The sequence below is a fragment of the Hemitrygon akajei genome, chromosome 8 (assembly GCF_048418815.1).
Source record: "Hemitrygon akajei chromosome 8, sHemAka1.3, whole genome shotgun sequence".
In the NCBI taxonomy this organism is placed as follows: domain Eukaryota; kingdom Metazoa; phylum Chordata; class Chondrichthyes; order Myliobatiformes; family Dasyatidae; genus Hemitrygon; species Hemitrygon akajei.
In genome coordinates this window covers 61,887,373-61,948,320 of record NC_133131.1, presented here as the reverse complement: position 1 = coordinate 61,948,320, position 60,948 = coordinate 61,887,373, and the positions used below count along the sequence as shown (strand labels likewise).

At 42.0% G+C, this 60,948-nt stretch overlaps 1 protein-coding gene across 9 annotated transcripts; it reads left to right on the top strand.

The window, feature by feature from the left end:
* The first annotated feature begins 3,524 nt into the window (after positions 1-3,524).
* Positions 3,525-47,874, top strand: LOC140731419 (uncharacterized). Of its 9 annotated transcripts, none has more exons than XM_073052916.1 (12): positions 3,525-3,698; positions 10,348-10,459; positions 16,266-16,359; positions 17,189-17,243; positions 21,763-21,903; positions 29,317-29,477; positions 31,036-31,134; positions 32,151-32,296; positions 37,210-37,381; positions 44,585-44,697; positions 47,157-47,241; positions 47,428-47,874. In XM_073052916.1, the coding sequence occupies exons 1-12, from the start codon at positions 3,584-3,586 to the stop codon at positions 47,482-47,484; spliced, it is 1,350 nt and encodes a 449-aa protein (XP_072909017.1). In that variant the 5' UTR covers positions 3,525-3,583; the 3' UTR covers positions 47,485-47,874. The 9 variants fall into 9 exon arrangements, with proteins under 9 accessions (XP_072909017.1, XP_072909016.1, XP_072909020.1 ...); XM_073052915.1 differs by having other exon boundaries at positions 31,006-31,134; XM_073052920.1 differs by having other exon boundaries at positions 3,686-3,761; positions 31,006-31,134.
* Positions 47,875-60,948: the final 13,074 nt, after the last annotated feature.

Genomic DNA, 60,948 nt, shown 5'->3' with positions numbered 1-60,948 from the left:
AGTCGTTGGTTACAAGAAAGTTGTGATGAGAGAGAGAAAAAACAATGCTATTTTGGCTAAGATTGTTTTGGGAGCCATACCCTTCCATTAATAAACCATTTGAAATCGAACATTAGCAGACACAAATGTAGACCTAACGAAACAAATTGTAAATGCAGGCTACACAACTGCACCTAATTTTTATTTGTCTGCTTCCAGCAATCATACTCAGACAATGAACACAGTTAGTCTCTAATTTTTATTGAAGTGATCCCATTTACAATAATAGAATGAATAATAGAAAATGAATGAATCGCAATATTACGACACTCAATATTTCATAATGCATTTTGCTTACATGTCGCAGTGCATCGAAAGGTGTCACTCATTTTTCACTTGCTGCCTCCAGACTCCTGACACCTTTTGGCTTTAACCAACCTGTCAACATCAGGGACCAGTTTCTGGGCAGTTGTGATTTTCATAATGTCATTTAGATGTCTGTGTGTCAGCTGCGAGCGCAGTTTGGATTTGTTAATGTTCATTATGGAGAACGCCTGCTCACAGAGATATGTTGTCCGAACATGCAAAAGATATTTGAGGCAAAGTCTGTCATCTTGGGGTACATCGGTCCCAGGTATTGATAGAATGACTCCAGACACACAGTCTCAAATTTATATTTCAAAGCCGAATTACAATGAATTTCAATTAGTTCCATTTGGAGTTTCTCCGGCACATCTGATGCTGCGTTGACGGCAAACGGCGAGCAAAATAGTGAGAATTCCTTCTTGAGCTGAGTGAAGGCTTGGAAACGATTCTGAAACTCAGTTTTCAGCCGTGATATTTTGTCCTGGTACCTGTCCATGTTGTCATTGTTCCCATGAGGGACACGCACAGACTGCAAAGAGGGGAAATGAGCTGGGTTGCTCCGGGATAGGTGCATCTCCCATGGGCCTAATTTAATTAGAAAGGCACGAACGCTGTCGTAGTATTCCATAACAAGTTTGTTGCGGCCTTGCAAGTTAACATTAAGCATATTTAAGTGCTCTGTTATATCCACCAAAAGTGCAAGATCATGAAGCCAGTCTGGGTCATCCAACTCTGACACTGGCTTCCCTTTCTCGATCATGAATAATCCAATTTCCACACGTAATTGAAAAAAAATGTTTGAGCACAACCCCTCTGCTCAACCAGCGGATTTCAGTGAGGTAGGGTAGGCCGTGTCCAATATTACTTTCAGACAAAAGAGTGTCAAATTACCGATGGTTGAGTCCTTTGACTCTAATAAAATTAATCGTTTTGATTACTACATCCATGACATTGTCCATTTTCAGGCTCCTGCTACATAACGCCTCTTGGTGTATAGTACAATGAAAATTCCAGAATTCCTGCTCTGGATTCTCTGTCTGAACTTTCTCTCTGAGTTTCACAACACCACCTGCCTTTTTCCCCGACCATGGACGGTGTGCCATCTGTTGCCACGATGACAGCGTGACTCCAGTCCACTCCCAGTCTGTCCAAGGCCTCAGCGAGGCTGGAGAAAACGTCGTTCGGCGTTGTGGTGTTTGTCATGGGCACCATTTCCACAAACTCCTCGGTGACGGTCGAAGATTCATCAACACCACGAATAAATATTCCCAACTGAGCTACATCAATCACGTCGGTGCTTTCATCAATTGCAATAGAGAAGGCAATAAATTACTTCACTTTGTCTTTTAGTTGACTGTTCAAATCTCCTGTAAGGTCCCCGATTCTCTCTGCCACGGTATTTCTTGACAAGCTGATATTACCAAAAGCCTGTCTCTTCTTAGGGTACACCAGCCAGCTCAGCCGCCGTCAGCATGCATGCTTTGATGAATTCCCCCTCTGAGTATGGCTTCAACGCAGCAGCTATTTTGTTGGCAATAATATAGATGGCCTTGACAGCTCCATCATGAGTCTCTCGACTTTGGGTGAACACTGATTGGTTTTTTTTTTCAGAAACGCTTCAAGCTCTTTTACCTTTTGCGTTCTGAGTCGTCCTGCGTACTTGTCATATTTTTCTCCGTGTGTCGTTTGATATTGTACTCTTTTGCCGCAGTCACTTGTTGCGAGCATATCAGACACACAGGTTTGCTTTTAACCTCACAGAAGAAAAAACGATCTTTCCAATTATCGTTGAATATCTGACCTTCGATGTCAACTTTTCTTTACTTGGAAAGCATTTTGAACCACAGCAGCAAACAGGCTCAACCTTGCTACAGGTGTTACTTACCTGAATACTCTGTGTGTTTATACTGTGTCTGACGACGGAAGTGGGGCCCTAGTGGTCTTCAGTGCAGGGTGGTAGGTGCTTATGCACAGCGGGTGATTAACTGCTGCCTATTGTACAACTGCAGTACTGATGCATAAGGGTTCATGACTCGGACGACATCTCTTACTCACGCAGATATCCGAGACCAATATACGTGCCGATTTAATCACATAGTTTATGGATCTCATAAGCGGTGTACAATCAAATACCCGGTCCATCACCCAGACTCTGTGCATCATAGACATGTTTCTTCATACACAATATTTGCTGCTCACCAGATCTGACAAATGTACGCATGGATAGGTAGTCTTGCCTGCTTGGGAGGCGCATGATCTCCCAGACACGAAGTCGGACGTTCACAGACATGATCTGCCACACCAGCACTTGTAAAGAAACAGCCCTCAACTGAGACAAATTGACAATGACTCGTACATATGTCCTACAACCCAGAAGTTCGGTTCATCAAGTACACCCATTGTTTTTCACTTACCGCTATCCTCTGTCTTACCCACTACCGTCAACAAAGAAGTACAGGGGCATCAGGGCTAGCAATGCCACACGGGGTAACAGCTTTTTCCCTCAGGCTATGAGACGAATGAATGCCCTGCCACCACCACCGAGGTCTCGTCACCAGGATAGCGAGCAGTTTACTGTTTACCGTTTACCTGTGCTGTGCATTAAATGCACATTAAAATATATTACATTTGTTAACTTATTTGCGGTAACATTTAGTTTTTTTGTGCTGTGTACGATATATGTTTTGTGGATGCACAGTGGTCAGGAGGAACGGTGTTTCGTTTGGTTGTATTTATGTACATTCAGATGGCAATAAGCGTGAACTTGAACTTTGACAAGTTATGTCATGCACATACTGTCTGTGGTCGTAAATTTTGTCGTTTACGTACATATGTGCCACTCATAGTCTGAAGTCTATGACGGAGACAGAAATGATGCATAGCTTACAAACACTGTCCATGGAGCTCTTATAGTAATGGTGCGCCGCTCACGACAATGACAATTTCTGTCATACAACCCCACCATCACTCCCTCCCGTTGACATACCAGGTTTACCAGTCACTCACATTGCCCAATAATCACACAATGTCCATCGCTTACTATATTCTATTAGTCAGGCATAAGGTCTGTCAATCATACAGGGGATCATTAGCATCTGTCAGACACATGGCCCATCAATCACACGAGAATATAAAATCCCGCCTCTCCTATTTACGTATTTTCCTGTCTACTGGCCAGGGCGGCTATCCACTTTCCCGTTCTGGGCTGACTCAGGCTACGGTACTCCAAACCACTGCAATGTCAGGAAGGCTGAGTCGGCGATCGTGTTCAAACACTTTGGAAACCATGAGTCTTTCCATTAACGAGAAGATCCTGCGGGAATGTCACTTGCTGTACATGGATTCTGAGTGCGGTAAATGTGTTATTGACAATGTGAAGTCAACATATTTATAGCCCATCGTGCAATCCTTCCAGAGTGCGTGTGTGTCAATATCCCTAGCTAACGGTTTCATTTTAGTATTAACTGTCTGGTGGCTCTCGGCTATCAAGACGTCAGAGATGGCACCAATTGAACTTTGCATAAAAGTAACGTTTCACACACGCACATCTTTACCAATCTTAATTTGACATTTGTGGAAATTCCAGTACTTTGTTTTCTTCACTATGATTTTGGAACAGGGAAGGACCATGGAAAGATTACTTGTGAGAATGGGGTTCAAATTTACTGAGTTGGGAAGCAGATAACTTTACAGAATAGGCGAAAGAAAGTGATAAACCTTAAGTGGGGACTGGGGGTAAGTTTTCATTAAGGGAACGGGGATAAATCTTACCTTTTGAGATTAGGGTAGGGGGAGCTCTTCAGACAGGGCACCAGGAATAAAGGCAGCGCAGTGGTGAGCAGGACGCTATTGCAGCTCGGGGCATCGGGGTCCGGAACTGAATTCCGGCGCCGTCTATAGACAGTTCATACGTGCTCTTCGTGACGGCGTGCTCTGGTGCTCTGGTTTCCTCCCACAGTCCAAAGTCGTAACAGTTAGTAGGTTAATTAACTGTATATAGTCCTGTTTGCTGGGCAGCACTACCCATTTGACCAGAAGGGCCTGAACCGTGTTGTATCTGCAAGTAAATAAAATAATTAAAAATAGGAATCGTGTAGTTGGAGGGTGGGAACGTAAGTGAAATTGTGTTATATAGATGAAATTCTCTGTACGATAGACTGGAAATTTAATTTACACAGTGAAGGAAGCACGTGAAATTTCCAAAAATGTAAGGAATCAAACGCTCAAAATGAGGGAATGAGAGTGTGATTTACACGAGGGAGCGATTCTGGGAGTTATAGAAGACAGAGCGGGACTGAAATTCAACAATTAGAAAATGAGACAGCATCCCCCAGCGTGCGAAGGTAACACTATGCTAAGACTGTTGGGATTCATTAGAAATTCCCAGAAGTGAGTGTGTGTGTGTGGGTGTGCGTGCGTGCGTGTGCGTGTGTGTGTGTGTGTCTGTGTGTGTGTGTGTGTGTGTGAGAGAGAGAGAGAGAGAGAGAGAGAGAGAGAGATAAAGAGAGAGAGAAGGTAAGAGAGAGATAATAATGAGTTGGAGAGTGAGGGAATGGGATAATTCTGTGATTATAATTTACAGAATGCAGATGTTATAAACTAAGTCTCTGTGGATTCTTGGGGTGATAGAATAAGAGGGTGATTCTCTGAATGAGAAAGCAGCACTGAAAATCTCAGTGATGGAAGGTGGGGAGGGGGCCGCTTCGGAATAGGAAATAGCGTGAGATTCTCAATAAAGGGGTTTAAAAATGGAGTGCTCTGTGTAAAGGAGTGAAATCATGAATCTCCGAGAATGGAATTGGATTGTCGTGTGACGCCAGTTTATTTATTTAGAGATGCAGTGGGGAACAGTACTTCTGGCCCAACGAGTTGCACTGCCCAACAACCCGCCAATTTAATCCTAGCTGAATCACAGGAAAATTTACAATGACAAGTTGACCTACTAACCGGTACTCTTCGGAATGAGGGAGGAAATGGGAGCACTGGAGAAAACCCACACGGTCTCAGGGAGAACGTACAAAATCCTTACAGACAGCATCGGAACTGGGCTCTGAACTCCTCCGCCCCACATGAACTGCTGCATTATTCTCAGAATGATATTTACTTAGTTCTGTATGTGCGTGAGATTCAAAGTTTGAAGGAACATGAGTGATCTCCTCTGAACGCTGAAATTGAAGTGAGATTTAGAGAGTAAGGGGGTAGCAATGAAGTTCTTAGAGTGAAGGAGTGGTTTGCACGGCGGGTAAATGTAGGTATGTTTCTCAGAAGGACGAAATGGGAGCATAATTCAATGGACAATTAGAATCAGAATCAGAGTAAGGGTTATTATCACTGGCAGGTGTGAAATTTGTTGATTTCCGGCAGCAGTGCAGTGCAATACATAAAACAATTACAAATTGCAATATGAAATACATACGAAATAAATTAAAATAGTCGTGCAAAAAAAGCAAAAATAGTGAGGTAGTGTTCATGGCTTGATTCATTGCACATTCAGAAGTCTGATGATCGAGGGAAAGAAGCTGTTACTAAAGTATTGACTGTGGGTTTCCAGGCTCCTGTATTCCCTCTTTGATGGCAGTAATGAGAGGACGGCATGTTCTGGATGATGGGGGTCCTTAATATGGAAGCCATCTTTTTGAGGCATTGCCTTTTCAAGATGTGCTTAATGTTGGGGAGGCCAGTGCTCATGATGCAGCGGGCGACGTTTGCAGTTATCTGTAGCCTTTTTCCTATCCTGTGCAGTGACTCCGCAAAGGACTGATATCTTCCCAGCCAAAGAACGGTTGAAGAGGAGACAGCAACTGAGATATTGCTAAGAGTGGTAGAATTATATATAGTGGATGGGGAGTGGTGTAGGTATGCGTGTTATATTCTGAGTGAGAGAAAATGGAATCAACATTCATAGAACAGGGTAAGAGTGACACTAAAGTTAGTGAACATGAGTAGGACATTAAAATATGGAAATGGGACACTCGGTGAAGGAGTGTAAGTGATTTTCTTGACTGAGAGAATGCACCTGACACTTCGAAAGCGAGAGACTGCAATGAGATCCTAAGAGTGAAAATGATGAAGAATAACAGACAGACAGACAGACATACTTAATTGATCCCGGGGAAATTGGGTTTCGTTACAGTTGCACCAACCAAGAATAGAGTAGAAATATAGCAAAATAAAACCAGAAATAATTAAATAATAATAAGTAAATTATGCCAAGTGGAAATAAGTCCAGGACCAGCCTATTGGTTCAGAGTGTCTGACACTCCAAGGGAGAAGTTGTAAAGTTTGATGACCACAGGCAGGAATGACTTCATATGACGCTCAGTGTTGCATCTCGGTGGAATGAGTCTCTGGCTGAATGTACTCCTGTGCCTAACCAGTACATTATGGAGTGGATGGGAGACATTGTCCAAGATGGCATGCAACTTGGACAGCATCCTCTTTTCAGACACCACCATCAGAGAGTCCAGTTCCACCTCCACAACATCACTGGTCTTGTGAATGAGTTTGTTAATTCTGTTGGTGTCTGCTGGCCCAGCACACAACAGCAAACATGATAGCACTGGCCACCACAGACTTGTAAAACATCCTCAGCATCGTCCAGCAGATGTTAAGGGACCTCAGTCTCCTCAGGAAATAGAGACAGCTCTGTCCCTTCTTGTAGACAGCCTCAGTGTTATTTGACCAGTCCAGTTTATTGTCAATTCATATCCCCAGGTACTTGTAATCTTCCACCCTGTCCACACTGACCCTATGGATGGAAACAGGGGTCACCGGTGCCTTGGCCCTCCTCAGGTCCACTACCAGCTCCTTAGTCTTTTTCACATTAAGCTGCAGATGATTCTGCTCACACCATGTGACAAAGTTTCCCACCGTAGTCCAGTACTCAGCCTCATCTCCCTTGCTGATGCATCCAACTATGGCAGAGTCATCAGAAAACTTCTGAAGATGGCATGACTCTGTGCAGTAGTTGAAGATTTCCAGCGTGTGTTTACGAGGTTCACAGAGAATGTTTCCTCAGGATGTGAGGACATTGAGGTGACATCTGTGGACTGATTGAATAAATCACGCCCAGTGTATGGGAATTGGATTAGCATTATCAGAATGGATGGGCTTAATATGTGATTCCTCCAGTGAGAGATTGGAGAAAATATCTGTAAAATGCCAGAATGGAAATGGAATGCTTATAGTGGATGGGTTAGACAAGGAATATGCAACATAAGGGAGCGAAAATTAAATTTGCAATTTCTAGTGGAATTTTGGATAGAGGCAGGGCCTCAGGACTCGCACCACCAGGTTCGAGAACAGTTGCTACCCCTCACCCATCAGGCTCTTGAGCAAGAGGGAATAGCTACACTCATTTAAAGACTCTGTTATATTATCATTTCATGCTTGTTATATATTGGTGTTTATTTATATCTGCATTGCACAGTTTGTTTTCAATTAAAGGTTCCTTCCCGATGTTTACAGTTACCATTATATAAATTTGCTAAGTATGCCACAGAAAAAGAATCTCAAGGTTGTATATGGTGACATGTATGTACTCTGATAATAAATTTTACTTTGGACTTTGAACTTAGTAGAATCAGCCCCACAGTGTGAGTCATTAAGGGGTGAGATGGACAATTTTGAAGTCATTACTGCTGAAAATTAGGGAATAAGAGTGAATTGGAGTGAAAGGAGTGAATTGGACCAAGGTATTGAAGTAGAGGAAGAAAATAATGTGTACACTATTATGCCATAAGACATACGAGCAGATTTAGGCCATTTGGCCCATCGAAGTTTGCGTTCCCATTCAATCATGGTTGATCCTTTTCCCGCATCTCAATCCCAGTAACCCACCTTCACCCCCGTAACCTTTGATGCCGTGGCCAATCAGGAACCTATATAACCATATTACCATATAACAATTACAGCATAGAAACAGGCCATCTCGGCCCTTCTAGTTTGTGCCGAACGCTTAGTCCCACCGACCTACACTCAGCCCATAACCCTCCATTCCTTTCCTGTCCATATACCTATCCAATTTTTTTAAAAATGACAATATCAGACCTGCCTCTACCAGTTCTACTGGAAGCTCGTTCCACACAGCTACCACTCTCTGAGTAAAGAAGTTCCCCCTTGTGTTACCCCTAACTTTTGCCCCTTAACTGTCAACTCATATCCTCTTGTTTGAATCTCCCCTACTCTCAATGGAAAAATCCTACCCACGTCAACTCTATATATTCCCCTCATAATTTTAAATACCTCTATCAAGTCCCCCTCAACCTTCTACGCTCCAAAGAATAAAGACCTAACTTGTTCAACCTTTCTCTGTAACTTAGGTGCTGAAACCCAGGCAACATTCTAGTAAATCACCTCTGTACTCTCTCTATTTTGTTGACATCTTTCCTATAATTCGGTGACCAGAACTGTACACAATACTCCAAATTTGGCCTCACCAATGCCTTGTACAATTTTAACATTACATCCCAACTCCTATACTCAATGCTCTGATTTATAAAGGCCAGCATACCAAAAGCTTTCTTCACCACCCTATCCACGTGAGATTCCACCTTCAGGGAGCTATGCACCATTATTCCTAGATCACTCTGTTCTACTGCATTCTTCAATGCCCTACCATTTACCATGTATATCTTATTTTGATTAGTCCTACCAAAATGTAGCACCTCACACTTATCAGCATTAAACTCCATCTGCCATCTTTCAGCCCACTCTTCTAACTGGCCTAAATTTCTCTGCAAGCTTTGAAAACCTACTTCATTATCCACAACACCACCTAACATAGTATCATCTGCATACTTACTAATCCAATTTACCACCCCATCATCCAGATCATTAATGTATATGACAAACAACATTGGACCCAGTACAGATCTCTGAGGCACACCACTAGTCACTGGCCTCCAACCTGACAAACAGTTATCCACCACTACTCTCTGGCATCTCCCATCCAGCCACTGTTGAATCTATTTTACTACTTCAACATTAATACCTAACAATTGAACATTCCGAACTAACCTTCCATGTGGAACCTTGTCAAAGGCCTTACTGAAGTCCATATAGACAACATTCACTCCTTTACCATCGTCAACTTTCCTAGTAACCTTTTCAAAAAATTCAATAAGATTTTTCAAACATGACCTTCCACATACAAATCCATGTTGACTGTTCTTAATCAGACCCTGTCTATCCACATAATTATATATACCATCTCTAAGAATAATTTCCATTAATTTATTCACCGCTGACATCAAACTTACTAGATAATTGCTAGGTTTACTCTTAGAATCCTTTTTAAACAATGGAACCACATGAGCAATCTGCCAATCCTCTGACGCAATCCCCGTTTCTAATGACATTTGAAATATTTCTGTCAGAGCCCCTGCTATTTGTACACTAACTTCCCTCAAGGTCCTAGGAAACATCCTATCAGGACTCAGAGACTTATCCATTTTTATATTCTTTAAAAGCGCCAGTATTTCCTCTTCTTTAATCATCATAGTTTCCATAACTACCCTACTTATTTCCCTTACCTTACACAATTCAATATCCTTAGTGAATACCGAAGAAAAGAAATTGTTCAAAATCTGCCCCATCTCATTTATCAATCTCCACCTCAAATATACCCAATGACCAGGCCTCCACAGCTGCCAGTGATTGATACAGAAATGAGAGGTAGATTACAGGATATGGGGAACACTCAGCAGTATTCTTGGAGAGGAAGAAGGATAACAAGTCAGGTTAAAGAGTACATCACTAAAAATGTCAATATATAGGCCCTCCATAGTTACTACGGGAACAGCTAATTATTTCCAAAGGTTTTTTTTATATTTCATATTTCTTTTATGTTAGCTTTGCTGTTTTAAAATTCCATGTTGATATTCAACTACTTCTATTAAAGGAAGGGCTGAGAAATATACAAAATATCTGTACACTGATTACTGGCTTCTCGTTAAGATTGACTTTGAATACAGTGTCCATATATCCTTTTATAATTGACAGGTATAGTGCGCATCGCCAGCCAACTGGATCTAGGTCTCTTAGCCCCAAGGAAGAAAATCATAGTAATGCTGATGGGAAACCATTCGGCCGGCAAGAGTTCATTCATCAATTGGTAAGGACAAGCTTTCATGTAAAACAACGTCTATTTCATCTTTTGATTGGCTGACAACCATTAGAGGGAATCATGTGATGCTGACAAGTGTTCTGTGTAAATGAGAGCATGTAAACTTGACAGAAGAAATCCCCGGGATAAATCTCCTGTAAGTAACACGTTCTCAAGAGGCTGTCAGTCCAGTTGGAAGTGTAACTAACTGAATGAAAATTTTTTTATCCAGATGTAGGTAATATGATTTTCTGAGAAGACATTTCGAGGGAGATTTGTTAAAGAGTGTTAATCTAAACGTTTCTAGCTGTTTGGCTGGAAGGTAGCAAGAGGTGGAGTTCCATCATTCTCGTTATGGAGATTGCTAGAGCAAAGAGGTTAAGTCGCAATATTGCTAATCTCTCAGTGCAACACTTTGCTCTCCAGCCCTTTGCTATGTTTAACGTGCTGTTTGGTAGTTTAAATTCATATTTAGTACCCTGTGTCCAAAACGGGGAAATGCACGCCAATCTCGGTCCCCTTGATGTGTACAAATTTGGTGCATGGACAGATAGTTCGAAGAATCCTAAGTTTACTGAACAATGAAATCAGACCTTCAGAAAGCAAACTTGGAAGCATGGAAGGGAGCAGAGTCTGACACATTGCGCTTTTCTGTGGTGCGTCAGCTTATTGTATTTACCGACCTTTCCCTGTGAACACTTTACCTAAACAAGATGCATGACAGAAGAAACCTTTCTGAAATTTTGGACATTTTCAATTTTTCAATTTGTTTTGCTGACAAACCTGTACAATCTTCTGAAACAGCACTTGAAAATACCCTCGCTGAGACGTCAGTTGCCCTTTAAAAAGTCTAGTCTTATGGCTTTGTAATTGTAAGGAAGGGTGGCAGCCGTAAAACGAAGGAGGATATAGGTAGTCTGGTCAGTGGCACAGAAATAGCTATTGTAATTTAATCATTAAAGTCTCTAGTTAATGCCGTGGGATTCTGCTCAGGGTATGTGATGGCGTTGCGTGATGAGGTAGTTCATACATGACCTTTCTGCGTGGAAGTTCCTTTTAACTTAAACACGAAAATACTATATTTATAATTCATCAAATGCTACGGCGAGATTCTGTTTTTTCCCCAGATGACTATTCCAAGATTCTGCCTACAAATACAATACATCTTGCTGCATCTTATCATTTATTTTAATTCTAAGGAAAGGCAAAAGCTGGAAATCATTGGCAGGTCAGACAGGATCTCATCCGCGTAACACGTTTCCCTATCATAGAGTAAAGAAACATCCCCAGGCCGACTGTATCGGTGTGGAGTATCACGTGATTATCATCCCGTTTTCTAATATTCTATTTGTTGTTTAGCCCATCAAGCGTTCAATGTTAATATTCGGAGATTAGTTATATCCACCAACGCTGAGACAATACGTTAAAAATTTCAGCTTACCTTTGTGTGACATTCTTTCCCCTCAAAATCCTTCTGAATCTCCAACTGTAAACCTAAGCCCTCTTTGTAGACACCTACAGGAAAAAGGTTATCAATGTTTCTGACTCTGTTTCATCGATATCGCACACGATTTTTTTTGCACGATTACTTGGTCCTCCTTTAGTTTTCCATGTCATTCGGAATACAAATCCAGCTTGTCTATTCCCTCTTCATCACTGAACTGCTTCACCACAGGCACCGCAGGAACAGGAAGGGGTCAATAACTTTACTGGGTATTTTTATAGGCCGCACAATATTAACAGGGATATCGAGGAGCAGATAGGGAAGCAGATCCTGGTAAAGTTGTAATAATAACAGAGTTGTCGTGATGGGGGATTTTAATTTCCCAAATATCAATTGGCATCCCGCTAGAACAAGGGGTTCAGACGGGGTGGAGTTTGTTAGGTGTGTTCAGGAAGGTTTCTTGACAAAATATGTAGATAAACCTACAAGAGGAGAGATTGTACTTGATTTGGTATTGGGAAATGAACCTGGTCAGATGTCAGATCTCTCAGTGGGAGAGCATTTTGGAGATAGTGATCATAATTCTATCTCTTTCACAATAGCATTGGAGAGAGATAGGAACAGACAAGTCAGAAAAAACGTTTAATTGAAGTAAAGGGAATTATGAGGCTCTCAGGCAGAACATTGGAAGCTTAAATTGGGAACAGATGTTCTCAGGGAAAAGTATGGAAGAAATGTGGCAAATGTTCAGGGGGTATTTGTGTGGAGTTCTGCATAGGTACATTCCAATGAGACAGGGAAGTTATGGTAGGGTACTTCCCTGTACACCGTGGTGTACAAAGGCTGTAATAAATCTAGTCAAGAAGAAAAGAAAAGCTTACAAAAGGTTTAGAGATCAAGGTAATGTTGGACATCTAGAAGATTATAAGGCTAACAGGAAGGAGATTAAAAAGGAAATTAGGAGAACCAGAAGAGGCCATGAGAAGGCCTTGGTGGGCAAGATTAAGGAAAACCCCAAGGCATAATACAAGTATGTGAAGAGCAAGAGGATAAGACGTGAAAGAATAGGACCTATCAAGTGTGACAGTGGGAAGTGTGTATGGAATCGCAGGAAATAGCAGAGGTACTTGATGAATACTTTATTTCAGTATTCACTATGGAAAATGATCTTGGTGATCGTAGTGATGACTTGCAGTGGACTGAAAAGCTTGAGCATGTAGATATTAAGAAAGAAGATGTGCTGGAGCTTTTGGAAATCATCACGTTGAATAAGTCACTGGGACCGGATGAGATGTACCCCAGGCTACTGTGGGAGGTGAGGGAGGAGGTTTCTGAGCCTCTGACGATGATCTTTGAATCATCAATGGGAACGGGAGAGTTTCCGGAGGATTGGAAGGTTGCTGATGTTGTTCCTTTATTCAAGAAAGGGAGTAGAAATAGCCCAGGAAATTATAGACCACTGACTCTTACTTGAGTGGTTGGTAAGTTGATGGAGAAGATCCTGAGAGGCAGGATTCATGAACATTTGGAGAGGTATAATATGATTAGGAGTAGTCAGAATGGCTTTCTCAAGGGCAGGTAATGCCTTACGAGCCTGATTAAATTTTTTGAGGATGTGACTAAACACATTGATGAAGGAGGAGCAGTGGGTGTAGTGTATATGGATTGAGCAAGGCATTTGATAAGGTACCCCATGCAAGGCTTATTGAGAAAGTAAGGAGGCATGGGCTCCAAGAGGACATTGCTTTGTGGATCCAGAACTGGCTTGCCTACAGAAGGCAAAGAATGATTGTAGACTGGTCATTTTCTGTATGGAGATCGGTGACCAGTGGTGTGCCTCAGGGATTTGTTCTGGGGCCCTTACTCTTCGTGATTTTTATAAATGACCTGGATGAGGAAGTGGAGGGATGGGTTAGCAAGTTTGCTGATGGCACAAAGGTTGGAGGTGTTGTGGATAGTATGGAGGGCTGTCAGAGGTTACAGCTGGACATTGATAAGATGCAAAACAACCCAGATAAGTTTGAAGTTGTTAATTTTGGTAGGCCAAAAATGATGGCAGAATATAGTATTAATGGTAAGACTCTTGGCAGTTCGGAAGATTAGAGGGGTTTTGCTGTCCGAGTCCATAGGACACTCAAAGCAGGTGCACAGGTTGACTTTGTGGTTAAGAAGGCATACAGTGTATTGGCTTTCATTAATCGTGGAATTGAATTTAGGAGCTGAGAGATAATGTTGCAGCTATATAGGACCCCACTTGGAGTACTGTGCTCAGTTCTGGTCGCCTCACCACAGGAAGGATGTGGAAGCCATAGAAAGGGAGCAGAGAAGATTTATAAGGATGTTGCTTGGATTGGGGAACATGCCTTATGAAAACAGGTTGAGTGAACTTGGCCTTTTCTCCTTGGAGCGACGGAGGATGAGAGGTGACCTGATAGAAGTGTGTAAGTTGATGAGAGGTATTGATCATGTGAATAGTCAGATGTTTTTTCCAAGGGCTGAAGTGGTTGCCACAAGAGGACACAGGTTTAAGGTGCTGGGGAATAGATACGGAGGAGGTGTCAGGGTTAAGTTTTTTACTCAGAGAGTGGTGAGTGCGTGGATTGGGCTGCTGGCAACGTTGGTGTAGGTGGATATGATAGGGACTTTTAAGAGACTTTTGGATACATACATGGAGCTTAGAAAAATAGAGGGCTATGGGTAAGCCTAGTAATTTTTAAGTTAGGGACATATTCTGCCCAACTTTGCGGTCCGAAGGACTTGTATTGTGCTGTAAGTTTTCTATGTTAACATCCCAGCGAATTTCTGCTCTAACCTAGGCAGTGCAACCTCATGTCCCTTCAGCACAGGTACGAAAACTGGACACTCCCATCTTCTTTTTGTAAATGAAATCAGCTTCTTGACCACCTTATCTACCTGTGACACCTCCTTCAGGAATCCTTGCAAAGCGCCGATTCCTCATTATTCCTACAGTTCTGCAACACACTTGTGCTTTTCCGAGCCTTAATGATAAAATGCATTGCCTTAGTTGCATGCAGTAATAAATTCCCTATACCATTCCATGAACCAGCTCGTTAATTCATCAATATCATTCACAGAATATAATCTGCAAAGCTAGAAATCCAAAGCAATAGACACAAAATGATGGAGGAACTCCACAGACCAGAGGCATCTATGGAAAGGAGTGAAATGTTGGCGTTTCGGGCCACACCCTTCATCAGGACTCCATCAAGACATCAGGTCCTGATGAAGGGCTTGGCTGAAACATAAACTCTGTATTCTTTTTTATAGTCACAGCTTTACCTGCTGAATTCCTACAACATCAATATTACTTTGTAGCTTAGGTTACCCTCTTCATCAAAGACAGCACAGACTTTGGTGTGATGTGACAACTTGCTACCATGCCTCCTACATTCATTTTCAGATTGACACTGCGTATTAGAAAGAGCAAGGGTCGCTGCATGAATCCCCGTAATACACCAATTTCCAGATGTTTCCATTCATGGAATAACAAGGCCTCGATTGTTGCCTTTTGTCTTCTAGATACCAGATAAATTTCGGATTGTATTGGTCAGGTCGTCCAGGATACTACGGGTTCATAATTATTGGAACTGTCATTGTCAGCAGCCTACTGCTGTCCATACACACTACAACAACCCGAAACGGAACACTTTGAAAGTTCAAACAAATTTGTCAGGCAGGAACTATCCTCTGCAAAGCCACACCCCGCTACCCCAGAATATTCTTGTACATTAGATGTTCCCTAATAATGTCTATAACATTGATGTGAGAATCACTACCCTGTAATTTATTTGATTATCCAGATTCCCTTCATAAATTAATGTACCCCTGGCCAATTCCAGTCATCTGTTCGAAGAGAACCAGTGAATATTTTTGATTAACGATCTTTCAGCAGACGAGGAACTCATCATGTATTTTAAATGCTAGACTAGCAGGAGGAGCTGGAGAATAGAAGGGGATGACTGCGCTGGGATGAAACCACTCTGGCTGAAGCAGGCATTTGGCGGTGTCAACAGAGAGTGGGTGGCGAGGGTTACTACAGTAGATGGTATAAACAGAATGAGTACACACAGGAGGTTCTGCAGATGCTGGAAATCCAGAGTAACACCTATAAAAAAGCTTGGGGAACTCAGCATGTCAGGCAGCACTTATGAAAAGGAATAAAGAGCCAACATTTTGGGCCAAGACGCGTCCTGATGAAGGGTCTTGGCCAACACATCGACTCTTTAGTTCTTACCATAGATGCCACCTGTTGACTGCGTTTTCCAGCATTTTGTGTATGCTTACGGTAAACAAAGGAGATGAAGTTTCTGCCCGTCGAGCTGGAACAAAACGATTGTTGTCATTTTCTAGGTACATCGAAGAACATATACAGAAAACGGGAGTTGCAACAGAAACACAAGGATTCACTTTTATTACCAGTGGTAAGAAAAGAGAATCGCTCACGGTAAGTAATTCCAAGGCTACTACTGATTTATTTATTTTTCCTGCAGCCCTGATCAATGGAGAACATCAGTACTTATCATCCCTTGCATATCACAACTGGATCCCCAGTAAACTGTATACTTCGCTTAAGTAACTGCATTTACAATTAAGTATGAGGGTGCGAACCCATGTCACGGAAATCCACATGGAACTTGACCATGTCCTTTGACTCCCCACGGAACTTAACTCTGTCTCACGTGACATTAACTCGTGGACTCTGCAACAGAGCTGATGAAATAATAGAAGTGAGGCCAACCTTGAATTAATTTATCATAAAGAGATAAGTGACTGTATTCAATAATCACATCTAGGGGTAGCATGCCGGAGAAGCTAGTAGCGCCTCTGCCTCATAGATTGAAGCATTGTTGTTATTGGCAATGGCCCTGTGGGGTTTGTGTTTTCACACAGGGATTACGTGAGGTTTCTACCCGTGCTCTGCCTACTTCCCAGTTGCCCAAAACCTGCGAGTTGGTAGATTTATTGGCCATGATTGGCTATTGGTGGTGGTAGGATTTGGGGGTGGGACAAAGAGAATGGGGGATAATATAATTGACTTCATGTAGGTGGGTGCGTAATAGTAGGCAGGGTTGAAGAGGGGCATCTGGGGTGAAGGGATTGATCACGTGCGATGTGGCTCCAATAATTACTGATTTGTTTAAGAAAATGCTCATTATCTCTACACCTCGGTACTTCAATGAATAGTGCAATAAAATGACCAACGTAGAAATTTTACAGACTTTAAGAGTGGTAAATTTCAAAGGATTAATAGTTTTGTTTAATTATTTCCACAGGGCAAAGCTACACTCCATCTCTATCCACATTTCCAAAAGCTGGAACAGATTAAGGGTAAATCCACACCGTCCATATATTGCAGAGGCAAGGAAAGGCATTCCATGTGACTCTCTTCACTCTGATACCATCACAACCATTGCGGCCTCCATAATAATAAGTTTGAAAAGTCTATAAAATCATATTCAACAAAATAAAGCAACACGCATGACAATTAGACAATTAAATGCACTGGGCATGAAGAGGGAAATTCTTGCCAGAGAAACAATTATGAAGTCCATCTTTGTGACCAATAATATCAAATATCAAAGACAATATATAACCATATAACAATTACAGCACGGAAACAGGGCATCTCGGCCCTTCTAGTCCGTGCCGAATGCTTACTCTCACCTAGTCCCACTGGCCCGCACTCAGCCCATAACCCTCCATTCCTTTCCTGTCCATATACCTATCCAATTTTACTTTAAATGACAATACCAAACCTGCCTCTACCATTTCTACTGGAAGCTCATTCCACACAGCTACGACTCCCTGAGTTAAGAAATTCCCCCTCGTGTTACCCTTAAACTTTTGCCCCCTAACTCTCAACTCATGTCCTCTTGTTTGAATATCCCCTACTCTCAATGGAAAAAGCCTATCCACGTCAACTCTGTCTATCTTCTTCATAATTTTAAATACCTCTATCAAGTCAGCCCTTAACCTTCTACGCTCCAAAGAATAAAGACCTAACTTGTTCAACCTTTCCCTGTAACTTAGGTGCTGAAACCCAGGTAACATTCTAGTAAATCTTCTCTGTACTCTCTTTATTCTGTTGACATCTTCCCTATAATTCGGTGACCAGAACTGTACACAATACTCCAAATTTGGCCTTACCAATGCCTTGCACAATTTTAACATTACATCCCAACTCCTATATTCAATGCTCTGATTTATAAAGGCCAGCATACCAAAAGCTTTCTTCACCACCCTATCCACATGAGATTCCACCTTCAGGGAACTATGCACCATTATTCCTAGATCACTTTGTTCTACTGCATTCTTGAATGCCCTACCATTTACCATGTATGTCCTATTTTGATTATTCCTACCAAAATGTAGCACCTCACACTTATCAGCATTAAACTCCATCTGCCATCTTTCAGCCCATTCTTCTAACTGGCCTAAATCTTTCTGCAAGCTTTGAAAACCTACTTCATTATTCACAACACCACCTACCTTAGTATCATCTGCATACTTATTAATGCAATTTACCACCCCATCATCCAGATCATTAATGTATATGACTAACAACATTGGACCCAGTACAGATCCCTGAGGCACACCACTAGTCACCGGCCTCCAACTTGACAAACAGTTATCCACCACTACTCTCTGGCATCTCACATACAGTCTCTGTTGAATCCATTTTACTACTTCTATAATAATACCTAACGATTGAACCTTCCTAACTAACCCGTGCGGAACCTTGTCAAAGGCTTTACTGAAGTCCATATAGACAACATCCACTGCTTTACCCTCGTCAACTTTCCTCATAACTTCTTCAAAAAATTCAATAAGATTTTTCAAACATGACCTTCCACGCACAAATCCACACTGACTGTTCCTAATCAGACCCTTCTATCCAGATAATTATATATACCATCTCTAAGAGTACTTTCCATTAATTTACCCACCTCTGACATCAAACTGACAGGCCTATAATTGCTAGGTTTACTCTTAGAACCCTTTTTAAACAATGGAACCACATGAGCAATATGCCAATCCTCCAGTACCATTCCTGTTTCTAACGAGATTTGAAATATTTCTTTCAGAACCCCTGTTATTTCTACACTAACTTCCCTCAAGGTCCTAGGGAATATCCTGTCAGGACCCGGAGATTTATCCACTTTATTATTCCTTAAAAGCGCCAGTACTTTCTCCTCTTTAATCGTCATGGTTTCCATAACTTCCCTACTTGTTTCACTTACCTTACACAATTCAATATCCTTCTTCTCAGTGAATACTGAAGAAAAGAAATTGTTCAAAATCTCCCCCATCTCTTTTTGCTTCACACATATCTGTCTACTCTGATTCTCTGAGGGACCAATTTAGTCCCTCACTATCCTTTTGCTATTAATATAACTGTAGAAACCCTTCGGATTTATTTTTACCTTACTTGCCAAAGCAACCTCATATCTTCTTTTAGCTTTTCTAATTTCTTTCTTAAGATTCTTCTTACATTCTTTATATTCCTCGAGCACATCATTTACTCCATATATGTCAAACTCAAGGCCCGTGGGCCAAATCCGGTCCACGGTGGAATTATCTTTGGCCCGCGAGATAATATCTAATTACTATTAAAGCTGGCCCCAGTAATCGAAGCACCTACGGCGTATGATATGGCTAATGCTGAGTTTATTCAGGTACCAGGTTTTCAGGGTTTTTAGTGTTTATTCGGCAGTCTTGCTCGGCAGTCTTCTTCATAAGAAATGGAATTTGTAAAGTGAAACACTTTGTAGTTATAGCAGAGACTGAGACACATGAGAGCAGGCTGAAAAAACGGAGGCAACGAAAGCTGCGTTCGCACGCGTCTGACTGATCCGGCCCGCATGAAGCTGCATTTTGCTCAATCCGGCCCGTGACCTAAAATAAGTTTGACACCCCTGATTTACTCCATGTTGCCTATATATATCGTAGATATCTCTCTTTTTCCTAACCAAGTTTCTAATATTCCTTGAAAACCATGGCTCTCTCAAACTTTTAACCTTTCCTTTCAACCTAACAGGAACATAAAGATTCTGTACCCTCAAAATTTCACCTTTAAATGACCTCCATTTCTCTATTACATCCTTCCCATAAAACAAATTGTCCCAATCCACTCCTTCTAAATCCTTCTGCATCTCCTCAAAGTTAGCCTTTCTCCAATCAAAAGTTTCAACCCTGGGTCCAGTCCTATCCTTCTCCATAATTATATTGAAACTAATGGCATTGTGATCACTGGACCCAAAGTGCTCCCCAACACATACCTCCGTCACCTGACCTATCTCATTCCCTAACAGAAGATCCAACACTGCCCCTTCTCTAGTCGGTACCTCTATGTATTGCTTTAAAATATCTTTTAAAAGATAAGCAGAACAATCATTCTGAAGATTAAAGGTGATAATTTCAGGGGCAACATTTCTTCGTAAGGATAATTAGAATAGGAAACACGAGAAGTTGAAGGATAATGAGGGTAGATTAAAGAGAAATAAACAAAAGTAGAGAGGGATAAGGAACTAATGACAGTGCAAGGCTGTGATGAGTATAAAGGTGTATGAGGCACCTGAATGGGTATCAGAAAAGTAAAGAGGGGTCACAAGAAATCACTGATGGCATTAACAAAATGACGGTTATAATGAAATTAGTATATTAAGACAAAAGAATAGCTGGGGAAAATTCAGGACACGTACTGTAGAGGCATCAAGGGTAAGCAGCACGTGGAGGTCGAAGACATGAATACTTTACATTAGTATTCACAAAAGAAACTTTCTAGCTGGAGAATTCAGCAAAGACATAGCTGAAAGTCTTGGGCAATTCGACATTAAAAAAAAGAGGAGCCATAACAGGTTTACAGATGAATACATTTCCAGATTATGAGTTTGTTCATCCCAGGCCACTTTGGCTGAGATTTTATTACATTTTCCAATAGACATAGTTGAAACATGAGATGACTTGAGTAGAGGAAAATTGTCCCCCTTTTCAAGAAGGGTGACAGAGAAAAAAATTGTAAACATAAATCTACTAATGTAATGTCAGTAGTAGCGAAAATGATGAAGATTTCTAAAAGGCAGCAAATAATCAGAGACAATCAATGCGGTGTTGCTAAAGAGAGATCCTGTCTGATCAATTTTGTTAAAGCAATGGCAAAGTATATGGACGAAGGCCAGGCAGCAGGTGCAATTTATGGGATTTTTTTATGAGTTTGCCAAGTTCACCTATGAGACCCTGTTACAAAGCTTTAGCACCCACAACAAGGCAATAAGTAAACTGATCCAAACTTGATTGAGAATTAGCGGCAGAGTATAATGGGTTGTTTCTGGGATTGGATGTGAGTAGTGGTGTACTGGGGAGGAAGGGGGTAAGTTTCCATTTTACGTTAATGATATGTGTGATTCAAGATAAGCAAGTTTACAAATATCAGGAAAATTGGAGTTGGGAAGACAGTTCCAGGCTTTAGCGAAATGGGCACAAGGAAGGTTTGTCTTATAATAGAAGTTATATAAATGTTTTAAAGGCAAACATGAAATACATGAAATTTTATAATAATGTGGATAATTTAATGGGAAGACTTGATAATGATCGACTGGGGATGAAAGTTGCAGATAGGACGTGCTTAGATAAATGATGTGTTTCAGACATGCTGGACGACATCATGGTTGCCTATATTTCTTGTTGGATAATGCAACTGAAAATATAGCATTATCCAATGTAGAGAATGTTTAACAGCTATGCATTAGACAGCCACATTCACCATGACCTCTCTCTCAGACTACACAGAAAACTGGAGTAACATTTCATGCATTTCTTTTTCACTATCCGTTCTCTCTCCCCCAAGGTTTAGAAGAATACCTGTCTACAGAGGTCAGCACTTCCAAGCAGAAGAAGTTTAATTTAGTGATCTTTATCGATACCCCAGGACTTGTTGATGGAGACATGACTTATGAGTTCGATGTTGACAAAGCGCTTATCCAACTGGGTAAGAGATTAACCCTTTCAGTCAGTCAGAATGTGATATGCCATAGAATGCCGCACTACAATGTGCTGGATTAGCATGCTGAACACTGACCATTAATATGGAAATGTATCCAAATCCCATCTCCCAATGAGAACTCTGCTATATCTACTCAAATAGTTAACACGGCTTATCTTTTAAGCGTAGTATCACTGCTGGCAGAATTCTTAGATTATTAATGAAATACTCTTGATATATGAATATGGTCTCTGGTGGTCTAGTGGATTTGGCGCTTTAGCTGCTGCAGCCTGGGTTCATCTCTTGGACAGGAAAGCTATTTTTTCTCGGACAAGGAAAATAACCTTACTCAGCTTGACGCCATTGCAGTGCTCAGGTAAATGATGCGAGGAGCAATGTTCCGGAGTTTGGAGTTCAAACCAGACGCTGTAAGGAGTTTGTACATTGTCCCCGTAATCGCGTGTGTTTCCTTCCACAGTCCAAAGACCTGCCGGTTAGTAAGTTGTTATAAATTGTCCTGTGATTAGGTTAGTGTTAAATACGTGGGTTCCGCTGGGCCGGAAGGGCATGTCTCACGCAGCATCTCAACACAAAAATAAAACATACCTCGAACAATTCAGCATACAGGTGGCATTTGGTGCCGGGCCTACACTATGCAATGTCTTTTTCATTATTATTTGTGCCATGAGCTCGGGGCATTGCAAATGCTAGCACATTCACACTGTTCAGTAAGAGCAAAACAATCCACTAAATGTTACCAGCGCACTTTATTCTTGTCATCTAACGAAGCGGCACTGAAGTTTATCACCCTCAGCTAGTTGGACTAAAGATAAAGTCGAGGTGTTTATTTCATCCCACTGAAGCATTTGTCAAGTTGCTTTACTTCTGAGACAGAGAAGTTCATCCATACGTCGGTAGGCTGAGAGCAGGGTGAGAGGTCGTTCATTGGCGATGTACAGTAAGGTTTACAAAAGGTGCTTTTGGCTCATTACAGCGGGATTAAATCAACATAGGTCCGATGAAAGGGGTTGTAAGCGGAGCGGCCAATGTGTGAGTGGGCCAGTGTTAAAGTAGTTAGGCTTTGGTTCAACGGGCTTAGGCAAGAACAGGCTTGGGCAAACAGAGGCAGAGTTTCTAAATAAGCAAGAAATAAGGTTTCTAGTAAATATTATCTTCTGTTGGTATATTGCTAGTGAGCTGAGAATGGGTCAGGGCAAGAGGTATTGGTATATTCTTTGCGTGAGATGTGGGAACTCTGTTTCCCTGATAACGACATCTGCATGAAGTGCATTGAGTTGCAGCTCCTTAGACACCGTGTTAAGGAACTGGAGCTGCAGCTGGCTTAACTTCAGCTCATATGGAAATACGAAGAGGTCACAGATAGGAGCTAAGAAGGCAGCCACCCTAATTTGCAAGAGGAGGTACCTGGTTAACTGACAGGAGAGGCAAGTGAATAGGCAGCCAATGCAGAGTATTCTTGTGGCTGTTTCCCTCAGTAATAACGTGTACTACTTTGGATGCTGTTAGTGTGCAGGTAAGCAACAACAACCAGGTCTCTGGCACTGAGTCTGGCTCCATTGGAAGGGGAGGGGTAATATAATAGAATTCATCCTGCAGATTCAGAAGATAGAAGCTAATAGCGGATGTTTCAGTATTACAGTGAAGTAGAGGGAATTACAGAAGTATGAGATAGGAGCTGGCCAAAGTTGCTTGAAAGGGAACATTAGCAGGGAGGATGGCAGAACAACAATGGCTGGTGTTTCTCGGGGAAGGTGCGGGAAAGATACATCCCAAAGATGAAGAAGTATTTTAAAGAGAGGCTGTGGCAACTGAGGGTGACAAAGGAAGTCAAAGACAGCATCATAACAAAAGAGAGAGCATATAATATTGCAAAAAACTAGTGGGAAGCTGGAGGATTGGGAATCTTTTATAAATGAACAGAAGGCAATTAAAAAGTGATAAGAAGAGGAAAGATGAAATATGAAGGTAAGCTATCCCATAATATAAAAGAATATACTTTGTACATAAAGATTTTTTTAAATATATAAAAAGTAAGAGAGAAAAAACTGAACATTGAACTGGGGAAAAATGACACTAGAGAGGTAGTAATGGGGGAACGAATAAATTATTTTGCATCAGTCTTCACTGTGGCAGGCTCATCCAGAATGACAGAATGTGAAAATGTCAGGGGGTAGAAGAGACTGTTGTTGCAATTATGAAGGAGAAGGTGCATGGAAAGCTGAAAAGTCTGAAGGTAGCTGTCAGCTGGACCAGAGCTACACCCGAGGTTTCAGAAAGAGGTAGATGAAGATATTGTGCAGACATTATTAATGAATTTTCAAAATTTTGGAATGTTTCTGGAGAAGTAAAAAATTGCAAATGTCACTCTACTTTTTAAGTAAGGAGGAAGCAAAAGAAAGGAAATTATAGACCAGTTATCCTGACATCAATGGTTTGAAAGATGTTGGAGTCTATTATTATGAGGTTTTGAGTACTTGGACACACATGATAAAATAAGTAATTAGGAGAGGAAATCTGCCTGACAAATCATTCAGAATCATTTGAGAAAATAGTAGGAAGGATAGATACCGAGAGTCAGTAGATGTTTATTTGGATTTTCAGTCAGCCTTTGACAAGGTGCTGCATATGTAGGGACTTAACAACATAAGAGCCCGTGGTATTACATGAATGGTACAAGCATGGATAAAAGAGTGGCAGTCTTGCAGGAGGCAAAGAATAGGAATAAATAGGGCCTTGTCTGGTTGGCTGCCAGTGACTACTGCTGTGCCAAGGGACGGAGTTAGGACCGCTTCTTTTCCCACAATGTTTCAATGATTTGGATGAAGGTATTGAATGCTTTTTGCCCAGATTTGCGGACCATATGAAGATAGGTGGAGGGGCAGTTAGTGTTGAAGAAGCAGGGTGTCTGCAGGAGGACATAGACAGATTGGGGAAATGGCAAGGACGTGGCATGTGGAATATCGTGTAGAGAAGTGCATGGTGATACCCTTTAGCAGACTCAAATAGGTGTTGACTATTTTCAAAATGGGGAGAATTCAAAAATTAGAACTGCAAAGGGACCTGGGAGTCCCAGTGCAATATTACCTCAATGTTAACTTGCAGGTTAAGTTGGTGGTGATTAAAGTAAATAGAATGTTCACATTCATTTCGAGAGGGCTAGAATACAAAAACAAGGCTGCTATGCTGAAGCATTACAAACGTTGGTCAGACCGCACTTGAAATTTCGTGAGCAGTTTTGGGTCCCTTATCTAGGAAAAGTTGTGCTGACATTGGAGAGGCTCCAGAGGAGATTCACGAGAATGATCTCGGACCGAAAGGGTTAACACATAAGGAGCAGTTGATGGTTCTCAACTTGTACTCGCTGGAGTTTAGACGAATGAGGTGGAGGTGGGTCTCAGTGAAACCAAAAAGAAAATTGAAAGGCCGTGATTGAGTGGACGTGGAGAGGATATTCCTTACAATTAGGTAGTCTAGGACCAGAGGGCACAGCCTCAGAATTATGATAACGTAGAACTGAGGAAAAGTTCCTTCATCTAGCGGGTGGTATATCTGTGGAATTCATTGCCACAGACGACTGTTCAGGCTATTTCACTGAGTATATGAATAGCGGAGCTTGATAGGTTCTTGATTGATCAGGGCGTCTAAAGTTACGGGGAGAAGGCAGAAGAATGGGGTCGAGAGGGATAGTAAATCAACCATGATGGAATGGCGGAGCAGACCCGATGGGGCAAATGGCCTAATTCTTCTCCTATGTCTTATGGGAACGCCTTGGGAGTAAATCCCGAAGAAAATCCCTAGCTGCTGGTCTACGTTGATTTCAACGCTGAATGGCAACTACTGCGACGCGACTGGTGCCAAACTATATTGCTCCCTGCCGTTCTATTGGGTTCATCAACTGTGTGAAGAAGCTGAGTCTGCAACACGGGCAACAGCTTGCTCTTCATATCATACTGCCCTACCTTGTGTATCGGTTTGTGTATCACATAGACAGCTAGGACACCGTATCCAACACCATATCCGTGGCAGACCCAGAGGTGGATGGCCGTAATCTTCTTCCTAGTGTCGGTCTAAAACTACGGTTCGTGGATTTATAATGAGATTGTAAATTCCAGGGCGCCTAGGCGCGACTCGAGTAGCAGCAGTACACCCAATGGATACGATTAATATTCCCGTTTCAGCCTGATACAGCTAAAAAGCACAACTGCTTCCGGGGTCAGTACAGTCAACATAGATGTCTTAATGAGTTTAAACGAAATATCGTTGCTTAAATCTGATGGAAACAACACTGATTGTGGTCGGAAGCGTCCACGTAGGATACCACGGAGGAAGCGTGGGTGCAGAGCTGGGTTACAAATGTGTTTAAGGAAACAGGGGATTATGCCGACTATCTTGCTGGCAAACGTGCAGTCTCTGGTGAATAAAATCGATGATCTCTGAGCCAGTTTGCGGAATCGGAGGGACGTTAGGACCGCGTGTATCCTTTGTTTATCAAAATCCTTGTTAACCCTTTCTGTACCGGATGCAGAGATTCAGATCAACGAGTTTACTGTACACTATCAGGATAGATCTATGGAGTCTCTCAAAATCAGAGGTGGAGGAGTATGCCTCACAATCAACTCTTCTTGGTGCACAAATATATCAATGCTGTCCCAATTCTGCTCACCAGACCTGGAATATCTAGCAGTAGAGTGTTGTCCTTTTTACCTACCACGGAGTTATCTGGATCAGTCTGGTCGCAGTTTACATTCCACCTCAGGCCAATGTCAAGCAAACTTTAGATGATCTGAGCAATAGGACCAACATACACGAAACAGCGCACCCTAACGCCTTCACCATCTGTTTGGGAGATTTTAACCGGGCCAGTCTGAAAAAAATCACTAAGCAATTACCGTCAACCGATCACTTACAATACCAGAGGAAACAGCACACTGGACCATTGCTACACTACCATCAAGAATACCTACCGTGCTATTCCACGCCCTCACTTCGGGAAGTCTGATCACCTAGCTGTATTTCTACTCCCTGAGTAGAGATAGAGACTGAAGTCTGCAGCACCAGCAGTGAGGGCCAAGAAGGTTTGGACAAGAGAAGCACAGGAGCGCCTACAGGACTGCTTTGAATCTGTGGACTGGACTGTCTTCAAGGATTCATCTTTGAATCTGGATGAGCTTGTTGCAGTTGTTACCAACTTCATTAAAACCTGTGTGATTGAGCGTGTGCCTACAAAAACTTACTGTACATACCCAAACGAAAAGCCGTGGATGAACCATGAGGTACATCATCTGCTGAAGGCTAGATCCGAGGCATTCAACTCTGATGACCCAGGCCTGCACCAGAAAAACAGGTATGATTTGTGGAGGGCTATTTCAAGCTTGAAGAGACAACTTTAACCAAAGTTGGAGGTAACATCGGATGCACAGCAGGGTTTACAAGACATTACTTCCCACAAAGAGAAACTCAATAGTATGAATTGCAGCAATGTTTCACTACCAGGTGAACTCAATGCCTTCTAATCCCACTTTGAAAGGGAGAACACACTACAGCTGTGAAGATCCCTGCTGCACCTGATGACCCTGTGATCTCTGTCTCAGAGGCCAATGTTCGGCTGTCTTAAAATAGAGTGAACCCTTGCAAGGCAGTAGGTCCTGATGGAATACCTGGTAAGGCTCTGAAAACCTGTGTCAGCCAGCTAGTGGGAGTATTCAAAGACATTTTCAATCTCACACTGCTACAGGCAGAAGTTCCCACTTGCTTCAGAAAGACAACAATTATACCAGTGCCTAGGTAGAATAATGTGAGTTACCTTAATGACTATCTACAGTGATAAAATGCTGTGAGAGGTTGGTAATGACTAGACTGAGCTCCTGCCTCAGCAAGGACATGGACCCATTGCAATTTGCCTATCGCCATAAAACAGCAACAGCAGATGCAGTCTCAATGGCTCTCCTCATGGCTTTAGACCACCTGGACAACACTAACACCGATGTCAGGATGCTGTTCAGCAACTATAGCTCAGAATTTAAAACCATCATTCCCACAATCCTGATTGAGAAGTTGCATAACCTGGGCCTCTGTACCTCCCTCTACAACTGGATCCTCGACTTCCTAACCAGAAGACCACAATCTGTGTGGATTGGTGATAACTTATCTCCTCCTCATTGACAATCAAATCTGGTGCACCTCAGGGATGTGTGCTTAGCCCACTGTTCTACCATCTCTATACCCATGACTGTGTGGCTAGGCATAGCTCAAGTATCATCTATAAATTTGCTGATTGGTAGAATCTCAGGTGGTGACGAGAGGGCATACAGGAGCAAGGTATGCCAATTAGTGGGGTGGTGTCGCAGCAACAACATGGCACTCAACATCAGTAAAACGAAAGTGCTGATTGTGGACTTCAGGAACCCTTGGACACTACCTCACTTTTAAAATATACAGTATTTTTAAATGACTTGGATGAGGAAGTGGAGGGATGGTTTAGTAAATTTTCTGACGGCACAAAGGTTGGGGGTGTTGTGAATAGTGTGGAAGGCTGTCAGAGGTTACAGAGGGACATGGATATGATGCAAAACTGGGTTGAGAGTGGCAGATGGAGTTCAACCCAGTTAAGTGTGAGGTGGTTCATTTTGGTAGGTCAAATATGATGACAAAATATAGCATTAATGGCAAGACTCTTGGCAATGTGAAGGATCAGAAGGTTCTTGGGGTCCGAGTCAATAGGACACTTACCAATAAGACATTGGCCTTCATCAATTGTGGAATTGAGTTTAGGAGCCTAGAGGCAATGTTGTAGCTATATAGGACCCTGGTCAGACCCCACTTGGAGTACTGTGCTCAGTTCTTGTCACTTTACTACAGGAAGGATGTGGAAACCATAGAAAGGGTGCAGAGAAGATTTACAAGGATGTTGCCTGGATTGGGGAGCATGCCCTCTGAGAATAGGTTGAGTGAACTCAGCCTTTTCTTCTTGGAGCGATGGAGGATGAGAGGTGACCTGATAGAGGTGTACAAGATAATGAGAGGCATTGATCGTGTGGATAGTCAAAGGCTTTTTCCCAGGGCTGAAATGGCTAGCGCGAGAAGGAATATTTTTAAGGTGTTTGGAAGAAGGTACAGAAGAAATGTCAGGGGTAAGTTTTTTATGCAGAGAGTGTGAGTGCGTCGAATGGGCTGGCCGCGGTGGTGTGGAGGCGGCTAAAATACGGCCTTTTAAGAGACCCTCGGACAGGTACGTGGAGCTTTGCAGAATAGAGGGCTATGGGTAACCATAGGTAATTTCCAAAGTACCTGCTCAGCCTAGCATTGTAGGCCGAAGGGCCTGTATTGTGCTGCATGTTTTCTAGGTTTCTATGTTTCTAATCGTACAATATGAACTGCGTCCTCGTCTTGCACCTGCAGGTGAACAGGCCGACTTAATCTTTGTCTTCTTTGACCCAATGGGTCAAGCCCTGTGTAAACGGACGTTGAACGTTGTGGAAAAGCTGAATGAGAATCAAGGTGATAAGATAAAGTTTTACCTCAGCAAAGCGGATGAAGCTGGTCCTGAGACTGATAGACAGGTATGGCTAGAAATCTTCAAAGATGTATTCCGAAATCGCGTTATTGGCCCATGCTATTCAGTGAAAATTACGCTTAGTTAATCTGAATGAATGAGTATGAGGATTTTGATTCCATTTTAGAGGTAAAACTCACCAAAAGCAATACGTTTAAAACTGTCCCGAACTTGGTAGGATGTTCTTTTTAAGTAACTAAGTTATGCTATAGGAAATAATTACAATTCGAATCAACGCTAACAGACATAATTGTTGCACTACGCCAAAACTGAAACGATATTCATGACTCTGAATGTAGTGTTATTTATAATTAGTGGATTATCAATGTTGCCTTTCATTAATTAGATTTTAATGACGTTTGCATTGGAGAACGTCGGAGCTGGGGCAGAAGAACGACAGATAAGTGTGTTTACACATTAAGGAAATGTTTAAACACCCAGACAGTGGATCACAGAGCAGAGTGATGTTTATTCTTTTTCCTCAATGTGTTAAACGTACTTATCTGCATAATTTGTATCAGATGCCGTTGAGGACAATGTTTCTTATGTAACCCCCTGGTAAGCCTTAGGCTCGCTCAACTCACTTCCGTCTAGGGGGAGCAGACTTTGGCCCCGCCAAACTGGGTAATCAGCTTGTGTGGATGCTGTGTGATGTCCCCAACAACACCAAATAACAGACAGTACACCATATGCGATTAAATGAGTTCACTTTAAAGATCTTACTGGAACTATGTACTTAATATAGATACAATATAAAAGAAAAAGTAAAAGGCGCCAAACTTATCAAAGTCCAAACCACTTCGTGCACAACTGTTGGAGCTCAATTAACGAAGTCTTCTGGCTACCATTCGATCCCCTCAGACCTCCTCGACTCGTAGCTCAGGACCACCCGAAGTGATCAACCAAGCACCGCCGGCACGACTGTCTTCGTCTCCTCTCCTCGCCAAAAACCCTGGCCTTGGACTCCCGCTCGGGGTGCGTTCCGTCGCCCAGCTTACAGCATCGCGTCCTGTCTCTCACCCCCTCGCACCGACTCCCCAAAAGCCCACCAACAATAGCTTACAGACCCAGAAGAGAGAATAACATCTATCCCAATTGGTTAACAAAAGAATACAATTCTGGTTATCAGTAATTTTAACCCAAACAAGCTTCGAGAGAAAACACCCTCTCACCAGTTAGCATAACAAAGAAGCATTTTTACTTTTAACAAAGAAGCCATTTTGATTAACACACGCGGTAACATAAAGAAAAAAAACCATTACACCAAGAAGAAACCCCCTTACACTTATTTGACATAACTAACAGAGTGATCACTTCGTTATTATGTCAGAAGAAATCACAGGCAGTTTTCAATAACACTGTTTGGTTACATAAAGTAAGAGTGATTTTCCTTCCAATGCAGTGGATTATTTATGCATTATTTTGGTGGTGGATAGCGGAATAAAAAGAATTCAAAGAGCTTTATAACATTGGGAGTTTACATATCAACGCGAGTTGCTAATTGCAGATCCATTATTCTTTGCAAAATTTGCCAGCTATCATACGTTTCCTTTCGATTCCTCCAGAGAGTGATGATGCAAATAGTACAAGAACTGTGCAAAAGACCGGGACTGAACAAGTGCGGCTTTGATATGCCAACCATTTACATCCCAGATCCAGACACAGTAAGACTATGACTTACTGAGTGTGTAATGCGGAATATACTATTTTTTAAATCTAGTAGAAACGAACAGAACGCAGTTTGCGTATATAGTTCCAATGTCCATCCTTGTGGGCAAATAGCAGCAAATAATGGGGTAGATTAACCTCAAGAAATATTATGACTTCGGACTCCAATTGTTTTTGTAATTTAATATGCTGGTGAAATGTTAACACAGAACATAGTGGTAGCACAGCAGTTAAGATAATGCTGTTACAACACCAGCGACCCGGGTTCAGTTACCGCTGCTGTCTGTAAGGAGTTCCTTTCTTCTCTCCATGACCCTGTTTCCTCCTGGTGGTCCGGCTTTCTCACCATACCAAAGACATAGGGGTTAGTCGGCGAATTGGTCAGATGGGTGTAATTGAGTGGGATGGGGGTCGTTCTGAAAGGGCCAGTTACTGCGTCACATCTCTAATATCATATTGCGTCCACTTGCTTATCCAAGAGTTTCTTAAATGCCCCTAATTTATCTGCCTTCTACACACCATTCTGTGAGGCAAGCACTTACCTCCCATACTTTCTCCATGTATCACAGAAATGTGCAGAGGGGTTAAGCATCGAAGTAATTTCCTTCCAATTGTTCATAGCTTGTGGATGATAGTTAGCCTGCATTGCTCCTGTGAAGTTGGCTGATAATAAACTGAATCACTCCTACTATTTTTTTTAGATGTATCTCATAAGAGCATTCAGATATACTGAACTAATTTTCATTTTCATACTGGTAACAGTGGTTTACACTACTGGCAACAATCGCAATTCCCATTTCCTTTTCTGCCATTGTTTCTGCACTCGCTCAAATGCTGGAGCAAATGCAGGTAACAATCATGAGTTGTCAGTCCAATATCTTAAAAAGGAGGGAGATTGGAGAAGAACCTCTATTAATCCATGTGGTTAAGATGACGCGCACTCCGTGTTTCTGGATGTGATTATTTCAATGACTTCATTCTCATTTTTGTTTTTTGCTTTTTGGACTAACAGCCATCGCGTTGCGTGAATCAGATTCAGGAGGTATGCGCAACCATAGAAAAAACAATAAACCGAACTGTTCAAAACACGCTGGACCAGCTTGAGAAAGACTGCGGACTCGTCATTCAGGCAGCCCAGCAGCAACTAAAGAAGAACAGGTGAAATTGCAGTGTGCATACTGTCCAGGAGAGCAAAACAGAATAACGTTTCTGAGTGTACAGTACATATTGCCAGAATACACACTAACTCTGAAATGTTCAGATGATTAACACAGATATTATGTGTAATTTGTTGAGAAAGTTTAATTTCCTTATTTTAACAGACATCATAGTTCTACTTGATCTCATTGTTTACCCGTGAATCTGAAGAATTGACAGTGAAATCTTGGAAAATGCGACAATGTGCAGTGTAGACTTGGAGAAATTAGAGGGAACTAACATCTTACCCAACAGTGATTGAAAAATAAGTATTTTGTACTTTACAGATAGAACAAGAATTGCAGAGCAAAACGGCCCCGAAAAAATTCGACTGAACTAATTGTCTGTAATGACGAGAACGTACTTTGAGTTGAAACCAGCCTAAAATCGTAATTTTTCCGGTCTTGATCAACCCTTTCTCATCTTCTGTTGAATCTTCACCAATTCTGTCACTAAAGTTCAGATTGGACTCGACCATTTAAACATCTTTCTGTCGGCCTCTCCTCGAACCAGTATAACTTATTCTCTTGATATTGCTGCTGGTAGCATAGGTCGCACAAACTCCCACTTGTTTGCTATTTCATCCCGCCCCCTCAACACTGTTTAATTTTTTCTGACTTAAATTCAATATTGATGGCTTATCCGTATCTATAAATCTGCCCTACATTTTGAAAACAATGGCCTCTAAAACATGGTACAATTCTTTACGTCCTTTAAAAAAAAATATTTATTACATTTTAGAAATTACAAGGATTAAATGTGATAATAAAATAGTAAGAAAAAAAGTTGACCCTCCCCCCTCCCCGTAACCCTCCCCCCTTAACCCTTATCTAAAAAAAAGAAAAAAAAAAGAAAGAAGAAAAAGATTGCCTGGATATCGGAGGATCCCTACATGCTCCATGGAGTTCAAAATAATTTTGATATTTATTTTTACTTTCCCCAATTACTATGATTTTATCTTCAAAGGACCTGTGTATTTAATCCTATCTTTTGTAAGTATGGGAGCCAAATTTTCAAAAATATATCATATTCATTTCTTAGATTATACGTAATTTTTTCAAATGGAATACAACTATGTATTTCATTATTCCAATGATCCATAGTTAAATATAAATCAGATTTCCAACTAACTGCGATAACTTTTTTGGCTACTGCCAATGCAATTTTTATAATTTTTTTCTGATACTTGTTCAATTTAAGTTTCGGTATTGTCCTTTCAATGTCTCCTAATAAAAATAATAATGGACTATGTGGGAGTTGTATTCCAATAATCTGTTCCAATAAAAGTCTTAAATTTATCCAAAATGGTTGAATTTTAAACCAAGACCAGGTAGAATGTAAAAAAGTACCAATTTCTTGACTACATCGAAAACATTGGTCAGACATATTTAAATTAAATCTATTTATTTTCTGTGGTGTTATATATAATTGATGTAAAAATTATATTGTATTAATCTAAGTCGAACACTTATTGTATTTCTCATACTATCAGAACATAATCTTGACCAATTTTTTTCATCAATTTTAACATTCAGATCAGATTCCCATTTTTGTCTTCATTTGTGAATTCCTAACTAAATTGTTTGCTTTTGAATCAAATTATACATACAAGATATAATTTTTTTAATTTTTCCTTTCTGAATTAATATTTCTACTTCACTAGGTTTTGGCATCAACATTGTTTGTCCAGCTTTTCTCGTAAATAGGCTTTTAACTGAAAATAACAGAAAAGAGTATTATTTGATATTTTATATTTATTTTTTAATTGATCAAAAATTAAAATACCTCCTTTAAAACAATCACCTATATATTTAATCCCCTTTTGGAACCAATCATGTAAAAGCATTTGATAGGTTGGAATGCAGAAAAAAGCATTTGATAGGTTGGAATGGGATTTTTTATTTAAGGTATTGGAAAAATCTAAGTTAGGAAAATCTTTTATACAATGGATTAAAACTTTAAATACTAATCCTCAAGCTAAAGTAGTTACAAATGGTCAGATTTCAACACCATTTTGCTTAACGAGGTCAACTAGACAAGGCTGCCCATTATCACCTGCTTTATTTGTATTGGCAATACTCATTAGCAGAACTAATTAGAACAGATTCAGATATTGGGGGCTTTAGAGTTAATCAAGAAGAATATAAGATTAATTTATTTGCTGATGATGTTTTGATTTATTTAACAAACCCATTGCAATCCTTGCAAAGATTATCCTTTAGATTGGAAGAATATGGGATAGTATCAGGTTATAAAGTAAATTGGGATAAAAGTGAAATTTTGCCCCTCACCAAAGGAAATTATAATCAATGTCGATTAGCAACTCAATTTCGATTGTCAATGAAAGGGATAAAATATTTAGGTATTAGAGTTGATAATGATGTTAAAAATTTATTCTTTACGTCCTTAAGGCTGCTATACTTGATTTTGACTGAACCTTAAAGGTATGGAACTCTCTCAATTAATTTTCTGACCGCACTCCAAATCTCTCTTCACATAAATAAGCATTTGCAATCTATTTCCTTGACAGCTATTTTCTCCCAATGAATAATTCCTAACCTAAGTATATTTTAAACATCGGATTTAGATTAATGCTACCATTTATAGTGTTAAACCACTGAGTTAACAGACGTTGGGATATTCGTGGATGACTGACAGGTAGATAAATCCACACAGATGTGCACGTGCACTCACACAGAAAATGCGGGGAATCAACAGTAAGCTCAGATTGTAATGCTATGCTTCAGTTAAGGCTTTAAAATTTGGCACTTAACACCAGATTGAAAAGGAATTCATTTGGACAGATTTTAAGGAAATGCACACTCAGTGGCCACTTTATTAGTTATACCTGTACACCTGCTCATGAATCCAAATATCTGATCATCCAATCACGTGGCAGCAACTCAATGCATAAAAGCACGCAGACTATGGCCAAGAGGTTCAGTTGTACAGCTGAAGCATCAGAATGGGAAAGAAATGTGATCTAGGTGACTTTGGCCATCGAATGATTGTTGGTGCCAGATGGGGTGATTTGAGTGTCTCAGAAGCTGCTGATCTCCTGCAGTTTCACACACTACAGTATCTAGAATTTACGGAGAATGCTACAAAGGAAACAGTCAGTGAGCGGCACTTCTGCGGCGTTGTTAATGAGAGAGGTCGGAAGATAATGGCCAGACTGGTTCTGGCTGACAGGAAGGAGACAGCATAAGGACATTGCTGAATGCACCACACATGGAAAATTGAAGTCGATGGGCTACAGTACAGAAGACTACGTGCAGGTGGTACCTAATGAAGTGGCCACTGAGCAAATATTAATAATTTGGATGATAATGCCCGTCAGAGTAACCCCATTAGCACCCACCCCCATCTCTTTATTTCACCACACCACTGCAGATTGGTATTTCTCAGACCCCCATCACCCACCCCCCCCTTTGAACTTTCTGTCACTTTTTGTACAGCAAAGTGTAAATTGAAACAGTCAATTCACCTTCCGGTATACTCTGTGATTTGGGAGGAAGCGGAGGACCTGACCAAATTCGATAAGGTTCCAAGGAGAACGTGAACTACGTACAGTATACTCAGAACTCATGACCAGTGTCGAAGCCTGATGCTGCTCAACCTACCAGTCAACGTTGCAATGTCATCTACCCCTCCCTGAGGAACATAAGCATCCGAAATGATACAGATATTGATCTCATCTTGTGTTCATGAGGCTCATACAGATGCTCCTCTTCCGCAAATCTGGTTTTTTTCTGTATATGAGTTGGTAAATGTATCAAGTGAATTTACACTCAGGGGTCAGTTTATTAGATACTTCCTGGACCTACTAAAATGGCCAATAACTGTATGTTTGCCATCTTCTGCTGCTGTAGACCATTCACTTCAGGGTTCGACGTGTTGTGCATTTAGAGATGTACACCTGCACACTATTATTTCAACGCGGGGTTATTTAAGTTACTGTTGTCTTCCTTCAGCATGAACTAGTCTGGCCATTCCCCTCTGACCTTAACAAGCATTCTCACTCACGGAATCACTGCTCACTGGATGTTTTTCTTTGTTTTTTTGCACCATTTCTGTAACCACTAGAAACTGTATGCATGAAACCCCCCAGGAGATTAGCAGTTTCTGAGATACTCAAATCACCCCCTCTGGCACCAACAATTATTTGACAGTCAAAGTTACTTAGATCACATTCCTTTCTCATTCTGATGTTTAGGTTGAACAACAATGGAAACTCTTGTCCACGTTTTTATGTGCTTTCATATGACCGGGTGACTATACATTTGCCGGTGTACAGCTGTGCCTAATGAAATGGCCACTGGGTGTAGATGGGCTAAATATTATTATGGATGATAATAATATAACAATAATGTTAAAGACAAAAATTAAATAGTTGAAAATGAGTTTTAAACTAGCAATGCCTCGTAAGAAGGTTGTTTTTAAATATAAAATAAATTAAATGAGCAAATCAAATTAAAAATAATATTGCACCCCAATGAGCGACTAAGAGGAAATTCTGCAAAGGCAGGGCGACGTAATTTAATTGCCCAATGATATGGAAAACAAATGGTATTTGCTGCCCATTGTGAACTATGAATTAAATCAATAGGAAAATTGTGATTTAGCTATAAATTTGCAAAATTAGTGTCGTTTACTTATTCCCAGAATCTCAGTATTAAATTAACCTGAAATAGCTTGGTTTAGTTTGACTGAATTAGACCGCGAGACTCATTAATTACGATGTCTCGATTCAGATAATCTGTGTCCTTTATTTGCTTCATGCATTACTGAATGGTCAGTAGCAGGGAGATGTGGGGAGTGTTTAGATGCTGCAGTCCACTCACCTGTTGACATGGAATTTCCGTCTATTTCAGCGAACACAAATCAAAGAACAGGGATGTCTGGATTAAGCGTGCATTCTTCAGTTCTTTGGCATTCCTGGTTCCACTATCACTGTTGACAAGTTTCATAATTTCCAACATATCAAGAGAATTTCTTGTCGATTTCATTGGAGAGGAAGTAGCCAAAAGTTTGCTGATCTGGGCGGTATGAATCATTGTTAATTTCTTTATTCTAACCACTTAATATACAATAGCGGCAAAATTTGGTTGATTAATTAGAAAAAGCTGATATATAAGATCTCAGATCCACTTGGCCCACATACTACCTGTCTTCACTGTTCTGATTCATTTAGTGTTTCATAGGAAAACCACAAGGAAAGTGTAATAGACACGTTGCAGTAAAATACTTCGCATCTGTGCTCATTATTACCCTCAGTATATTTTCCAACGGGAGTGGCACAAGATATTACCTGATGCCATTCACAGGATGACGCAGGAATTATCCATCCAAGCCATTTTATAACTACCTCTTGATTGTTGAGAGAGAGAGAGAGAGAGAGAGAGAGAGAGAGAGAGAGAGAGAGAGAGAGAGAGAGAGAGAGAGACAGACAGACAGACTCGCCAATATCTATGTATCAGAAAGCCAAAATACTGAACACTACTAGATAATCAGAAAGTTCCTCGCATTTGAGCATGCTTGGCTATGGCCATGCCTTAGCTTTTGCCAGCTGAGACCTTCGGACCATAAGACATAGGGACAGAATTAGGCTATTCAGCCCATCGAGCCTGCTCCGCCATTCCATCATAGCTGATCCTGGATCCCACTCAACCCCATACACCTGCCTTCTTGCATATCCTTTGATGCCCTGACCAATCAGGAAATTATCAATTTCTGTCCTAAATATGTGCATGGACTTGGACTTCACGTAGTCTGTGGCAGAGCATTCGAAGATTCACTGCTCTCTGGCTAAAAACAATCCTCCTAACTCTGTTCTAAAAGGTCATCCCTCAATTTCTTGATACCCCCACCATAGGAAACATCCTCTCCACATCCACCCTATCTAGTCCTTTCAAAATTCAGTAGGTTTCAAAGAAATTGCCCTGCATTATTATAAACTCCAGTGAGTACAGATCCAAAACTACCAAATGTTCCTCACATGTTAACCCTTTCATTCCCTTGTGAACATCTGCTGGACTCTCTCCAATGACAGTACATCCTTTCTGAAATATGTGGCCCTAAAAGGCTGACAATATGCCAAGTGCGGCTTGACTAGTGCCTTATAAAGCCTCAGCATTATCTCCTTGTTCTTATATTCTATTCCCCTTGAAATGAATGTCAACATTGCATTCGCCTTCTTCACCACAGACTCAATCTGGAAATTAACCTCCTGGGAGACATACACAAGCACTCTTAAGTCCCTTTGCACCTCTGATGTTTGAACCTTCTCCCCATTTAGATAATAGTCTGCACTATTGTTCCTTTTACCAAAATGCATTGTCACACATCTCAGTCCTGCATTCTTCGCCCTTCAAAAACATCGGGGACCCTGGTACTTGGTTAACAAACTGCCATCCATGTTTCTTTCTTGTGATCACAGGATTACCTATCTGTCCCCCAAACCATAGAGTCCTATATTATTGCTGCCACTCTTTTCTGCTCCCTACTTTTCTGAGCCAGAGGGCTAGTCTCAGTGCTAAAGGCACGGCTGCTGTTGCTTCCTCCAGGTAGGTCATCCCCTCTCATTTTCAAAATTGAGTACATTCTTGGGGGGGGGGGCATCCACAGGGGTGCTCTCCACAATCTAACTTTCTCTTCTCCTTCTCTGGACAGTCACCCATTGATCTGTCTCCTGTAGCCTTGGGGTGACCACCTCCCTGTAGCTCTTGTTTATCACCTCTTCGATTTCCCAAACACGGTCTCTATGGAGCTGCATCTCGATGCACCTGGCGCAGGTGTGGGCACTGGGGAGGCTGGTAGATTCCCAGAAATCCCACATCTGACACCCCAAACAGAACAGTGGCTCTGCAGACATAGCCCCTATTCTCTCGAGTTAAGAAAAAAAAATATAACGATTACAGCACAGAAACAGGCTATCTCGGCCCTTCTAGTCCGTGCTGAACGCTTACTCTCACCTAGTCCCACCGACCTGCACTCAGCCCATAACCCTCCATTCCTTTCCTGTCCACATACCTATCTGATTTTTTAATAAATGACAATATCGAACCTGCCTCTACCACTTCTACTGGAAGCTCATTCCACACAGCTACCACTCTCTGAGTAAAGAAGATCCCCCTCATGTTACCCCTAAACTTTTGCCCCCTAAGATGTGAGAAACAAATAAAAATAACAATAAAAGTACCTTTCTTTTAATCCCAGAAATTGATGACTTTTTTGTGGCTATCAAGTTGGTTAACTCAAAAAATTATCAAAATAACTCAACAAAAGACCAATACATTCAAGATGATAAATAAAGAAAATGCCAAGAAAAAAGGAAAGCAATCCAGCACATTACAGGATCTGCAGAAGGTACTGCAGGAGTTTAACTCAATCTGATTACTTACACAGGCACAATCAAGTGGCAAACATCATTCAGCAAAACTTGCTTTAACAAGCTTAACAAACTCATAAATGAAATCATGCCTTACTATAAATACAAGCTAGATCTAGTTTTAGAGTCAGAATACCACAAATTATATTATGAATAATCCGTTATTGCAGATAGGACAAATCAAAAATAACCATCTGAATACAACAGTACAGGATAAACTAGCAAGGACAATTTACTGAATTCAACTTATATCGCCATTCTAAACACACACAACTTACAGAAATCAGTAAGTGAAAAACACACCAGGAATATGCAGCATTAAAAGAGGAAATTGAAAGACTTTGTAATTTGAACTGGGAATGCATTGTCTCGATAGTAATATCTACGACTGACATGTTTCCAAAGTCACTACACAATGGCATTAAACAATTAGGGGTACACAGTAATACACAGTAATATCTATGTAAGTCTTCAGAAAGCCACAATACTAATCACCACCAGAACAGTTTGAAAGTTTCTAGCAATTGAGAAATGAGCCTGCTTGACGATGCCCTTACCTGAGGATTTACCAGCTTGAGTGGAGAAAAAATGTGTTTTTATAAACAATAATAACATTTAAGAAATTATTAATATTGAAGAAAAAGTTAACCACAGGAAGAGCATACTCTTAATGGAGACATCTCCACGACCTGAGCAGTCTAGATATCGACAAGAAAGCATCGAACACCTGGCTCAAAGAGGAACGGTTTCTGGTGGCAATACAGGACCAGGTGGGAAACAGAAAAAGGTTTCAAAAATACAGAATAAAAGACCAACAAATTCAAGATGATAAATGTTGCAATTGGCAAGAGAAACCAGAAACAATCCCAATCGTGGCAAACATCATTCATCAATATTTTGCTTTAAAATCCAAGCTCATAAAAGACGGCATAGCTTGCTATAAATGCAAGCCTGATCCAGTTTTAGAGTCAGAATATTGCATATTATATTATAACCGATCAGTTATTACAGACAGGACAATCCATTAAAAACGTCCGGATATAATAATACAGGATAAACAAGCAACAACATAGCAATATCTATGCAAATCTTCAGACAACAACAATACTAAACACCACTAGATAGTCAGAAAGTTTCCAGCGATTGACAAATGAGTGTAGTTGGCTAAGCTCATACCTTCGGCTTTACCAGCTAGAGCTGAAGAAAAAAATAATAAGGGATTTTATATGGCGACTTTGTAAGCTCACTAAGGTTTTCTATAGCTTTAAACACGCTCTCTACTTTACTGAATCGGAAGAAAATAGGGTATCAAATCTGAGACAACTAAATGAATTGTCCATTGACACACCTTTTAAACATGGACAATTTGAAATTATACACTCCTCCATCAGTAAAACTATAGCAATTAATTTCAATAGGAGAACACTTTTCTAAAGATGGAAACATGATCTTTGGACTATAGATTGCAACTTCAGAATATTAAATGTAAAGTAAGGTACACAAGAGCTAATAGGATATAAACCTAAGGGGTTCATCAGGGACTGCTACTTTTCACATTGTTTGTCTATGATTTAGACAGTGGAATTGATGGCTTTGTGGCAAAGTTTGCTGATGTTACGAAGATAGGTGGAGGGGTAGGTAGTGCTGAGGAAGCAATGCAATTGCAGCAGGACTTAAACAAATTGGAAGAATGGGCAAAAAAGTGGCAGATTGAATAGAGAGTTTGAAAATGTGTGATAACACATCTTGTTAAAAAGAACAACAGTGCAGGCCATTATCTAAATGGGGAGAAAATACAAACATCAGAGGTGCAAAGGGACTTAGGACTTCTTGTGCAAGATTCCCAGGAGGTTAATTCACAGGATGTTGTAAAGAACATACAATGTTGGCATTTATTTCAAGAGGAATAGAATAAAAACAAGGAGATAATGCCGAAGATTTATAAGACACTAGTCAGGCTGCACATGGAGTACTGTCAACAGTTTTGTGCCTCTTATCTCAGAAAGGATTTATTGTCATTGGAGAGAGTCCAGAGGAGGTTCACAAGGATGATTCCAGGAATGAAAGTGTTAACCTACGAGGAGCATTTAGTAGCTTTCGGTCTGTACTCAGTAGAATTTAGAAGAATGTGCGGGGATCTCATTGAAACCAAGGGAATGTTGAAAGGGCTAGATAAGATGGATGAGGAGAGGATGTTTCCTCTGGTTGGGGGTCTCCAGAACTAGAGGGCACAACCTCAAAATTGAGGGATGAACTTTTAGAAAAAATGTAAGGAGGATTTTGTTTAGCCAAAGAGTGGTAAATCTGTGCCACAGACTGAGGTAGAGGCCAAGTCGATGGGTGTATTTAAAGCTGAAGTTGTTAGATACCTGATTGGTCGGGACATCAAGGAATATGGCGAGAGGGCAGATGAATGGGGTTGAATGGGATCCGGGATCAGCCATGATGAAATGGCAGAGCGAATCCGATGGGCTGAATGGCTTAATGCTGCTGCAATGTCTTATGGTCCAAACAGAGCAGCAGGATAAAATACAATCATTGAATGAATATGAAACTTATCATATTCTGGGATATCAACAAGCAAAGAAAATGGATCATAGGGAAAACTTTTGACAGAATTTATTTCAAGACTTAAGAAAGTCTGCTGAACAGAGCTCAATGGTAAAAATATCACAAAGGCAATAAATATTTTCCCTTTACGCAAATTAATATTTATTTTGGTATATCTTGGTCCCAACTGGTTTTGGAATATTTACAATGAGAAATAAGGACAGAAATGGCATATTTCATGGAACACTATGTACACTAACAGACTTCGATTTGCACCATCTAGAACAGAAGGAGGAAGAGGAATAGAAGACATAAAAATTTTACACAACAGTCAAATAAACTAAGGATATTCTTTCATCAATGAAAACAGGATTCAGCACTCCACGTGGATATATGCAATTCTGATCAGAAGTGCACACCACTAAACTTAAAAGAAAAGCAAAACGCTGAAAAATGAAGAGACTATCACCACAGAAGTCAAAAGTTAACCAATGGAAGTAAATGACCCAGCATGGAAGACATCCCTGCTCTCTGAGCAGACTAGATGTCGCTAAAGAAGTTTTGAACGATGGATCAGAGTGGAGACTTCTTCGCAGAGACATAGGGGTTCCTTATGGCAATACAGGACAAAATGGTTAACACAAACAAAACTATCAAAATGCTTAATAAAAGACCAAGAAATTCAAGGTATAAATGTAGAAAATACCAGGAGTCCCCATAAACAATACAAAATATTAAAAGATCCTGCAGTAGTTTTTTTAAAAAATGTTATTACTTACACAGGAACATTCAAGTGGCAAACATCATTCAACAAAATCTTGGATTAAAATACAAACGCATAAAAGACACCATACCTCACTCTCAATATAAGCCTGATCCCGTTTTAGAGTCAGTCCGACAAATTATATTACGACCACTCCATAATTATTATTACTCCATAATAACTGTTCAGTTATAATGTTGCAGGATAAACAAGGACAACGTACTGAATAGATACAGCCATTCAAAACATACAGAAATTATTAAGTGAAAAACTTCAGAAATATACTGAATTAAGAGAGGACATTGAAAGAGTTTGGAACAGGAACAGGAAGTATATTGGCCCCATAGTAACCTCTACAACTGTTATCATCTGAAAGTTACTACACCACAACATTGAACAACTAGGCCTACACAGCAATATTTATTTAAATCTCCAGAAAGCCACATTACTAAACACCACTAGAATACTCCGAAAATTCCTCAGAGTTGAGTGTGAATCACCGTATCTCAGATTTTTACTGCTTGAGCCGAGAAAAATAAAAATACAACTACGCTGATATGTATCAAGAACTTCTTATGCAAATAGTGTAGTTCAAAGTACTTCACAATGGGATAAAAGACAAAATGATGTTACTAAAAAGCTAGGTTAAAGAAATAGGCTTTGAGCTGGTGTTTAAAGGTGACAACTGCGCCTGCATCCCTCACAGATTAAGTTATTGAGTTACACAGTTTAGGAGCATAGTTCAAAGAGCTGATCTGTTTGAGTGAGATTGATTCAATTTAAGAGATCATGGAAGAAGAGCAGGATTATAAAACAAAAGCACTGCTATGATGTACTCTGGTCCTTAATCATTGAGAAATTTAAAAAGAAGTAAGAAAACTTTAAACTCAGTCCTAAAAGATATAGGAAACCAATGCAGAGCAGTTACAGCGGAAGTAATTTGCTCTTTCAACCTGGTTATAGTTAAAAGTCTAACAGGAGTGTTGTGATTGAGTCAAAGTTTATCAATTTAGTACACTTCTATCCCATGCTCATTCTGAAAGGACATCGGTTGAAAAGCAGATGCGGAATTTTACTCCACATCTAACCAGGTGTTGTTGCATTATTTAAGCAAATGCATTGTTTTTTCTATTATTCGTGTTCTTCCTGATGCAGCATGGGCGACTAAAAGTAATATATGAGATGTTTAGAGGCAAAACAATATAAATCAGATTCTTCTGTCATTTAGAAATGTGCAATTTAAGATTGCAGCATAAATTTCTTCATGTCCATTTTTATTTTGTACACATTTTAGATGATACGGATATGTATTTTGCATTACCTTTATCAAGATCTGAAAGTTATTATCTTACACTGGAATGGTTACATTGAGTTATCATTTGATAGTTATCTTTTGATTACATTGAGTTATCAAAAAGAAGTCAACTTAACCTGCAATAATGGGAAGCAACATCTTAGTACCTACAGAAATAAGGAAATGAGATTCCTTTCTGTAAATTAATCTGGATTTTCTCAATCTGACACTATTTTCCTTTTCTCCGGCTAGTGGATTGTATCTACTACATGGAACTGGCTAACTGGAGGCAGCTATGTCTTGGCTGTAATTGTTCTGATTGGATTCATAATCATTTCGATGCTCCTTTCAAAATGTTATTCCAGGTGATTCCATTACCATTTTTTCAGACCTGGGACATCTGCAGCGATGTGGTGGTAGATACAAAAGAGAAAATGAGAAGGATAAATGGTCAGAGATGCAAGGTAGTGATGAGGAGGGTAAAAGGGGATGGCAAAGGCTGACAGTGCAGGGTACATGCCCAATGAGATTGCATGTCCAATGTAAAAACTACCATCATCACAGAAAGAAGGAAAAGCACAAAGACACTGAAAAAAGCCAACGATGGGGCAAGGAGGAGCGACATGTACATCTGGGTTGAGACTAAATGAGCTCGAAGGAGGCAGGAAGAGAAACACGAGATGCTGAGAGGAAGTGAAAAGTATAAGACAGAAAACATAAGACAGATGGGGTAGTAAATTTGCTGATGACGCAAAGGTTGGGGGTGTTGTGGATAGTGTGGAGGGCTGTCAGAGGTTACAGCGGGACATTGATACGATACAAAGCTGGGCTGAGAAGTGACAGATAGAGTTCAACCCAGAGAAGTGTGAACTTGGCCTTTTCTCCTTGGAGCGATGGAAGATGAGAGGTGACCTGATAGAGGTGTATACGATGATGAGACACATTGATCATGTGGTTAGTCAGAAGCTTTTTCCCAGGGCTGAAGTGGCTAACATGAGAGGGCACATTTTTAAGGTGCTTGGAAGTAGGTACAGAGGAGATGTCAGGGGTAAGTTTTTTACGCAGGGAGTGGTGAGTGTGTGGAATGGGCTACTGGTGATGGTGGTGGAGGCGGATACGATAGAGTCTTTCAAGAGACTCTTGGGGAGGTACATGTAACTTAGAAAAATAGAGGGCTATGGGTAACCCTAGGCAATTTCTATACAAAGGACATGTTGAGCACAGCTTTGTGGGTCGAAGGGCCTGTATTGTTGTGTAGGTTTTCTACACTTCTATGTTTCAAAAACCTAATTAATATTGACGTTATCACATACCAGCACGATATCACATCACCTGATTCACATTATTGATTTTTAAAATTCTATATTTATGTATATTCATCATTACATTGAAAGTGAAATATTTCTCTATTGACTAATGTTTAGATGGATGAATAATTCCTTATTTCATTATGTGAAGATTAGCATCCAGTGGATCTGCAACAGAATGCTGTGCAGTCTGGGGGGGGGGGGGGAGTCTGAGCTCATATCATCACTTAGGGTCTTTTTGAAAGAAAGGAATGCCATCATCTAGGATCGGATTTTATCATTTGAATAATTTAACACCCAATGAAATACTCTGTTATTAAGCTTCTCTATTTCTAAATAATTTGCACTACAATAATACACGATGGTGCTGATTCAGTACCTTCTTCAACATTCCTATTGTTTGACTATGTGTATGTTTCCTGCTCTCCATTATTCTCTATTATTCTCGATTATCATTGGATTGAATGAAAACCTCACCAACATGACTATTCTCTTAACTATGCTAACCTCCTCAGCCACTTCATCACGAGCAATTACAAACTTTATTAGAATTCTTTTCCTTACATATCATCCTGATATTTTTGAAGAAACCTTGAGACATAACACTCCATCATATCCAGACACTGAAACCTTGCCTTCCGTCGATCCTCAGAAGGGGCAAGGGGGATAGAACTGTCACCTACAGTTCACAGAATCACCTCAAAAGTATTCGTAAAGCTCCATTGTTTTGCGGATAGAACAACGTAACTGCAATCAAAAAGCAAAGTAACTGCAATTGCCTGAAATTTGATACAAAACTAAAGATAATGCCAGAAATAGTCAACAGTTCAAACACAGCTATGGAAAGAAACAGGGCTCACTTTCCAGTTCATTGAATTTTTAAAAGGTGCTTCTCAACCTGTTGAAAATGTCCAGAATATTCTGTTTGTTTTCAGATTTAGCAGCTTTATAGGTTGCCCTGTATTGATGACTCGGGTTCCCGGTATATACCATACCTGGTATGGTACTCCAATAGTAGTGAGTTATTCACCAGAGCGATGGGCATCCACGATTTACGTTTAAGTCAGTATGCTCAGCCAACTCAATGAAATTTCAATGTATGTATTAAAGTACTTGTCACATCAAAATAGACTGTCTACTTTATTCATGTGTCAACTTCGACTGAAATATATTCTGGCTAAAAACCTATAAACTGAAATGTTTTTGAAACGTTCTATCTTACATATCCCATATCTGAATTATTTCTGGATACTGCTGTGGAGGAAACAAACATTCACACGATGCTCAACCTCAATATGAGATTTAAGTACAAGTGTTACCTCCTGAGAATTATACAACAAAGACAGTTATATAATATTTCAGACATTTTCTTTGAAAGTAACCTCCACCTGTGACTTGTCAGGTTTAAATCAAAGACTGCAGTCAAGATGAAATGTAAACTTACAGCCACATGATATTCTGGATCTAGTCAAAATTATCTTTTTGTTTTATATATATATATATATATATGTATCCAGCACCAAACCTACTCTATCAAGGAAGGAGCGAAATAGACTGCAGGCGAACCTTGACTATGTCCAGTCTGTCATCGTTGAGAAAAAGGTATTGTCCCCCTATCCTCATGACATTATTTGTTGTCCTAAAACTTTCTATTAATTTTAATGTCAATGTATTTTCCTTTGTATTTTGTGTTCCCAGTAACTCATTTTCTGGGGTGACTGAATGCTGTCAAGCTGTTGGTGATAGTGACTTTAGTTAACAATAGATCCCTTTATTTATTTCTTACAGGTGCAACTCCAAGAGATGTATCTCTCCCAGTGTGTGTCTGAGCAGGATTTAAGCTAAAGCTGGCCAAAATAGTGAAACTTTGGAAAGTACTTCACTTGAGAAAATAGCGAAGATGTTTCTATCCATTTTGCCTGTAATTCGTGGCACTTCTTGCTGAGCTGAATGATCAACTGGAATTAAATGGCCCAGTTAATTGTTGCAGACTTTAATGACCATAGGATCACTGCCTTTCCAATTATCCGCCCCTCTTATCCCAAATAACTCCCACTCCCACCATTTCTTTTGACCACGTCACATGTTTTCTAAATATTTTGGCTGCACTTAAAGATCATTTGAAGTGCTTCCCATAACGGTCCAGATATGCAGGCATTTAGTCCTTTTCAGTGCATGCTGGAGTACTGGTTTTAATTATTTATGAAAACAGCCATAAAGTATCTTCATTTATAAACTGCCTGTATCTCAGTCCTTGTAATAAAGTTTGGTTGTGTTGACAGACCAGCTGCTTCTGTGTCAGCAAGTGTCTTATGTCCGGTAATTGTATTAGATTTATTTCTGTTTCTCTCTATTTTCGTTTAATAGTTTTGACACGAAAAGTCAGCGCTGCTAATGATCACATGTTAGCTTGTCCCTGAATCTCACCATTGTCTCTATTTTCTCACCTGTCACAGAATCGGGCAGCAGAACAATGGTTTGTTCGCCCCTTTTTGTCGAAACCCAACCTGAGGCCTAGCTACGCAAAAATCCATTTTTCTGTAATAAATACCCTTTAAAGGTTATAATTGTGTCGGCCTTTACCACCTTCTAAGGCGAAATGGCCCCTGTCGCTTTAAAGATATTTCCTCTGGTGTTTGGCATTTCGATCCCGGGAGCAAGGCTCTGACCGTCTACTCTGTTTACTCCTCTCATAATTTTGTTCATGTCTATTGTGACACTCTGTGTTGCAGAGAAAACAATTTAAGTTTGGCTAAACTTCCCTTGTAGTTAATACAGTTCAATCAAGGCACCGTCTTGGTGAACACTGCAGCACCCTCTCCAAACCACCCTCATTCTTGCCAATATTTTGGTGACCAGATCTACATACTCCAAATGTGGTATTCTTTTGCACAGTTCCAACAAGGCATCCCAAATATTATACTTAGGCAAGGTTTACGAAGGCAAACAAAATAGATACCTTTTTCATTATAGTAATCACATAATATCAGACTTTCAGCACACTACGGACTTGCAGCCCAAGGAATATCTGTACTTCAAAGGATTGAAGATGCCTGCCATTTACTCCACATATCCTAACCTAATACCTCACTCTTATTCGGATTAAATTTTATTTCACACCACTCTGCATAACTTTCCAGATGATCCATATACCACTGTATCTTTGAGAAAAATTCTCCACTGTCTACAACTGGCCAGTGGCGAGAGACAAAGTGTCAGGCTTTGGCTCAAAGGAGGCTTCGGCTTGGAGGAGACCTTGGCTCTGGGTCAGCTTCTGTTAATGGTTCCTGGAATAGTAAATGGCGGTTGTGTGTTTTTCATGCCGGATGTTGGAGTCCTGGGAGAGCCAGAGTCTCCCCAGGGAACTACTTCTGTGTGAAGTGCACCCGGCTGCAGCTCCTTGAAGACTGTATTGGGGATCTGGAGCAGCAGCTGGAGGGCCTTGGCCTTGCACTGGAGAGTGAGGAGATAATCAATCAGAGTTAGAGGGAAGTAGTGTTATGACCCCAGCCCCCTCCTTTGTGAGATTCGCAAGAGCCCTAGTCAAGGGGGGGCCAAATGACCCAAGAGAGAGAGGGAGACGTGCTGAAGACCACGTTCCCCCGGGAAGCAGAATAAAGCGACTCTTTGACTATTGTCTCATGAAGACCACGTGTAAAGCCCTCGGGCAAAGTGGGCTGGTTGAGAGAGATTGACACCGGCGGTCCTGTGAGGAAGTATAAAGGAGGGTCTGGGGGGGAGGACCCCTTCAGACGCACCAGAAGATACGTGAGAATTCCTGCGACAGCGTTTTGAGAGCGACAGCCGGTGGTGGGGTTCGTGTGCGTCTTTTCCTTGCCTGGGATTGGCGACCTCACCACGGAAGAACGGCCTAGCTACAGGGGAAGCCACAGATGAGAGTCCATTCCCCAACGAGACTTCCGACTACCTCCTACAGGTTGGAAAACCTGTCGGGTAAATGTTTCATTCTCTCTCTCTCTTTCTAACAAAAGTGCACCAACGCGACACCACGACAACAGCAGCTGGTGGAACTGCAGTGACCGCAAAGACTTTGAGATATCCAGCAAACAATATATATCTACATTACCCCTAGACAACGATAGAGCTTATTTCTGATTGATTATTACTATACCTGTGCTTTAGATTGAGTTGTGACGACGTACATGATCTGAATGTTTTGTATTAACCATGCGTTTGTGCCCCTTTATAAATAAAAACTTTTGAAAATAGTAGTATCAGGCTTCAGCGGACCCATCTATCTTTGCTGATAAGTCACCCGGTTACTGGGGAACGTAACAGTAGTCATTCCGAAGTTGCAGGAGGTGAGTAACTGGGTGACTGTCAGGAGAAACGGCATTTAGAGCAGAGCACCCATGTGGCCATTCCCCTCAGAAGCAAATATATCGCTTTGTATGCTTTTGTTGGGGATGACCTCCCAGGGGAATGCCACGGCAACCGGCTTGCAGGCACTGAGCATGGGTCCATGGTGCAGAGAGAGATGTGAACGGTAGTGATAGGTGATTCAGTAGTGAGGGGATCAGTAGTGTGGGTGTGAACGGGACACCTGTATGGTATGTTGCCTCCCGGGTGCCAGGGTCAGGGATGTCTCAGATCATGCCCACAACATTTTGGATAGGGAGGGAGAACAGCCTGATGTCTTGGTTCATAGTGGTACCAATGACATAGGAAGGAAAAACAATGAGGTCCTGAAAAGATAATTTAGAGAGCTAGGTTGAAAGCTGAGAAGCAGGACCTCCTGGGTAGTAATTTCTGGATTGCTGCCTGTCCACACACCAGTGAGGGTAGAAACGGGATGATTTGGCAGATGAATGCTTGGCTGAGAAGCTGATGCAGGGGTAGGGCTTCAGGTTCTTGGATCATTGGGATCTCTTTTGGGAGAGGTATGACCTGTACAAAAGTGACCGGTTGCACCTGAACCCGAGGGGGGAGCAATATTCTTGCAGGCAGGTTTGTTAGAGCTGTTGTGGAGGGTTTAAACTAATTTGGTGGGGGATGGGAACTGGAATGCTGGGACTCAGAATAGGATGGATGCTTAAAAAAGTAAAGATAGCATGCAGTCAGACTGTCAGGAAGGCAGGGAGATGATGGGACATAGTTGCAGCCAACAGGGTGAGTAGCAAATAGGGTACTCAAGGTGTTGTATCTCAATATGTGGAGTAAAAGAAATAAGGTGGGCGATCTTGTTGCACTATTACAGATTGCTAGGTATGATGTTGTGGCCATCACTGAATTGTGGCTGAAAGATCATTATAGTTGGGAGATGAATGTCCAAGGTTACACGTTGTATCAGAGGGATTGGAAGGTAGGCAGAGGGGGATTTGTGGCTCTGCTGGTAATGAATAACATCAAATCAGTTGAGAGTTGAGAGCCTATGGGCTGTGGGAGAATCATCCCTGTTGTGCTTCTTGATCTCGTCACTCAAGAATCAGTGTCACACAACCCTGCCACTTTGAGCTGGCCCACACCTTCATTAACCAGGTTCAACATATGCCTTTATTGGATCTTGCTCTTCCTTACAGAAGTCATCAGGTTTGTGGGGGTGTGGCCAGCGTTAATTGGAGTGCACCTAGGGTTAGTGGGGGTGTGCACCCCCTTGGACCTTGGGATTAGGATTGATGGTAGGGCTGGCGGATGTACATGTGGGACTGGGAGAGGTAACGTTGTGGAGTTTAGTGTGGTGAGGCTCTGGCGGATAGGGTAGTGTAGTGGAGCCACTTCAATCTGGTACATGCCTTTCATTATCGTGGACCGACACCAGAGCTTCATGAAGCAGGTGTGCATTGGGACACATCATTGGTAATGAAACCTGGGGTCTTTGGGTGTTTCGGGTCTTTAATCATTAGACAACCCCACCCAGGTGACCAGGCCAGGGTCGATCAGGCTCGACTTGTGTTTATCCAATGGACCAAGATAATGAGAGGCATGTTTTACGTTCCCAGTAACCGGGTCACTTACCAGCAAAGATAGAGAGGTCCGCTGAAGTCTGATGGTACTATTTTCAAACGTTTTTTTATTTATAAAGGGGCACAAACGGATGGTTAATACAAAACATTCAGATCATATACGTCGTCAAAACTCAATCTAAAGCACAGGTATAGTAATAATCAATCAGAAATCAGCTCTATCATTGTCTAGGGGATAATACTGAGTCCACTGGAATATAAAAGTCACTCGAAAATCTGCAGGCTTTTCCGTTTGGGAACCGCTGGCATTTCACGTGTTGGAGAGAGAGAGTGGTGAGAAAGAAGGAACATTTGCCCGTCGTCTTTGCGAAGCAAATCCCTGTTGTTAGTTAAAACGGTTTTCCTTTGGTTTCAGCCACAGACTCCCGATCCGGAATCTAACGCACGTGGCTTCCTTCAAGATGGCTTCCCGTTCCGACGGGAAGCGCTATCGTGTCTTCCTAGTGTCTCCTTGGTGCGTCTGAGGCCCCGCCTCGGCAGCCCACCTTTTATCTGGACTGGCAGGGTTGTAGATGTCAATCAGGGTGGGGGGGGGGGGGGAGGCAATCTTTCCCCATCACCCAGTCCACGTTGCCCTGAGGGTTTGCACGTAGTCCAGTCCCTTATTCCACAAAGGTGTCTCCCAAGACAATGGCCATGTCCGTGGCTTTTGTCTGGCTGAGAGGCCAGACCACATTCCAAACCTTAAGCTCTCTCTCTCTCTTGCGATTCTCACAAAGGAGGGGGCTGGGGTCATAACACATGTAATTCTGCATGTTATGTGTTATGTATGGGAACGTCCCGCCCCTGAATAATGGCAAAGGACAAATTCAAGGAAACAAAGTTTATTAGAACAGGTCTGCAGAGCTGGGTGCCTTTAAAAAAGGACCCCGAGCCTTACACAGTTCCAACTTTTATATGTCTCTCTTAACTCCTCCCCTCCCAGCTCAGAAGAGCTGGGAAGTGCACATTCTTGAGCTTAGTACTCAGTACTTTTCCATTCCCTAATTGGAGTTGTCTTTCTTTTACAACCTGCAGTCCACCGTTACATCCTCCATGTTATTATCAGTAGCTTATTTCAGTCTCCATGGTTACACATTTGCAGCTTTAGCGACTACCCCCCCCCCCCTTCCCCCTTAGTCATCCTTGTGTTAGCAGTTTAGCAGAAGCTCAATATTTAACTCCTTCGGGTCACTGCACATCTTAATAACGTAATTACCTCTCACAAATCCACCCTTTTTCTTTTAAGATGTGCATAGCTCTCATAGGGTTTCCTCCTATGGGATCTGTCGTTCTCCCTCCTCTAACAGCAACTCAGTATTCCCGTGTAGCAGCATTATTTTTAGCTCGTTAGTGCCGTGCTGAGGTATTGCTATTGCCTGAAGTTGTGACACGCTTCGTCTTATTAGTGCTTGTACACAGGGAATGAGGCAGGGTATAAGCATCAAGCTCATTAATCCACCTCCCACCATCTAGAGTGCTGTTCCCCACCAACTGCCTTTATTATAGACCTGATAGTACGGCTTACCATTTTCCCAACACTCTTCTGCTTTTATCATAACAACGATCATTTACATGCGAGTGGGATACGAAGGATCCAGGGAAGACCCGACTTCCCACCCGCACTATTGTTCGACACTTACCACATCTTCCCTCCATCCTCCCAACACATAATATACACAGTATAATACAAATTGTCCATATTACTGCACTCTTCATGCGACTCATCTCTGTTGCCTCTTTAGTTTCACCACCAATGGTTTTTCTCCTGGTTCACAGGTCCACTCGTCACCGCTCTCAGGCTTCACAGGCCACTTTATTCTTGACGCGTGTGTCCACCCTTTTTCTTTTGTCCGAACTGCAGCTTCAGTTGTGAGCAGGACCTGGAAGGGACCTTCCCACTGCGGTTGGAGCTTCTCTGGCTTCCAAGTTTTCACCAAAACCCAATCCCCTGGGGTTACTTGGTGTAGAGCGAAGTCAAGTGGCGGCATTTGGGCGAACAGACCTTTCTTGCGTGCTCTGCAAAGGAACGGGACAAGGCCAGTAAATAGTCCTTTACAAATAAATCACCCCCCTGTAGAGTGGGATACCCCTCTATTTTATTCCAATATGGCAGTCCAAAGAGCATCTCATAAGGAGATACTCCTATGTCCTTCCGGGGCGCCGTACATATTCTCAGGAGAGCGATCGGCAAACACTTGGTCCATGGTAGCTTGGTTTCCAACATCAACTTGGTTAGCTGTGCCTTCAGGGTGCTGTTCATTCGTTCTACTCTTCCTGAACTCTGGGGATGCCACGGGGTATGGTACTTCCATTCGATATCAAGTGCATCGCAAATTAACTGATGCGTCTTGGAGGCCAAGTGTGTCCCCCGGTCAGAGTCTATGGACCCCACAATTCCATATCTGGGGATTATGTTCTCAAGTAGTATCCGAGCTACTGTGGGTGCATCTGCCTTAGTAGTTGGGTATGCTTCCACCCAGAGTGTAAAGTGATCCACGATTACCAATAAGTATTTCCATCTCTGCACTGGGGGCAGCTCGGTGAAGTCGATTTGGATTCTATGGAAGGGTCTCGTGGCCAGGGGTTGGCCGCCTGTTGGGATGGATCGTATCACTTTCTTGTTTATTCGCTGGCACGTTGGACATCCAGTTACCTCTTGTTGGGCCAAAGTGTAGATTCCCTTGCATGCATATTCTCTCAGAATCGTGTCACAGATGGTCTGCACTCCCCAATGGGTTTGTTGGTGCAATCGTTGGAGGATACTCTGGGTAACCTCTTTAATTAGGAGCTGCCTGCCATCAGGGATCTTCCACCTTCCATCTGGGTCCTGTCGGGCTCCCAGCTGATTCATCTTGTCGATTTCAATTTGGGAGAAGACTGGGGGCTTGGTGATCCCTTCTTGCATTGGGATCAAAGTCAGGAGTCTTATCGGCTCCTCAAGGGCTGCCCGTCTCGCCTCTTCGTCTGCCAGCCTGTTCCCTACCGCTTCAGGGGTTGATCCTCTCTGGTGTCCGGGTACATGCACAACGGCAATCTCTGCTGGCAACCTGAGTGCCTCCAGGGTGGTCTCTATCATTTGCTCATGTGCCAGCCCCTTCCCTCTTGCTGTTATCAAACCCCTTTCTTTCCAGATCTTCCCAAATGTATGCACTATACCATAGGCGTATTTGGAGTTGGGGTATATTGTACCAACTTGTTCTTTTAATAGCGTTAATGCTCTCTGCAGCGCATACAATTCGCAAGACTGGGCAGACCAATTTCCTGGGAGTCTCCCTGACTCCACTACTTCTCCTTTTCTTCCATCGATGACAGCGTACCCACTGTATCGGGTTCCGTTGATACATCGGGATGATCCATCTATGTACAGGTCCTGTCCTTCCCCTAATGGAACCTCCTGCAAGTCCTCCCTGCTTTTGGTTTGTAAGTCGACAAGCTCAATACAGTCGTGCTCCGGTTCCTCATTATCTGAACCTCCATATAGGAATTGGGCCGGGTTACAACTGGAGTCCTTAGTAAAGTTCAAATCTTCACCTACCATCAGGATGGTTTCATACTTCAGGATGCGAGAGTCAGTCAACCAGCGATGTGCTTTCTGGGCTAACAAGGCACTGACAGAATGCGGGGAGTGTATTGTGATCCTTCCCCCAAAAGTCAATTTCCGAGCCTCTTACACCAGTACTGCAGTCGCTGCCACGGCCTGCACGCAAGTGGGCCATCCACGCGATACCGGGTCCAACATTTTTGACAGAAATGCCACTGGTTGCCGTCTTCCCCCTCTCTCCTGGGTGAGGACCCCCTGCGCCATTCCCTCCGCGGTGTTAACATACAACTGGAAGGACTTCTCCAATGCCAGCAGGGCCAGCACGGGGGCACGGATCAGTTGCCCTTTGATATAATTAAATTTCTGTTCTTCCTCCGTAGTCCACTTTAGAACGAGCTCCTCCTGTCCGAGTTTGTCATATAGAAATTTTACTAGCGGGGTATAATTCTCAATCCAGATCCTACAATACCCTACCAGTCCCAGGAATTGTCTTATCTCTTTCTTCGTTCGGGGCAGTGGCATTCCCGTAATCCCTGCTATCCGCTCAGGTGTAATACGGCATTGTCCTTTGCTCACCTGATGGCCCAGATACCTCACTTCTTGTTCCACAAACTGAAGCTTCTTCTTCGAGACTCTCAATTCTTTTTCTCCCAAGAAGTTTAACAGGGCGATTGTATCCACCTGTACCTCCTCCTTCATTGGCCCGGACAGCAGTAGATTGTCTACGTACTGCAGTAGTTGATTCCTTGGTGCACATTGGAACCTTTCCAGAACCTGCTCCAGTATTTGCCCAAACAGATTAGGTGATTCAGTGAACCCCTGGGGTAGAACCGTCCACCTTAGTTGTCGCTTTCGTCCAGTAAGGGGATTCTCCCACTCGAATGCGAACATATCACGACTGTCCTCCGCCAGCGGGCAACTCCAAAAAGCATCCTTTAGATCTATTACACTGAACCACTCGTGGTCTGGGGAGATCTTGCTCATCAGTGTGTAGGGATTGGGGACCACAGGGTACCAAGTCTGTACCACCGCGTTTAAGCCCCTCAAGTCTTGGACCATCCTGTAACTTCCGTCCGGCTTCCTCACCGGGAGGATCGGGGTGTTATATGGTGACATACACTCTTCCAAAAGTCCATCTGCGATCAGTCCTTCTATTACCGGTTGCAGGCCTTTCCTCCCTTCCATTGAAATAGGGTACTGTTTTCTCCGTACTGGTGAACTGTTAGGTAATAGTAAGATTTGCAAGGGGGGGACGTTCAATCCACCCCGGTTCCCTTCCTTGTACCATACCTCCGGGCTTATTTTCCTATCGTCTTCTTCCCTGAGGGCAAACAGCTGTACCATTATCTTCCCGTTCCTGGGCACAGTCCCGATGCCTAGCTTGACTTGCAGATCCCGCCCGAGCAGGTTGAATCCCGCAGAGGGTAACAAAAGTAGGTCCTGTCCCGTTACCCTATCCTCATGTTCAATTTTCACGTTTTCTATAACAGGTACTTGTATTATTTTGCCTCCAATACCGGATACTCCCATCAATTTTGCTGCGGTCTGGGTCCCTGATGGTATCTCTATTATACTCGATCTTTCAGCTCCTGAGTCGACCATGAAGGTTGTGTCACACCCTTGGGGACCTAATTTCAAGTTTACCAGGGGTTCCTGCCGATGATTTTTCTTCCCCAAGGGTTGGAACCCCCGACCCCCCTAGTACTCTTCTTCCATCATGGCGTACGAGCGCACCTCCCGTCAGTATCTGGGGCACTCGCGCCTGAAGTGTCCCTCTTCCTTGCAGTGAAAACATCTAGAGGCCCTCCTGGGTTCCCTACTTCGATCTTGGCTGTTACTTCGTCCCGGCCATGGGTCTCTTCTTTCTCTTTTGTCTGCGGTCACCTGTTGGACCGTCTGGACCATTATCTTGGCTGCTTTCTTCTGCTTCTCTTCATCCCTTCTTACAAACACTTTCTATGCCTCCCTAAGTAGTTCACTTAAGGGTTTAGTATTCCAATCTTCTAGTTTTTCCAGCCTTTTTTCTTATATCTGGCCATGCTTTCGATACAAATTCAACACGAATCAGCTGTTGGCCAACCTCCGTCTCAGGGTCTATTCCCGCGTATTGTTGCATGTTCCTCCGGATTCTATCTAGGAAGTCGGACAGGGTCTCCTCAGGATTTTGGTGGCTCCCAAATGCCTTGGTAAAGTTGTGTCCCTTCGGAACCACCTGTCTTATTCCCTTTATCAGGAATTCTCACAGATCCCTCATATTCCTTCGGCCCCCCTCCATTTGCTTATCCCAGCTTGGGTCCACAAGAGGGAATTTCTGTTGCGACTCTGCTTCATTTGGCCTTTCCTTTTCCCACATTACTATGGCTGCCTGTCTTATCATTTGTCTTTCTTGGGTGGAAAACAAGGTTCCCATAATTGAGTACATTTCATCCCAGGTATAAGTGTTGGGTCCTAGGAATTGATCCAACTGTTCGGCCAGGCCCATGGGGTCTTCTAATAGGCCTTTCATTTCCTTTTTAAAATTCCGTACCTCAGCACTGGTCAGGGGAACATTAACATACCCCGTCCCTCCAATTGCTCCTCCCATAGGCACTTCCCTCAGAGGACATAGTCTGGTGGTCTGTTCGACTTCCTCTTTGTGAGTTTTAGCTGTTTGTGACCTGGTTTCCATCCTCCTGGCTCCTATACTCTGCGGTTTTGCACGCTCCGTTTCCTCTTCACCCTGGTCTGCATCTTCTCCAGCTGCAGCTGCCGACTCATTTTCACTTTCCCTTGCCTCAAGGTCATCGATTTGCGGAGTGGTAGGGGGCACATATGGGGGCGGCAGGTGCTCGAGCACCTCCCATGTATTCTTTTTCTGTCCCCCTTCATTTATCGTTTTCAATTTATAACTATGTGTCGTTGGTAACCAGCATAGGGCATAATCACTTTCTTCGGGTTTAACGTTAGGTTTTGAATTCACGTACAGATTAAGGGCTTGTTGTACCCAATCCTCGCTAGACCCGAACTTAGGCCACCACACAGCCGACCCTTGGATCAGCTGGCGGGACCAGAATTTACAGTACTGTATCATTTTTTTCTTTGACTTCCCGTTTCACCTCCCGTAATCCCAATTTTCTAACATCCATCCCAACGGACTATCAGGGTGTACCCCAGGGTATTTTTCATCGTTGGCGCCTGGATTTCCTTTACCCTTTTCTCTCTTAGACCCCTTATTCCCCATCTCGAGGACTTGCCCGGTTCCAATCCACCTGCAGGAACCCCGTAGTTCCACAATTCTCGTGCACTACGTCTCTGCAGGATTCACCTGCAGGAACCCTGTAGTTCCACAATTCTCGTGTACTACGTCTCTGCAGGATTTAATCTCTTACCTGGGTCCTGTGCACAGGAATTACTCAATCGTTCACTGTCTCGACTGCCTCAACAACCCCTCTTTGTTTCCTTGAGTCCGCCGGATATCACTCGCTCAAGCCGCGCGGGGTGACGAGCAAGGAATCAGGGACAGCCGAACTCGGCAGGGTGTGCCTTCTCCGATGTCCTTCCTTGCCCCCTCACGGCCGGAGTGTCGATCCCGGATGAGCCCCCATGTTGTCAGAAACGTCCTGCCCCTGAATAATGGCAAAGGACAAATTCAAGGAAACAAAGTTTATTAGAACAGGTCTGCAGAGCTGGGTGCCTTAAAAAAGGAACCCCGAGCCTTACACAGTTCCAACTTTTATATGTCTCTCTTAACTCCTCCCCTCCCAGCTCAGAAGAGCTGGGAAGTGCACATTCTTGAGCTTAGTACTCAGTACTTTTCCATACCCTAATTGGAGTTGTCTTTCTTTTACAACCTGCAATTCACCATTACATCCTCCATGTTATTATCAGTAGCTTATTTCACAGTCTCCATGGTTACACATTTGCAGCTTTAGCGACTACCACCCCCCCTTCCCCCTTAGTCATCCTTGTGTTAGCAGTTTAGCAGAAGCTCAATATTTAACTCCTTCGGGTCACTGCACATCTTAATAACGGAATTACCTCTCACATTATGGGTATTTTAGACCTCATTACTTGGCTTTATCTCGACCATTTGAGAGTAGAGTGTTCTGAGGCCTAGTTAGCAGGCTTTATCTCAAAGAAAGGTTCAACTTCCCTACTTTCAATTTACATCTGTCTTTATTTTGCATCTGTATGCCTGTGGGTTAAGTTAAGAAACTTCAAGGGTAAAAGGACCCTGATTGCAGGCCTCCCAACAGTGGCTGGAAGGTGGACCACAGATTACAACAGGAAATAGAAAAGGTGAGTCAAAAGGGCAATGCAATGTTATGATAGTCATAGGAGATTTTAACATGATTGGGAAAATCAGGTGGGTAATGGATCTCAAGAGAGTGAATTTGTTGAATGCCTAAGAGATGGGTTTTTAGAACAGTTTGTTGTTGAGCCTACGAGGGGATCAGCTGTACTGGATTGGGTATTACTTAATGAACTGGAAGCGATTAGGGGGCTTAAGGCAAAAGAACTCTTAGGAAACTGTGATCACAATATGATTGAGTTCAACTTGAAATTTGATATGGAGAAAGTAAAGTCTGATGTAGCAGTATTTCAGTGGAGTAAGGGAAATTACAGTGGTACGAGAGAGGAGTTGGCCAAAGTAAATTGGAAGGAGATGCTGGCAGGGATGACAGCAGAACAGCAATGGCATGCGTTTCTGTGAAAAATGAGGAATGTGCAGGACATGTGTATTCCAAAAACAAAGAAATAAAAGAGAGATGAGAGTGGATATAGGACCGCTGAAAACGAGGAAGGAGAAATAACAATGGGGGACAATGAGATGGCAAATGAACTAAATGAGTATACACGAGGAAATCTGCAGATGCTGGAAATTCAAACAACAACACACACAAAATGCTGGTGGAACACAGCAGGCCAGGCAGCTTCTATAAGGAGAAGAACTGTCAATGTTTCGGGCCGAGACCCTTCGTCAGGACCCTTCGTCAAAATGAGTATTTTGCATCAGTCTTCACTGTGGAAGACACTAGCAGTGTGCGAGATATTGTAGTGTGTGAAGGAACAAAAGTGGGTGCAGGTACTATTACAAATGAAAAGGTGCTCAAAAAGCTGAAAGATCTAAAAGTACATGATGAACTGCACCCTAGGGTTCTGAAAGTGGTAGCATTGGAGATTGTGGTGGCATTAGAAATAATCTTTCAAAAATCATTGGACTCTGGCATGTCTAGAGGACTGAAAAAATGCAAATGTCACTCAGGAAAAAGAGGTGTCCATTCAAAACAGAGATGTGGAGCAATTTATTTAGCAAGAGGGTGGTGAATTTGTGGATCTTGTTGCCTCATGCAGCTGTGGAGGCCAGGTCGTTGGGCATATTTAAGGCAGAGTGATATGTTCTTGATTGAACATGGCATCAAAAGTTATGGGGAGATGGCCAAGAAATGGAGTTGAGGAGGAGAAAAAAAAGATCAGCCATGATTGAAAGGCGAAGCAGACATGATGAGCCAAATGGCCTAAAACTGCTCCTATGTCTTATGGTCTTGTGGATTCCACCTGTTTTTGTGTCACCTGTGAACATAGTGATCAGACCACCTACAATCTCATCCAAGAAAATACATAAACAAAAATGTCTCAGAACCAATCCATGCAGTAGAACACCAATTAAGTATTTCCAGGCTCTGCCTCCTATCACCAAGCCAATTGTGGATCCGGTTTACCAACATGCTAACAATGGGATTGACATGGTAGAGTAGTGGTTAGTAGTGTAACACAACTGCCATACCAACTAGCCGCGTCTGTTCCCCGTTGCTAAATGTA

Coding starts and splice junctions, on each gene's coding strand:
- LOC140731419 (XM_073052915.1), top strand. CDS start 3,584: ATGTCAGGAAGGCTGAGTCGGCGATCGTGTTCAAACACTTTGGAAACC. Junction 3,699..10,347: donor GTACATGGATTCTGAGTGCG/GTAAATGTGTTA, acceptor TATAATTGACAG/GTATAGTGCGCATCGCCAGC. Junction 47,242..47,427: donor CTGTCATCGTTGAGAAAAAG/GTATTGTCCCCC, acceptor TATTTCTTACAG/GTGCAACTCCAAGAGATGTA.